Consider the following 56,084-nt stretch of genomic DNA (forward strand, 5'->3'; position numbering starts at 1 on the left):
TCAGACGTCGTGAGAATTATTTTATTATGTTTTATTTTTATTATTTTATTATTTCCATTCTACGTGACTTTACCGAAAGAACCAAGAAGATGAATCCCTGCAGTCACGACAGCTTTAAATCGAAACTCATTTCATCACTCCATCTCCTCGGAAGTTATGGTGGGTGGAATGCTAAAAACGATAGGGGAAGGGCACTAAACGAGCATGAATCATTTTAAACTAAAGAGTAAACAGTAAAGGGTAAACAAACAGAAGAGGTGTTCACACGAAATGGAAATGTGTGCTGAACTTCTTTCGCACCGTACGTAGCCAACCGTGCTAATCGGAGGTGTGCACCAGGTACTCATTTGAGGCCGAGTCGACCTAGGGGAGCCTCGGGACCGGTTCAGATAATCGTCACTGGGTGTTGGCCGTGAGCGGAAATCTATTGTTTAGGGGCCGTCCATAAATGACGTCACGCGATTTTGGACGATTTTTGCCAACCTCCCTCCCCCCTCAAATATGACGTCACAAAGCTCTGCCCCCCCCAAATAAAACATGCTTCAAATCGCTTTAAACTATTGTCATTGTAGGGCGTATTTAATGTGGCGCTGTACTCTGATGTAGGAGAAAACATTTATTAAAAAGTCTGTTTAATTAAGTAGAACGTGTCTATATTTATTTAAAGTTACGCATATTGATGTGACGTCACATTTCTCAAGCCCCCCCCCCTCGTCACACATCGTCACAAATGTCTGACCCCCCCCCCCCCAGGTACGTGACGTCATTTACGGACGGCCCCTTACACAAATGTTAGACGAGAAACGGGAGCTACAGAGAAGACAGAGATTAGATGAATTCGTTATTTTGTTCATATTAATTCTGCTTCGTAGGATATGATGTTGAGCTATTTGACGCGAATCCTCTTGAGCTACCTGGGGCGCTTTGCTTTAGCTTACTTTACTCAAGCTTTCGGGCTACCGTTGATCCTCCTGAACCCGTATCCCTGTCACACCCCATGCCCCCCCCCCGCGCCCCCACATGACCGAGTGACCCCGGTGCCCTTGCGTAAGACGCCAGGCCGACAGGATCCGGGGGCCCTGCCCATGGAGGTGTTGGCCAGGGGTTACTCAGCCCTCGGTGGTTGCGCAAAAGTCCCGAGGAAGAGCTCCAGACTCCACCCCTCCCCCTGTGCCCCCCCCGCCCCCCAGGGGGAGAAGGCGTAGACGTTTGCAGATGAGCACGGTTGGCTGCGTACGGTGCGAAAGAAGTCCAGTATGCAGTACGTACCTCACCTGTGCACTCACCTGCCCGTAGCGGAAGGCGGTGATTCATGTACAGACGCCGTGAGCACAGTACCACGGTTGGCCAATTGCGAAACAGTGAACCAAGTTCGGAAGAAGAAGAAGAAAAAAAAAGTACCTTCATAGTCCACGCGTAGTTTTACGTAAACGCGTTACATAATAGTCAAGGGATGATGGCCGGTGGTCGAGACGAACGATGGAGTGCAAGGCCGTAATTATAATATATATTGGGGGACACACATATCCACCCCCCCCCCCCCCCCCAATATTCAAATATGCTCAAAATGTCCCCCCCCCCCCCAAATATATTGCTATAAAAAATTGTTGCTGATTTGAAGCTTTCGTGACTGCAGGAATCCACACACAGGCGTCCGCAGACTGTTTTAAAAAGTCAGCATCAGCAGCAAACCATGCTTTCCCACCTGATGACGGACGCTTGTGTTGCGCCTGAAACGTCGTGATTTATTATATTTTATACCTACGTGACTTTACCCAAAGAACCAAAGAGTATAAAATAATTGCTATGCTATGTAAATAAAAACAACAATTTACTAAACCTTGGCCACAATATCTGGACTTGTCTTCATATAAATCAATGCACAGATTTCTGTTTATATGATTGTGGTTATGGTTGTACTTTATTAATCCCTAATCTCTGCAATTACATACAATGAAACTAGAAATGGTAAAAAAAGTCAAAACAGAGCAATGTAATACAATACACTATTAGACATTATTGTAAAAAATAAAGAAAAAGTCCATCCCATGTGTTAGTGAATTTTTTAAATATTTTAGGCAGGAAATTAGTTTTCAAATGTAGATATTTTTCTGGGTTGGGACCCCCAGACACCCTGGAAGATTTGGTCCCCCCCCCCAATGTTGACTCCATGGCTACGGCCTTGATGGAGTGGCAGTCAAAGGACGAGCAACATGCCCGCGAGAGACGGAGCTTGACGCATCGCTGTTTCTCGGGACGGTGCGATGTTCGCAACGGTTTGGGGGCCTTAATCCAGCAGTGGATATTAGATCGTGCACTGAGCGTGACAAATTACAGAGGCAACCTTGAACTGCATAACACCTTAAGGCAATCGTGTCTGTCAAAACGGAGACAATTGCTGCTGTTGTCTTGAGGTTCGTGGGCGTGGAGCAGAGGGAGGGTTGCAACGTGCAGAGAGACTGAATTTCTCTGCGCGCGTGTTTTTTTCATCTCAAATGATTCACCTCCCCATCCTGTCCGCGATGTCTCCGCCGTTTCCGCCCGATCACTTGAAACTAGGGCGTGGTGGTGTCGCACGCGGTGATTTCATTCGAGCTGATCGCGTAGCATGCACTTACTTAGGGGCCGTCCATAAATGACGTCACGCGATTTTGGACGATTTTTTACCGCCCCCCCCCCTCGTCACACGGCGTCACAAAAAGTCAGACCTCCCTCAAATATGACGTCACAAAGCTCTGCCCCCCCCACCAAAAAAATCTAAAACATGCTTAAAATCGCTTTAAACTAATGTCATTGTATTGCGTATTAAATGTGGCGCTACACTCTGATGTTGTAGGAGAAAACATTTATTAAAAGTCTATTTAATTAAGTAGAACGTGTTGTCTATATTTATTTAAAGTTGCGCATTTTGATGTGACGTCACATTTCTCAACCCCCTCTCGTCACACATCGTCACAAATGTCTGACCCCCCCCCCCCCCAGGTGCGTGACGTCATTTATGGACGGCCCCCTATTGGGAAATATAAGCGCGGCGTTGTAGATGGTAATAACGAATTAATGGATTGGGAGTGGTGGGCGCAGCTGCTATGAACTGTTCCAAATGAGGTTTGTTATCGGTCACGGTCAACATACGTGGCAATTTATATCTGAACTGGTCCTGCCGCCACCACCAACCCCTCCCCACATCCATTTCACCAATCAGCACAGGCCACTCACGTGATGGACAACGGTCAAACAAATAACCCCAATGGACGAATGTTGTGGTCAACCAGGGCGTGGTACATTAAACGAACATTGCTGACTTTCGTAACGCCAGGTGGCCGCGAGATGGTTGTCGAGACGTAGATTCCTAAATCTATTTGTGTGGAACTTTGAGTTGTATCATCCAGAGTGTGGTGGGATTCTCCGTGTACTCCTGTTTCCTCCAAAAATGCTCATGAATGTAATTTGTCAAGCATCCTGATGAAGGAAGACCATCCTGAGCACGTGTCTTGCGACTCTGTGAAGCTTTTCTGGATAAACAGCATTACGCTTTAGTATTATTGTTACTACTACAGGGAAGAGTCATCCACTGGCATTGTTGTATTGAAGTTGTTAGCACACCACCTAAATGTGCCAAAACTATACTATTATCAACGTCGTTTGAAGTCCATTAAAAATAAAGTGAATTTTGTTTAACTAGGTGAGAACTCAGGAGACGATAATTAGTCTAATTTGAAAGAGTGACCTGAGGCATGAGCCTACTAGTCAGGGGCGGTGATTGCAGCTATGCATAATCCAACTGGAGTAATTTGCGGTGTCATTCTCGAATTTGGAAAATTAGGACTCTGACGCCGGCACACACCAGGCCTCCTCTTGCAAATGACGTCAACGGATCTTTAGCGTCCAACGTGAAGCAAACGGCGCCAAGTACTCCACTGTGATCATTACACCCGCAGTAATCATCGGGGCGGCCGCGCGATTCGAATCTGCCACAAGTGGCGAACACGCTATCACTAGGACCATGTCAGGGCGCCACGGTGGCGAGATGTTAACTACCTCGCCTGATATACAGGAGGTCGTGGATTCGATCCCGACCCTGACGCCTGCTGGATATTTGGAGTTTGCATCTTTTCCCCGTGGCCGCGTTGGTTTTTTTCTCCGGGTCCTCAGAATTTTCCCTCCACATTTAGAAACATGCGTTTAGGGTATTTGTCTGCTATACATTTCCACATAAGCCACTTTGTTGAGCTATTATTTGTGGCCAGGTAGCTTCTGAAAAAGAGCTATATAGCTCAATGGACCTTACCTGGTAAAATAAAGTTTTTTTAAATCTTAAAAATACGTTGTAACCATTTCGCTGTTATAATCCACACGGTTGTGTTCAATCGCCCGCGACGAACTCACCATGAATGCCCCCCCCCCCGCCTCGTCACATCTCAGAAGCTAGGCAGGTTTGAGCCTGGTAACGTTTGGACGGGCCATCACCATGCATCACTGTTGTTGTTATAGAATGCAAGCCGACGCTGTGGGCAGTGCAGCAAAATCCATTGTCGTATTTACGTCGTTTCGCAAATACGTCGTCACGGAGGGCTTCACAATCATTTAGCAGTTTTAATTTAAATATAAAAACTCACCTTTTTAAACTTGCTTTTACTTAAGATAATTTAATAGTGTTGTTTTTTCATATGCCTTCGATAGTAATTCATTATAATGCAATTTTGTTTTGTATGGAATTTGCGTTTATTCTTCTTGTGCTTAAGTCTATTAACAATGTGTTTTTGTTAATCTGTACAGCACTTTGAATGGCATCCTTTGCACGAAATCATGCTATAGAAATTAAGACTTGAGACTTGATTGAGTTTATTATTAATACCTGATGTGCACTGCCTCAACCCCACGCTTGCACGTCCGCTGACGGCATCATCCGCTCTTTCTCGGACCCGTGGCCCCAACCTTCGCCTCCACCCATCCTGTGGATTGCTTTGATTTACGTCGTTTTGATATTCGTCACGACTTTTTTAGGAACGCATACCCCGACGTAAACCAGGGAATTACCGTGCTGTACTGCTATGCACCCCCCGCCTCCAACAAACCCGCACCGAAGACCGCGGTGAAGTGTGATTAGAAAGCTGTAAAAGTCACGCGACTTATTTTGGACAACTTTTCATTCGAATGTGGTCGGATTTTCTCAAAGGTTGGGAAATTTTGGCTGAAGTTTATATATGGCAATACCGCCACCTGCTGGCCAAAAGAGGTCATAAACTAATTATATCGTTCGCTTTGCCACTGCATATGGTTCCGTTGAGCTATTCAGTTCCTGGAGAAGATCCCGAGCATGTTAAGTGAAACGTCGGACATCATGCCGAACAACACGCGATAAAACTCGAACACACATCGGAAAGCTATGCTATGAATCTTCATCAAAGCACTTGCCGATTTTACAGAGCTCAGACCTGTGTTGCTCTCTCTATGTATCTTGGTGATATCTGTCTGCTAATATGTCTGTCTATAGTTTTCTGGTTAGATTTTATGTCGCTATTTCATTATACCTGATGATGATTGCTTGTGTTGCAATCGAAACGTCGTATTCTATTATTTAATTTAATTTATTATTTTATCTTTAGACGTGACTTAACCGAAAGAACCAATTAATAAGAGCTCAGACCGTTGATTAAGTTAAACGTACTGTATCGGGGCCTTCCATAAATGATGTCACGCACCTAGGGGGGGGGGGGGGGTCAGACATTTGTGAAGATGTGTGACGATGTGTGACGAGGGGGGGGGGGGTGAGAAATGTGACGTCACGTCAAAATGCGCAACTTTAAATAAATATAGACAACACGTTCTACTTCATTAAATAGACTTTTTAATAAAGGTTTTCTCCTACAACATCAGAGTGCAGAGCCACATTAAATACGCACTACAATGACAATAGTTTAAAGAGATGTGAAGCATGTTTTTTTTTTGGGGGGGGGGGGCAGAGCTTTGAGGGGGGATCTGACTTTCCGTGACGCCATGTGACGATGGGAGGGGGGTGGTAAAAAATCGTCCAAAATCGCGTGACGTCATTTATGGACGGCCCCATACCCCTTTGTCAATCTACTGCTGGAAGGCCTCGCCACGCATTGTTGGTGACAGGAGTTGTTTGACCATACTTCGCCACGTTGGTCAGGGCGGGTTGGTAGAGATGAAGAGCATGTGTCTAAGACCACATCAGGTGTTCGCCGTGACCGCGACTCAAACCCAGATATCCTTACTCTTTGTATCTTTCGGTAAGCATGCTTTCCCACATGATAACGGACGCTTGTGTTGCGCCCGAAACGTCGTGATTTATTTTATTTTCTCCCCACGTGACTCTACCGAAAAAACCAAAGAGTATGGATTCCTGCAGTCACAAAAGCTTCAAATCAAGATCTCAGATATGCTGGTCCATGGTGTAAACCCAACCACAATCCGAACACCAAAGAGGTGTAACGATCCGTCGATTAATAATCAGTTACTATTGATTACGCTATGTAACACGATTTTTGTTCCTGGGTAGTCAGTGTTATTTTCTAATTGCTTATGACTCAAAAGTATAGAAAATGTCTATGATTCCCACAAACTTTCTTTTGTGACCAGGACTTTATGTGAACGAAAAGATAAAAATGCACACCATGTTTTCTCATTGAAAATAGGAACATTTCAAAACATCACTGGCCTGGTCACAAAAGCAAAGTTTGTGGGGAGTCATAGTCATTTTCTGTACTTTTGAGGCATAAGCAATTAGAAAATAACACTTACTACCTAGGAACAAAAAATATTGTCTTGTTACACAGTATTTATTAAGCTCCTGATGAAAGCATAAAAGTAGTTCGTTTGTAAAGTCGGTCTTTTTATGTCGTATATGTTACGCGATTATGGAGTTCGCGTAACCTCTCCAGCCACTAGAGGCCGCCACGTTAATCGGAAATGCATTCGGATCGTTACTTAAAATATGTCTTTTGAAATTCAACTTTAAAATAATTGAACATCCAAAGATACGTGATGTCCGCTCGTAACAAAGTATTACTGCCAACGTTCAATGTTATATATTTACAAGTTTTTAAGACAAATTACAGGTTGGTCAGTCATTTATCTAGACAAAAAATAGTTTTCTTGTCATGTGTATCAATCTTCAGCTGCGACGTGATGTATCGAACCCATATAAGGGAATCAGTTATTATTTTGACGGCAGGAAATTAGTTCGCATGTATTCGACAAGCAGTCGGCAACCAAAATAACAAGAAGAGCCATCTTTGTTCTAATTCGGTAAAACATTTTTTGTAAATAATCATTATTTAAAGAATCGCAATGCCACGTGGTCAATACGACGAGACGGTGGTGGTTCTTAAAGAGCCGCATGGTGACTCCGGAGCCGAAGGCTGCCGACCCCTGGATGAGACGGACTTAAGAAACGTAGAATTAATCAAACTATGTCAACGCCATTATTATGTTTTATTTTTATTATTTTATTACTTCCCTTCTACGTGACTTTACCGAAAGAACCAAGAAGATGAATCCCTGCAGTCACGAAAGCTTTAAATCGAAATTTATGTCAACGCCTATTTGATCGGAGTGGTGGCGCAGTAGTTGGCATACGGCACGACGAACCTGGCAGACCTGAGTTAGAGTCCTGGCCACGGCTAACGCCAGTTGCGAGTAATGTCTGAACCGGTTCTGGGCTGCCTGCTCGACCTTTCACATTCACCAACCCGTTACCGGCCAGCGAGGTGAAATATATGGTCAAACTAACTCTCATACTCTTTGGTTCTTTCGGCAAAGTTACGTAATTCCTGCAGTCACGAAAGCTTCAATTGAAAACTAACTCTCATCAACCGACACGGCATGGGGAGGGCTTCATCCAGCAGTGGATTAACAAAGGGCCGTAGATTGTTATTGTCCTCTGCAATCCAATAAACGTCGGCTTTTAATTCCTGAATATGTTTTGTTAACCACGATTCCTGTTCAAGTTTATCAATTAACAGCCGCCCGCAGTGCGTAATTTGGCACTTAATTTGTCTCAGTTTAATTACCGCATGTGTTTTTTTTATTTTAATAAACGGTAACGCCGTTAAATGGCCTAATTAGTTCCATGACCTAAGTAGACGCTTGAATTATGCTCGAAATTAATAAATTTCCCCGACCATGTGTTTTTGTTCATGGTGGCTGAGTCTACACAATCCCCACCGGCCTTTTTAGGCACACACACACATTTGTTTACCAATTGATAATGGACGCCAATAATTGCTCTGCGCGGTTGTTGGTTGTTTTTTTTTGTTATTGTTTAATTCCGGACAAATTGGCACCCTTTTATCAATTAAAATCGCCGGAAATAATTCGACCGAACGCAATTTGCTTCTGTTACTGCTGCTGCTGCTGTTGTCGTTAGGCGACGCTGACGGGTGTGATTGACGCGCGTGTGTGTCGGCTGTGGATACCGTTATTATTCGCATTAAAAGATGCACTAGGAAAGAAAGACGCGTTCCAAACTCGTGTCAATACAATTATCCAGGTCTGGTTCGACAAAGATTTCTCAAATCCCCCCCCCCCCTCGTCACATATCGTCACAAATGTCTGACCCCCCCCCTAGGTGCGTGACGTCATTTATGGACGGCCGTCTAACTATATATAGTACACACTTGACGGGATAACTACTCAATCGGACCAGAACAGCAGATTTCTTCCCAGAGATGAATTGCCCCGATCACTCTCGGGACTCGACCTTTCCAGATCCTTCTCGGAGATTCAGGGCCCACATCACGTGTCCCTCTCACCTCCTCTTTGGCCGTCGTTAGCCACCTCGCCCGGTCACGTGCCCTCTCGGGGTCACCCAGACTGTTACGTCCTCACCCGAACTCTCTCTCTCTCACTGCCACAGGGACTATGCCTTCTATTGAGCCCTTCCATGGCATACTTACTTTGGGGCCGTCCATAAATGACGTCACGCGATTTTGGACGATTTTTTACCCCCCCCCGCCCATCGTCACACGGCGTCACAAAAAGTCAGACCCCCCCCTCAAATATGACGTCACAAAGCTCTGCCCCCCCCCCCAAATAAAACATGCTTCAAATAGCTTTAAACTATTGTCATTGTAGTGCGTATTTAATGCGCCGCTGCACTCTGTTGTAGGTGTGTGACGTCATTTATGGACGGCCCCTCTGATGCTAGAGAGAGGCTCCACACATACAGTAACACTCTTCACTCGGTACTGTCGCTACAGGTGTAGTGACATCATTTATGTCACTACACCTGTAACCCAACATTTAATCTAAGGGATTAATATCGCCCATTAAGCCGACGATACATGGTGCCTGTCTAAGGATCTACGTGTTTTTTTTTTCAATTGGTAAGGAATGATAGCCTGGGGTCGAGACTAAGGACGAAGTGGCAGTCAAAGGAGGGACAACCATGCCCGACAGTACATCCACCGTGGAAATGTAGCGATGAAACGACCTCGTGTGCAGGTGCAGCTCATGTGCAAGGGGCGCTGTGGTGGCGAGATGTTAACTCCCTCGCCTGGCATGCAGGAGGTCGTGGTGGTCGATCCCGACCCTGACGCCTGCTGCTGTATATTTGTGTCTCTCGCCCCGTGGTCGCGTGGATTTTTTTCGTTTCATTGGATTAGCCTCCGATTTTCCCCTCCACATTATGAATCAACATCACGCGTTTGGCTGCTATACATTTCCACGTGATAAGCCACTTCGTTGAGTTATCATTTGTTGGCCAGGTCGCTACTGAAAAATAGAAATATAGCTCAGCAGGTCTTGGTAAACTAAAAGATATATTTTAGTAAACTAAAAAACTAAAAAATATTTTAGTTTATAGTTTATTTATAGATGAAGTGACAGGTGGCAGCGGTTTGGCAAGGCATTAAAATCCAGCATCAACCTTAATCCAGCGGCAACCTTATATTCATGACCAGCTGATGATGAATATGTTGCACGCATGAAACATGTTATTGCAATCCACGGTCTATAATTACACTGAATTTAGATTGCATAGTCTAGATTGCCATTCAATCAGAGTCTATAGTTTAGACAAGGGGGTCAGTAGCCTTCAGCTCTTTAAAAAGGACCACCACCGTCTCGTTTTCGTGTGCATTGCGGCTCTTGAAATACTGAGTTTCTTACCGAATTCGAAAATAAATTGGCTCCTCCTGTTTAGCTTGGTTGCCGAGCCCCTGGGTTAGAGTAATCAGTAATAAAAACAGATAATGCAATTCGATTCCACTGCACATTAATACGCTGCGGCAGTAATTAAATTGCACAATGCGCATTAACATCAGTCATTAGTTGTTAAGCTGTCACTCAAGAGCAGGTAACTATTCATAATTATTCCAATCGAAAACAACTTACTATCCAGAATTGAAGCTTTCGTGACTGCAGGAATTACTATACTCATTGGTTCTTTCGGTAAAGTCACATATGTAGAAATAAAATAAAATTTAAATAAATCAGCCCAGATGATGAACACAAAATTTTGCAGTCTTTTGAAATACGCGGTCAACCAGGTTAGTGTCTAACTGTGTTGTTGGCCGACTGGTTTGCATCGCGTTATGTTTCGAATGTTTGTTGAGTTCGCGTCTCCCATCTTCCTGTTGTATTTGCCTCCGTGCAGTTTGCCGTTCTCTGTGTGCTCTGTGTGCGTGATGTCCCTCTGTGTGTTCCCTCGCTCTGTCTTGCCCCATTTTCACCTGAATGAGCGCTTGTGTTGCGTTAGAAACGTCGTTATTTTTTTTGGTGATTTATTTAAAATTCATTTTATTTCAACTTACTATCCGTTCGTACACATTTTTCAAATAATGAAAGTTTAAACAAGTGAAGTGTCCACTCTATCTCTCTGCTGGCCTCCTTATGTATGTGCTCTGAAGAAGGGCCATTTCCCGAAACGTCAACTGTTATATTCATACCTGTCAAACCATACGGCTTATCCGTATTCCTGTACAGGGAAATTGGGTTTTCAGGTCCTTACGGCATACAGCCGTTTCAACACGGACAAAACATATTTTTGTATTTATTTGTTTGTGTTTCTCTCTTGTGATGGGACTTTCTGGGATGAACGTCCCGTATAAAGGCACGGGGGTGACCAATAAGGTCGGAATTGGTCTGTAATAAGCTAGGCACTGATAAGGGGTTGACAGGTATGGCTATACGTTAGGACACACAAAAAAATAAGTGAAGTTCCAACCCTTGTGATTCAGTTCAACACGTAAGATTTCGCGACCGATATCCATAACAGAGGGTTGTTTTGCATTAAATCGCGTAAATATGAAAACAAATGTGTCTGTCCACCTAATGATGCTAGTTTTAATTACTGGCGAAACGTCGTACTCAGATTGTAAATATTGTGGCTTTGTGGATTTGCTCTCCAACACACCGGTGTGCTGTATTAGGAACGAATTGGCCACGTTCTGCTTACGTGACAAACCCTTACTTCTTGGCTGTGTCGGGTGGTGGCGGGTTTAACGACAACATTTATATATTTACGCCATCTATCCCCAAAAACAACATCTTACCTATAATTATGGACTTTATGATTCATCTCTATCTCTCTGCTGTCCTCCTTACGCGTGTGCCCAAAAGCAGGGCCATTGCCCGAAACGTCGACTATATAAATTTTATAGAAAATTTTTTTATACATATTTTTTTAGTTTTTATGTTATTCACGAATGTTGTTGCTGTTTGGTTGTTGCTGCTGTTTTGGTTGTTGTTGTTGCTGTTGTTGTCTCAACCGACTTCCTTCCCACGTGCCCCTGCCAAGGCTCAAGGCCATGGAGGAGGAGGAGGAGGCGGCGGCGGCGCGCTGAGTCCCGCGGCCCCGAACGATGCCTCAGCACGGCGGCGACCTGGCGCGTTTCTACACCGTCACAGAGCCGCGGCGACATGACAAGGGTCACACGGTCTACAAGGTCACCGCCCGGGTAAACAACAACAACAAACAACAACAACAACGAGTGGACGGGGGGGGGGGGGGTGTTTGGAGGTGTTGGGAGCACTCACCCCGCCCAGCGCATCCTCGGTCTTGCCTAGACCGGCCCTGCCGCACAGGGGCGATGTACCCCGGTTGGGGTGGCTAGGCAAGCCCGGGGTGGGTTCGGTGGGCCGCGGCAGGAAACGAGAATTCCGCGAGGATGATTTACACGTCATTTAATGCAACGATTTAGCATGCACTTGCACTCTTGATTAAGGTTGATGATATTGCAGACCGGCAATAGTGGATTGTAGAATGGTGTGATAAGGTATAGCAGCGTCTTGGAGAGAGGCCTTCCTCTAAAAGTGCATTGATGATGGATGCTAATGTATAGCCCGTTGTCGATCCACTGCTGGGCTAAGGCCTCCTCTTGTCCTGTCACAGGTTATAGTTTATCCATACTTCTCTACGCCGGTCAGTGTGGGTTAGTTTATTAGGGTTTCCGAGGTCAGCTTCAGACGTTACTCGCCACTGATGTACGCCGTGAACAGGTATCGATCTCGGGCTTGCAGCCCAGTAAACGAACCACTGCGCCACTATTTCGGGTGGTAATTAAGCATCTTGCGCATAATGATGTTGATCTCTGTGTCGGTCCACGCTGGTCATTGCTGGATGGTGAAGGGAGATGGGGCGCCAAAAACCCAGTTCAGATATCAGTCGTCACTCTGGTGGTTGTGAGCCGTGGCCAGGATTCGAACCTTGGCTCAAATCGCAAGTGGCCTAGGTCACCGCATCACCACTCCACCCTGCCACGAAACAAAACTAAAACATCTGCACTGCAAGTGGCGATCAACATGCAGGGAAAGATTGACATGTTCACTGTTCAAAACAAACAGGCTTTCTTCCTTCACTCGCGAGTTTGCGCATCTACGATAGATGTCAACCCATCTTTGTTTGATTAGTCTGTGTTTCCATCCTGTGTGTTTAATTCCCGAGGTTCATTACCCTGCAAAGGGGGTGTTAGTGTCACCAGAAACTTGCAGCATCGCGTGTCTTGTCCTTACACCCTGTGTAAATGTATCTGTTGCACCGTGACAGATTGTTTCAAGAAAGAATCCGGAGAAGGTTGAAGAGGTACTGTATCGGTACACCTCTGCGTGAGCTCTCATCCTCTTTCAGTACCACACCGTGTCTGAGTAATTTCCAGGATGAAACTGGTGAATTTTGAGTGCTGTCAATCCACTGCTGGATAAGGGACCTCCCCACGCCATCTGGGTTGTTTGATGATATTTTATTATGTTGGTCAACTACGCTGGTCAGTACGGATTAATTATATGTTGTTACATAGAAGTGCGGTACAACATTGGACTGTGTTGCACTGCCTATGGATTCCATATTTAATGATTTGTTTGCCAATGCATCCACTCGTTAGATTATGCAGTTTCTATACGTGGGTGTCATTATATGGCATGATGCACTCATATATATATGCATGTATGTTGAACTTCTTTCGCACCCTACACAGCCAACCTTGCTAATCGGAGGTTTGCGGAAATTCAAGTTGTTGTATTTGTGGTTGCAGATAGTGGTGTGGAAGAGATATAATGATATTAAGAAGCTGCACAAGGAGCTGTGTATGATCCATCGAAACCTTTTCCAGAGGTCTGAAGAATTTCCACCTTTTGCAAAAGCAACTGTTTTTGGTGAGTATAAATAATGTTGACTTAAACCGTGGTAATATAATGAGCGATACATTGATTATGTTAAGTCATTATGCTCATGGTATATGCATAAAATAATGTCTAAGAATTGATGATTGATTTTGATAATTATATACTATTTATGTATGAAAATAAGAATTAACAAGCCAGAACATACTATACAAGTGAGACCAGACGAGACAAATTTAAATGAATCTTCAACTACATCACGAACATGAATCTTGACAAATCATGAGATTGTTTTACCTAGTCCATTAACTTTTGTAGTCTTCCCCTAATCAACTAATTAAAATTGTTTGATATATATAGAAAAAAAATCGTTATCGGCAGCTGAGTTCTTTTTGTAATACATTGTAAGTGAATTGCCAGGCTATGAGCAGCCTTGCTTGCACAGGACGCTTTGAGGATTCCGTGATTGAGGAGAGGCGACAGTGCGCCGAGGACCTGCTGCAGTTTTCAGCCAACATCCCGTCCCTCTACAACAGTCGGCAGCTGCAGGAGTTCTTTGAGGTGTGCGGCAGATTGATACGGAAATGCTTCTGATAGATCGGGGGTTCTTCAAATGGCGGACCGTGGGCCACATGTGGGCTGCGAAAGCTCTTGGTGTGAACCCGCTGAGAGCAAGGGTCCTTCAAGAGATACGTGTGGCTCGCCAGAGATAGAGAAATCCAGATGAGTGCATTAAATGATAAATAATCAGGAGGTAGACATTAGAGAGGTGTAGTCGAGAGATACAGACGAGTGTGATGATAGAGTGGTAGTCGAGATATATATTCAAGAGCTCTAGACGAGATATGACAGACCTGGAGTTGAAATACAGATCAGCGGTCACGTGTTTTAGGTGTTATAACGTCACTTGATGTCATAACATCTCTACACATGGCATATTACGTCACGTGGCCTACCAGAATATGATAATTTATTGTGGACTGCTGGAATAATAGTTTAAGAACCCTGTAATAGGGGAAAAGTGTATCTTGTGGAGCCTAGACAGTGTTAATGTATTGTGGAATAAAAACATTACGTTTAATCCTGTAGGGCTTTTTAAACTCTGTCCTTACTGTTTGGAGACGTCCAGTGATTTTGAGGCATCATGTGCTGATTTGCATCATGGGTATCTGATAGGGTGCGAGTGCATACAAAATGTAGTGTTCACTATTACCGAGTATTTATGTAATCCTCTTGCTAGTTTATGCTCCCTAAATTAACAAATCCATGAAGTCAGTAATGTAAACTAGAGCACGTTTTCCATTAACAGGGTGGTGATAAGCACGAAGGATCGGACATAATTGGTCCAGCCGACAGCCCAACCGACTCTTTCTCTGAATCTCTACACCAGGGACCCGAAGACTGGCTACAGGTATCACAGGGAATGCAACAACTGTAATTTTGCAGCTTTGTAATTGTCATATCAGCATCAGCCATCCACTGCTCAATGAAGGCCTCCACATGCCATCTCCGTCTCTCACGGTCTTGTGATACCACAGTCCATATCGCTCTCTCGCGTGGGTGGATCACATCGCTCCATCTCTCCGGGAAGTGGTATTCTTGAACGTGTTCCCTCCCCTGGCTGCGATTCCATCGTCAGTCTCGATTATCTGCTGTTATCCCTTCGAGTGATATATCCTGCTCAAGTTAATTTTTCATAAGTCAATCGTTGGCTGTGATCGATGATGCCCCCAAAGTTGGCAGCATTTCTTGGTCTCGCCATGCTACAAGGAAATACTGGTTGGCAATGTACAGTGCAAAATAAGTTCAACATCCTGGTCTGCCTTCAATAATTGTCCGAGGAATATGTATACTAACATGCTTTCCAGTTTTGTCCCTCCAACCAGTATTTTTTGTTTGTTATATGACCATACTTCACTACACTGGCCAATGTGGGTCGATGAAGGCCGGGTACACGGACGTGGGAATATAGACTTTACAGTACAGCAATTATTTTTTTTGTACCGCCTTCAGTTGCCAACATTGCAGCATAATTTCTGCGGTATGCCTTAACGTCACATCATTCCGAGCTCAGGGCAGATAAGTGCCCTTGCAAGAACAGGCTCAGTCCGCCGCTTGAACGTAATTCATCAGCAGAGGGCGTCACAGCGACACTGTACTGGATAAATAATGCTCGTGCTGTCGTCTCCTCTCTGATCCACCAAGGACAAGGTCCCGCTGTCATCGCACGCGAGGGAGGACGGCGGTGATCGAGACGAAGAGACGGAGAGTGTGGACACGCTGCCCGACCTTCCCGACATCTTGTTGACCTCCCCAGCGCCTGGCGCGGCAAGCGGCACGGGTGCGTTGGCAACGACACCTTGAATCCCAGGGTGAAATTGAAAACAAATCGAGCAAAAAGTCACGCTTTATTGTCAGCATCGATCTATGAATTGATTGACAAAACCAAAGAGCAAGTGCTTTTTACTTAACGAGGGAGTGCCACATTGCAGGCTGAAATGTAAGCTTTTCTACTTTACTGATTTTGCACGGATGCCAATTCTATTGATCGACTTCAGCCGCAGAGGAAAATGCCCCATGGTGGCTGGGATGGAAAATTATTGTATCTGCTTTTGGAAACTGTGCCAGCCACTGTTTCAAATTTTACTGAGCCCTGATTGCAAATATCAAACATATGACATTTTCATATTTGCACACTGTATACATTGTGTGTACAGTAGAACCTCTGGTCACGACCATAATTCGTTCCATAACTTTGGTCGCAACTCGAACCTAATTTCCCCATTGGATTGTATGTAAATACAATTAATCAGTTCCAGACTCCTACGAGAACTGTATGTAAATATTGTTTTTTAAAGATTTTTAAGCACAAAAATAGTTAATTATGCCATAGAATTCACAGTGTAATAGTAAACTAAATGTAAAAACATTGAATAACACTGAGAAAACCTTGAACAACAGAGAAAACTAACATTGCCGCGTCAAGGTTTAAAATCGTTCAACAAGTTGATTGTTTCGTCTACTACATCAGTCGGTCGATTCTGAGAGAGAGAGAATATTCATGAGAGCAATTCATGTTTCTATTGAAAGTAAGTTAACAGTAAAATTTTGGTACAGTATTGTTTTTGGAAGCATTCACCATAATATCGTATGAACATTTACTTCACCGCATCATCGTATGAATGATGTGAGAAGAGATTAACGAGTTCTTATGTTAGCGATTTACGTACTCAGCGCTTTCGCTCTCTAAATTACGGCTTGAATGAGGGGGGAGGGGTATGACTACACTCACAAAATTAATATCTTACTATGAATTTTATATAACAAAAGTTATATACATAACTGTTACGCTTTGTGTTGTTTGTAAACAAACAACAGGAAATTTGGCGCTTACAAAAAGATGGCGCGGAAGGGGAAATCAGCCGCAGCCGTGTTTGATCGCCACCCGAGTTTGTGTTCGTGACCAGATTAAAAAATGTTGTGAATTTTTTGGTCGTAACCCGATTTGGTCGTGGTCAGAAGCGTTCATGACCAGAGGTTCTACTGTATATGAAAATTTTAACACCTCGGGTTAGCATGGTTTACTACGTAAGGTACGAAAGAAGTTAAACATACATACAGTAAACATTTACACTATTTACACACAAAGAAAGTACGGTACCTACCGTTTAAGAAATACACCCTTCAGTTGGTGTTTTAAATATCGTGTGTGCAGTTCGTTCCCATCGCGTACTTTTTACTTCCCTGTATTTTTTTGTTATAAGTGTTAAGCAATTCTTCATCGCAGGACGTGTTGTCATTTCCGCTGGCGGTTTTTGCACGTGGCCATGTTGCACAGGGTCCGGCTGCAGTGGGCTGGATGTGTGCGGCCCGGCGACGGGAGGCGGGGTGAGTGAAGCCACCGCGGACATTCTCCTACCGAACCTTCCCTCAACCGCCGGGGAGATGGAGCCTCCCGCCTCCCCCTTCTCATCGCCGTTATCTCCGGACGGCGTTCCCGGCGACGACCAGGCCGATGATTGGCCAGACGGCGCCGGGGCTGGGAGGCCAGCCATGGGCCGGCAGGACAGCCTGTTCAGCCTCTCCACTGCCGGTCGAGGGAAAGACGACTACCTGGTGGTAGCCAGTCAGCAAATCCATCTGGCGCTAGCCCAGGAGGTGCTCGGGAACTACCAAGGTGCCTTCGATGCCTACAAGATGGGCGTTGACCTACTCCTGCAGGGCGTGCAAGGTACGCTGTCTGGCAGGAACATACGTGTGTATTTCACGTTGGCTTTGAATAACAAGACGGTGATTGAATGCAGATGTCACCAGCTCATTTTGCTCACTTGGCAGAATGTTTTTTTAAAGAGTGGGCAAAGTGCATCTCTCTCAGTAAGGTGATATTGCCCATTGTGCTGCGCGAAAACATGGGGATTTAGAAAGGATTTATCAGGGACCCCTTAGACTAGAGGACACCTTTATTTTGTGTACCACGCGCAAATGTATATCTAAATACCGGTCGCGGCCCCTACAATATATTATTTTATCAGCCATCTGTCGTCTCTTTTTCGAGCCAAGAACTCTGATTTATTAAAATATATATTTTTCCCTCCTCTTGACAGCACTGATCAAAATAACGACCGTTCGAGGAAGGTGATAATGATGCCAACTTTCTGTCAGCCCACATTAATAGCTCAATTGTCGGTGCGTGGTCGAAGCGTCGGTGGTGGGTGAGACTCGTCGGTGGGTGGTGCGTGTGTGCAGGTGACACGAACACGGTGCGGCGCGACATGGTGAAGAGGAAGACAGCGCAATACCTGTTGCACGCCGAGGAGATCTACACCAGCCACCTGCAGGCCCTGCCGGAGACGGGGGCCATGGCACAGGCTGACCGGGTACATGCCCTGCGCGAGTGTGTTTTTGTCGCTCCTTTCTTTCTGACACTGCGTATGTGATGATGATGCCTGATACTGCCTGATGGATTGATGCACCGCCCCCCCCCCCACAATCAATTTACTTGTCATGATTTGTGGGTCACAATATACAAAATCATAATGATCGTCATCAGCCGTGATCTAACCACTGCTGTCGCCAACGCACAAGGTCGCACGGTGGAGCAATCCATCTCACTCGTGCGCATTGACCGAGTCATCCTTCCTTCTGTGTGGTAGTTGTAATGTGTTCCCTCCTTTGGCTGCATTCAGTCGTTAGGCTTGACCACAGGCCATCATGTTTTTTGGCAACGAAGGCTGCCCAAGTGTGCTTCTGGTGTAATTCGTAGCATGCACCTTTCCCTTCGTCTTTCCAAACTTTTCAATCTACCTTTTGATCTATTTTAAATGAAGCAATGTTCCCGGCCTACAGGGCAGCGTTTGCATTGCCCAGCCTCTACATTTTTTATCCCAGTGTTCTTTATTTGAGTTTTATTTTGGCCACAAACCCCCCCCCCCCCCCATTTCAATCGCAGGTGGACGCAAATGTGGGTCATCGTCGGCTTAACTTTTGTACACTTGTTAGACATCGGCTCCAATGTTTAAAGTGGTTTTTGATTTATATTACATAGCATTACAATTTTGGTATGTGGAGCATTACACAGGGTAAACATGCGGTATATAACCCTTGCCTTCTCGTAAAACTGAAAAGCCTACCGTTCCTCAAACCTTCGTCTCGACCAATTGGCTCGTGGTGAATTTGTTGTCTCGTTCACTCTCCGTTGATGTGTGTGACAAGTGCGGAATGGAGACCCGCGTAGAAAGTAGGTCGAAGTAGAACAGGCCACGTCTTGTTAAAATAATGACCATTGTTTGACATGAATAAGAAGTTTTTCAATGCGCCGACTGTATTAAGAAGGACGGGAGGGACAGTGCTGTTTGTGGGTGCACATTTTTGTATAGCGGAGTAAACAGGCCAGCGTTGAAGAAAAGCCACCTTATGTCCTGCGATTGGCGCATCTTGTCAAGACAATTAGTAATGAATGGGTGCTTGCGCTTAAGAACAGAACACAAGTAACAGTAATTGGCGAGCATGGGCTCTAATCACTGGATGCTGCTCACAAACGGGACACTGAGAAGACCTGCCCAGAATTGTCTTTTACGTGGGCACATGACCTGTGCCTCTTGCTTTTCTCTTGCTTTATGCTGCTGCTGCTTCTGCTGCTGCTTGCCTGTTTCCACGTCTCATCTTCTCCATGAACTTATGTTGTATGTACAAACGCATCTACTCGGAATTTTCACGAATGTTTCTTGGTCTGGCACTGTGCACGCAATAGTTGGGCAAGGTCCTTAACACAGATGTAAAGTGTTCAGGTGAGGTCCTTTTTGGCCGTGTGCAGAAATTGAGCTGTTCGTCTTGTCTACAGTTTGCACTTTCGCGGGCTGCACCATAGCTGTTTGTCTCCTCTTTTTTTAGTGCAGGATGTTTTACGTCCCCACATTTGATATTTAGCGCCGTTCGGTAACACGCGGCTTGTGACTGTAGCATCCAGAATACGCCCGATCTCATCGGATCTCAGGAGCTGAGCACATGGTTGGGCCTGAGTAGCGCCTGGGTGGGCAACCACCATACACACGTCAGGTTGCGAGGCTACATGGTGGACACCATAAGGGAAGTGCAATAAAAAATGGAATACTGTACCATAGTGCTGCCCTCCACCAAAAATATCGGAAGGAAGCAGTGGATTTGATAAAAAGATCCGCACATGCACGTGCAATGCGCATCGACCAGTTTAGTTGTCGTTCTTGTAACTCATTGGCTCTGAATGCGCGTGCGTTGAGATTCAGGTCGCCGGTGGTGATTTTAACGGAAGCATCTTGTTTCAGCAGGGTTTGAGCTTTGGACCTCCGAACCTCTGTGCTTCGCCATTGGAGGAGCTAAAAAAATTCCGAGTTCTTGGCGTCATAGGCAAAGTAAGTCGTTATTTGTGACGTACCACATTCACTTAGGGTCTGCATTATTTATCGTGTACGCTGGAAAAATATACGTAGTGTTCTATGATCGTGCAGTCCCACGTTAAGTAAATGTGACGGAACGCTTCAGCATCAGATGCAGTTTTCGACTTTTGCTTTAGGGCTTAAGGATGCATAGCTATGTGTAAAAAAAAAATCTAATCTTCATACTTTTGTTCGTTGTAGACAGATGGTTTGAAAAACATAATTCACATTCTTTGCCTCCTTTTCATAAAGCATTTATATTAAAACATTTTATGCCTACGGATAGAGTTTGCAAATAAATCTCTCCATCAGCAGCAGCAGAGTGGAAGTGCTTTTAGATCTAAATGCGGATTAATTCAAATCTCCAGGGACTGCATAACATGGAATGTTAGTTACATGTAGTAAGCTTGAGTGAAAACCATAATTTCATGTCTGCATTCATGTGAGGTCTCTTCAGTTCAAGAGCCTCACTGAGCAATCAAATTAATGCTTGGCAGCCGGCAAAGCTTTCCAAAGTGAATGTGGATTAGTCCAGGCTGCTTGCTTGATTCGGTAAGGCATCATTAGACTGAGAGACTCACGGTAAGTTGCAAAAGAACATCTGTGAAACTTGGGGAGGGTGTGTATATCGCAGTGCGCCAATCAATATGCGCGCACCTCCGTTGAACGCGCTCGCACGTGATGTTTTCCAGGGCTGGTTTGAGTCCGCTCATATGCATTGCTTGGTAGTGGTGATGCATTGCTGAAATGGTCAAATGCATGCTAAATGCTTAATAGTCAAATATCTGGAATAGCGTTGAAATGATTGGTCGAAGAGATTGATTAATGGATTATACAAATAATAATAGTATTTTTTTGTTAATGATAGATTGATTTGTGTCCAGGTGGCTCAGCGGTAGAGCGAGCAGCTCGCAATAGGAAGGTTGCGAGTTCAAATCCTGGTTGGGGGTTGACTCAGCCCATCATCCCTCTTCAGCCGATAACATAGGCACTATTTTGTGGGGACGTTAACAGTGTTTGTCCTATGCATAAACACACCCCTGCCATAGGAACGCCAAATTTACACCAATGGCTCCGAGTTGTAAACAGGAGATGAGCACCGATATGCCTCATTGCTCATTTGAAGAGGAAATCACTTGAACTTTTTTGACTGTGTGGAAATATTGCACGCTGGGCGTCCAGCCTCCGACATGCGGGGAACTCGGCGCTGTTCGCATCCATCATCGCTATGGTGACATGTGACGAGGGCGATGTGCTGTTGGCCATGCACTGTGAACCTCTCCAGCGGGGGAGAGTGGTGGTGCAATCGCTAGCGCACTGCGATATGAACTGGCGCCCCAAACCAAATTCGATTCCTGGCCGCTGCTAACATCAGTGGCGAGTGTTATATGAATCGGCCCGCCTTTACCAGCCTGCACTGACCAGCGTGGTGAAGTATGGTCAAACAGCCCCAACGACTGAAATTCTTGGCGAGCCCTTCATCCGACAGTGGATTGACAAAGAGCTCTCTTCAAGAATTCTTAATACAATGTGCATATTGATCCATCTTTTTGAAGTAAATTTTTTTCTTTCTAATAAATGGCCCGCTCGTGTATCAACATCTTCTTCTTTTGTACGGCTGATGTAGATGCTGAGCAACAGCTACAGTTTCACGTTCAGGTGGTCAAGCCAGATAACCACGTCAGGAGCAATGGAGTGTGTATCACCATTGGAGAACCTCCTTTGCCAGTAGCAAAATATGATAATTGTTTTTTTACCCTTTTATCTGGCAACAAAACTGAAGCCTTTTTTTATGCTTACCCCGAGCTCTCATACTCTGATGGTGCATTGTCTTTGAGTTGTGTGCCTTTTGGCGTCATCTGGTCCAACACCATGTGAGATTAGGCTCTAAGAAAAGCTGTCTCGGGTGTGGACCAATCAATTTCAAGGACAGTGCATACATGATCAGAGTTGTGTTTTTTGTTTGCATTCTGACCGCAGGTAATGTGGTCAATGCAAACATGACTCCTTGTAAAAAAGGTGTCATATTTCGATTTAAAGCTTTCGTGACTGCAGGGATTCATCTTCTTGGTTCTTTCGGTAAAGTCACGTAGAAGGAAAATAAAATAATAAAAATAAAACATAAAATAATTCTCACGACGTTTCGGCCACAACGCAAGCAGCCGTCTTCAGGTGGAGAACAGGTCTGTCGAGACTTTACCGAAAGAACCAAGAAAAGGTGTCAGTTTTGTTGCCAGATTAAAGGGTAAAAAAACAATTATCAGAGTGTGTATCGCTATGATGTCTTCTTAGTATTTGTCAATTGGGCATGGCGTCTTCATATGTTGTATGGTCTCTGTTCTGGATGACCACAGTCGTATACTACTGGAGAGTTTTTTAAGTTTCCATTTGTGGATCAGGTATCCGCATCTGCCATGGTTTGTGTGGAGCGGTGCATGGCAGACGCGATTACTCGCGCTCGCGGCCTTTTGGTATCTTGGTGGATCGGGGCTTCTGCCTAATTTTCTTGAGCAATGAGTTAACAACGCTACGAAAGTGCGAGGACGTTGGTGCCGTTGATGTAAAGTAGGTGAGCTGTAATTGGCGAATTCCTGAAAGAAATTCAGAAAAATTAAACAAATAAAGCACACGCGCGGAAAAAACTCCACCGTGTACTTTGTGCTCCAATTCACTTTCGGACAGTTGTTGCCCAGAGCTGTTCCTGAGTGAAATTGATTTAAATGTTTTGTCCGAGTCTCATGTGCTGTTGCCCATGCAAGCGGCCGCATTAAGCCACGTGTCCTTTCAAAGTTCACCCTGGTTTTAAAGAACGTTTAACATCTTCTCTTATTGTCATTTTAATAAACAAGTCGTCAATTATTGATGGCTGCTTTTAATCTGCGTGATCTACAACTCGGCTTATTTTCATGCGGGTGAATAAAGTGACCGTATGGTCCATCCTAAAGATGCATGTCATTACACCGCGCTTACATTATAATAATATACAGTAGCCGTGTACATATTAACATTTTCTTTTTACAAATCCCTGGCAGATACAAAGCACGGTCCAGATATGCCGTATAGGATAACAGCTCGTAACTTTAAAATGCAACGTTCACCGGGTCTAAAGTTGCGAATATGGATGAGCGCGCATAAAGATGAGGGGAGCAGCCAGTACTTGGAGGGTCAAGGTTTGTCTCCCCAACGGTCACAACATGTTCCCTTTGTGGCCAGGTGCTGCTTGTGCTTGACCCGAAAAGCGGGGAAACGTTCGTCATGAAGGTAAGACAAAGCGCACGCTGGCTGTGATGACGTGGCGTATTTCATTAATGCACGATGTTTCGTTGTTTTGTTGTTTTGCCTCCGTCTTGAACGCAACGTAGCCCATGCTCGTCCTGTAAGTCCGGCAGGTTTGTGAAGCAGAATGACACGGGGCTTCTGCGGGGTCGTGCTAAGCGTTGGAAACTTTCGCAGTCATCTGAATGTCTGTTTTTTTGTGGGTGCGTTTTTTTGTTGTTCCTAGTGGTAGTGTCGTGGTTAGCGTGCTGCGCTGCAAACCCGACGATTCCTGCTCATAGCTAACACCAGTGACGATTATATTATCTGATCCAGTCCTGGGCCTCTCCTAGGTGGATTAAGCCTCAGTTGAATACCTGGTGCGATGTGTAAAAATATTGCCACTAGGGAGACAAATGCGGCCAGGCGTGATGCTGGCCACCCACCCCGTTGTGTGCCGTTCCGGCCTTCATAGGTACTCGCTAACAGCACTTGCCCCAACAGTATATTAAGGTGATACTGAGGGATCTTTGGCTTTGTTGTTTCGAGCGGGCCTGTTTGTACGAGCTATGGCAAGGGGAGAGTAAGGCCACTGCCTGGCAGGTGAAGTTCAGTTGAGTCTAAAAAGGAGGGGGTGAACAACTGCGACTACTGATTCCGTTGTCATTATTGATTGGTTGATTAAGGGCATGGTTCGGGTATGAAAAAAAACCATTCACGTTGGGCACTGGAATACGCTATTTTTGAAATGCGCGTTGCGCATGCCAAATTGTAATGAACCCGCCCTATTATGAACGTTGGGGTTGTTATTGTGTTGTCCGGGCTTTAGTGCCTTGATATAATGCATATAATGTGGGCTTTGTGGACTCGCTGACGACCTGCTCCTTTCTTTCCTTCGCGTTTACTCCCTTTCCCAGGCGACACCGGCTGCGCTTCTGTCTGTGTTGCCATGTTTTTTCCCTCCCTCCCTCCCTCCCTCCCTCCCTCCCTCCCTCCCTCCCTCCCTCCCTCCCTCCCTCCCTCCCTCCCTCCCTCCCTCCCTCCCTCCCTCCCTCCTCTCCCTCCTCCACCGTCTGTCCTTGTTGAGCCTTGAACATCTCCTCGCGTGACTTTGTGCTCTTGTCTTTATGTAAAAAGGCTGCTGGAAATGTTTTTGACGACCGTTTTGTCAATCCACTGCTGGGTGAAGGCCTCGCTACGCAGTGTCGGCCACGACCATATTTGACGACTCTGATCAATGTTGGTAGGTGAAGTGGTGCACCTAAAATGGTTCATATATCGCTCGCCATCCATGGTAGCGGTGGCTAGGAATCAAAATTCGGGAAGCTTGATTTGTTAGCGGAGTGCGCTGACCACTGTGCCACACACATTTAGCCTAAATTGAATAATAATTAAAATGTAGAAGTGAACCAAATAATTCATGAACGAAATCAGTGCGGGCATTGGGTGGATCGATGCGTCGCGATCGTGGGATTGTGAGAGATGGCAGCAGCTTGTGGAGGCCTTCATCCATCAGTAGATTGACTCAGACTGGTGATGATGATACTGATGGTTTCACAGTGCCCGCGTCCCCTGACCTCTGGAAGTGGGGCAACTGATGCTTGCGTTCCACTCTAGGGGCTTAGGAAGAGCAGCCAGATGAGCCAGATCCAGAAGACGGTGGTGGTGCGCAGTGTGCCCTTCTTGGTCCATCTCATCCGCTACTTCTCCACCGAGGACTCCATCTTCCTGCTGTTGCGCTACGCCACCGGTTGGTAGTGGCATCGCTGCATGCCCCCTCCACCCTTGTATATACATATATTTCAAGTATATATTTTTACACTTTTTTATCCAGATTTTGCTATCGGTGTCGTGTCACAAGAGGAAGCATCCAAAATATTATTAAGATTCACGGAGGCTTTTCTGGCTAAATTAAAGGGATAAGTAAAAACCCGTGCAGTGGCCTTCACAGCAACATCGGTGACACTCTTCGCAAGCCTGGCTTTTCGCGTCATTTCAGGAGGACAGCTGTGGTCCAACGTGAGCGGATTTCTGAACCGGAGCCCCGAGGAGAGCGTGGAGTACGCGAGGGAAGCCGAGGCGGATGGCACAGACTCCAGCAGGGATTCGGACGGGCAGCGAGCAGGCGTCGCCGCACTCCTCGTCCCTCAAGTGGCCACGTCCTCGCCGGCCTCGTCCTCCGAGCCGCCCCAGGCCCCGCTCGCTGACATCACCGAGATCAGCAAGGGCAGCTCGTACGACGACGGTAGCACTTCCGAAGACGGCGACGAGGAGGAGGAGGACGAGGAGCTGGATGACTCGGAGGTGAAAGGTGACGACCGCTCTCTGTCCACAGACTCCGGTGAGAGAGAATACTCCAACAGCTACCTCAGCTTGTTCCAGGAGTACCAGCAGGAGGCCGAGCAGCGGGTGACGGAGGAGGTGGCTCAGCCTGTGAACGCGTTCTCCGCCGCCACGGACGGGGCCGACTCGAACTCTCAGTGCCAGGAGATGAGCGGACAGTCGATGTCGCATCTGAGCTCGGACAGCCTGTGCTCGCCCGCCACGCTGCAGGAGCACGTGTTTTTCCCGGCCGAAGGCATTTCGGACGTCTTCGCGGAGCCACCCCGCTCTGGCGACCACCTGCGCGATTCAAAGAGCAGCCCGATGGAGCTGTTCAGGATCGACAGCGGCGACAGCGGCGGCGACTTCCCCTTCGTCGACAGAGTGGACAGCTCGGAAAGGATGTCGGCGGCGCAGGCGGCCGATGGCCGGGACACGAGCGACACGATCGAGGACGTGGTGGCCCAGAACGAGAGGATGATGAAAAGGATGCACGACGAGCTGGACGTTTGCGTGGACGCTGGAGTGATTGACGACAAGTCTGACTCCGCCTCTGAAGTCATTCCCATCATTTCCTTCAGAGAAGCTGCCGAAGAGGACACTTTCAGCCACGGCAGTGGGAGAAGCGATGTGGGAACTTTCTACGCGAGACCTCGCCCGGAATCGGCGGCGAGCGGAGCGCAAGAAATTATAGGAACTCCGGACTTGTTCGCGACGGATTCCACGCTACTCTGTGTAACAGACGGTGTGGAACAGAGTGAACAGGAGGACCGTCACTCAGGGATGATAGCCGTTTGTGGTGAGAGCGACGATCATGTTACAAATGAAATAGAATCTAAGGAAGACAGTAATGGAGTTGTGTCCGGTGCCGACGTGGCTCTGGGCGCCGCGGTTGACGCAACAACGGAGGTGAGCAGAACAAACGACGAAGGGAGAGTCGAAGCAGACTCCGACCTCGGCACGGTGGTCGACAGTGTCCGCGAAGGAGACAAAAGACTCGAGAGCAATTCTCACGATCACTCCACCAAGACGAACGTGGACAACGGCAATGCCACGTTTGGAGACGTGTACGCTAGTCAGGGCCTGTTGGAGAGCGCGGCGACGATGGCGATGGCGGCGGTGGCGCTGCCTTGGGTCGACGCCACCCGTGCCGAAGCCGAGGCAATCGCCACTGCGCCCACCGCCACTTGCCCGGAGAGTCTGCCGGTGTCGGAAGTACGGCGACACGCCGACGAGGAGGACGACGGTGACGACGACGTTGATGCGTCTGCCGTGGCGGCGACGCGGTCTCGTGACGTCTCTCAGGTCTTCCGGGAGCTGGAGGAGGCGCGTTCGCGGGCGACCGAGTGCCGGACCTGCCTGCCCGAGGGCTGCGTGCGGCAGTGGGCCGCCGAGATGGTCATGGCAGTGGATGGCCTCCACCAACACGGCCTCATCTGCCGCGACCTCAACCCCTCCAACATCCTGCTCGACGACAGGGGTCCGCACTGAGCTCACTTTAACGCCCCTGCACGTGACCGTTTAATTTGTTTGGCCGTGTCGAGCGGTGTGGGGGGTTACGCGAGAGAATGTTGGCCAAATCGCTCCATGGCCTAACCCTTCGATGAATTATTAACTTGTAGCTGTTAGTAATGACTCTGACTCGGTCACCGTAGAATTCAACCAATTTTGTCAGCTCACTGATGCTAAGCAGAGGTTGAGCCTGTATAGTGCTTGAATGGGTGACCACTACGCTCCAGTTTGTTATTGGTGGCTGTGTGTCTTTGTTTTGACAGCAGAGGGCAGTGCAACAAAATCCATGGTTGTAATGTACTCCTGTGCCCCACGACTATGCTTCCCAATTTCACCGACCCACAGTGACCCCCACGACCAGCGTGGCATAGGGAAGCCCCGATCGAGCAGTGGATTGACAAAAAGGTTAATACATGTGTTAGTAGTAGTTGTGGAAGGATTAAGTTCTATTTAAGTTAAAAATGTTCCGTGTGTTCTAGCACAAGCAGATTCTAAGTATGTTGTTGCTGTCGCTCAACAATGTATACCCATTATAGTAAAACTGTCACTTGGACATTGGACTTGGTTAATCAGCTCCCATCTTGGGTTCGAACCCAGGCAGGCACGTGATTTAAACGGGTTCTCAAGTGTTGCACGTTTCTCGCCCAGTCGCCAATGATTGCACACGAAAGAAACGGCCCGTTAAATTTGGTTTTCAATTTAATTTGGCTAAAGTACAACTTGACTGCCATGCGGTGCGCATTACCCTCCTGTAATAATAATAATAATATTCATTTCTCCAGGAGAGTCACACACAGTCCAGGGACTTGTTTGCAGGAGGTTCCTGCGTTGGGTTTTTATTTTAAGATAGCCAATTTGACTGTTCATACAAGTGGGAGGGAACCAGCGCACCCAGAGAAAACCAGCGCACCCAGAGAAAACCCTCGCACGCAAGATGCAAACAGATCTAAATGAGTCTACCTGCTCTACTCCTTTTTCTTGGCAAGCCAGGGTATCGCACCACCTTGACACCCACAGGAAGGGAGTTTCACAACATTCGTGTGATCCGCCAACCCTCGCTGCCTCCGCAGTGCTGCGATCACAGCCGTCGAAATGTGCTGCCTTTCCACTATAGCGCAATGAGCATAAAACTCGGGAGGGGGGGGGGGTGAATTCCGAAATATATCTATAAAGGTGCAATACGGACTTTCTGCGGGAAGCTCAATAGGCTGCATACTAAACGGATACTTGCACAGTAGTCGCGCCGCACAATACAAGGTCAAATTGTAGCATCAAAGGAAACTCTGATCTCAGCGGGGGGGCGGGGTGGGGTGGCGGAGGTGGCTCCTCTGCCAAAATCCGACACGCTGCCAGACGTCTCCCAAGTTCGCATGGCTCCGTGGCGGCTTCGCCCTCATCTCGTACGGAGCGGAGATGTCACTTGTCCTCTGTGCGTCACCCGGGTATTAAGTTCGTATAAAAAAAACCACGTCGACCTTTGATTGAATCTGGAAGAACTACGAGGCTTCCTCTTTACCGGAGGTGTCCTGACAAGGCTGGGGATCGGCGATGGCAGAAGATTGCAGAGGGAGTTACGTAGATAGACACGTTAGACAATTGTAGGGTTGTCTTAACGTATCGATCAAAACAATAGAATAATTTCGAAAAATATGCAAACTAGACGAAGCTATTTTTGTTTTAGCAGGCAAGGTCCACTGAGCTATGCAGCTCTTTTTCAGAAGCTGCCTGGCCACAAATGATAGCTCAACGAAGTGGCTTATGTGGAAATGCCTAGCAACCAAATACTCTAAATGCATGTTGATGCTGGATCTGGAGGGAAAAACCTGAACACCCGGAGAAAATCTATGCGACTGCGGGGAGAACATGCAAACTCCATATATACAACAGGCGTCAAGAGTTGAGATCGAACCCACGACCCTCCTGTATACCAGGCGAGGCAGATAACCTCTCGCCACTGGGGCATCCCATATATGACGGCAATGATTAAAAATAATACAACGAAAGGATACATTTCACATCTGAAAATTCACAGATGTCAAATCACAGTTTGCATTTATGTCTGTAATTGACATCGAGCATGAGTTGAAGAGCGTCTCCTGATGGTAGACTCCCCAACTTGAGAGAGCCGAGGACACAAGTGGATTCCAGAAAAAATTGGTGGCCGTGACAGCAGAAAGATAACGGCCGTAGTTTTTAACAGCCTGCAAGAATTCAGGTGTCACGTGAAAATCATGCGTTTCAGGTTACGGTGTGATTTTAAAACGAGAAACTCGATTGAAATGCGCAGTCACGATGCCGCAATTAAAATCTATTCTTTTGCTCATTTAATTGTGCACGTAAGAAGCTGTCATTCATAAGCTACTGTAACTTGTTGGAAATTAATAATTTGCTCATGTAACGAATGAGACTGCACACACGAGACTGATAAAAACACAAAAGAGATGGTAAAAATTTTACTAAAAGGAATGGATTTTTAAAAATCTATTAATGCTAATTGATTATATTGCTGTGTTAGGAGGGGCTGAGTCTGTCAGGTGGTTACATGACCTATTGGTTATGTTTAATCGAGGTGTTTCAGTCCGTCCCGCAGTTCATTTAAGAGATGAATGTCCTTCCACGCGTTGTGCTTTCAGGACACATTTTGCTCACCTATTTTGGCCAGTGGAGCGAAGTGGACTGGAGCTGCAGCAGCCTTGCACAGGAGCAGTTCTACTGTGCCCCGGGTGAGTGCCGGGTGTGACCTAGACAGACACGAGCCACTCGATGATCGCTGTATGTATGTATGTGCATGCGTGTGTGTGCAGGGTAGTGGGGAGCGGTAGTGTAGCGGTGAGCACGCTGGGCTATGAACCCGGCGACACGGGTTCGATTCCCGCTCACGGCCAACACCAGTGACGATTATCTGAACCGGTTCTGGGCCTCCCCTAGGCCGACTTGGCCTCAAATGAGTACCTGGTGCGGTGTGTAAACATTGCCACGGGGGAGACAAAGGCGGTCGGGCGTGGTGCTGGCCACCCACCCCCTCGTGTACCGTTCCGGCCTTCATAGGTGCTCGCTAACAGCACTTGCCCCTACAGTCTGTTAAGGCTATACGGGGGATCTTTGTTTGTGCGGGGTAGTGTAGCAGCGCACCGCACTATCATCCTGTCGACCTGAGTTCGTTTCCCACTCACGACCAATAACTGGAGAATATTTGAACCGGTCCTGGGCCTCACTGAGGTAGATTTACACCTAGTGCTGTGTGTAAACATCGCCACTGGGGAGACAAAGGCGGCCGGGTATGGTGCTGGCCACCCACCCACTAGTGTGCCATGTCAGCCTTCATATGTCAACGCTAACAGCACTTGCCCCAACAGTGTTAAAAGGCTATACAGCAGATATTTGTTTTTGTGTACAGGGGAGTGGTAATGTTGGGCTGATGGGAGGGTAATGTGTACCCCCTTGTGCATTGTCGGGCAGAGGTCGGTGGTATTGCTGAGGAGACCGAGGCCTGTGACTGGTGGAGTCTTGGTGCCATAATGTTTGAACTCCTGACGGGACAGGTTTGTCAAAACATTCCCTTGAACATCCCTTTACTCAGAGGAATGCGCGCTATTGTTTTAATCGACCGATAACTTTCTTCAAGATCGCTTATAAGTTACGGGAAAGGGTCCTTGCCTATAAACATCAGGCAGTTCACTGGCATTGGTTCAAGCAAGCCTGACTGCTGATGAGACACTGAATGTGAAAACCGGACAAGAGTTTGCGTCTATTGAACCAGTACTGCTGATAAGATGAAAGGGTTTGTGGCCGATGGGTTGTATTTAAAAAAAAAATATGCGGAGAGACGAATGTGGGAAGGCGCAATTCTATATTTGTTATACTTAAGCTCAAACTTAAGTAAGAGGGGAGAAAATGTTATTTTATATGGCTTTCACTGACGCAGGCAAGGATGTTGGTGAAAGTTATGGCACGGGGTGGACAGCGGATTTTCAATTCACTTTTTTGTTTCAAATCGGTGCCGTCTATTCGATTAAACGTTGAACAATCGATAAGACGGGGAGAAAAGTCTGCGTCCTTCCAAACAGCAACTCGTGCTGCCTGTGAGCAAGATGAACGTCCATATAGGCCCTTATATTTTGTCTAAAGAATACATTTCGGGTTTGTTTTAAGTCGACATATAGCCACGTCTGCTGAACGTCTTTCATTACATTCAAGAACGTTCTAATTCGAAGCGTGCTGTGTCCGGTAGGGGCTATTGAAGGGAATGAATACATTTTTGGAAAATTACCTTTCTGAATTTTCATGAATATATTTTGATTACAATGCATGCATGTACAATCCGCTGCAAGATGAGGGCATCGCCACACCACGCGGGTTATTGGAGGGTTATTTAACCATATTCTCCCACGCTGGTCAGTGTGGGGTTGGGGAGGGCGTGGAGCATAGACGTGGGACCATAGAAGCACAGCACAATAATAATGGATTTTGCTATAGTGACCTCTGCTGCCCACAATATATCTCCGCAGCACCTATGGCAACCCGATTGTGCATTGACATTCTGGGTGATTTGTTCAAAGCCTTTTATTTCATTAAGTTCAGGTCTTTGTCTTTTGTCTTCCGTTTCTTAATGTTTCTTAGCGGAAGACCCAGCAAGCGATGGCGCGCGAATATTTTCATGACTCCGCTTTTTTTTTTTGCGAGCGTCCGTGCAGGCACTGCACATGTGCCACCCGACTGGCATCACAACGCACACTACGCTACACCTGCCCGAGCATCTCTCCCCAGAGGCTGCCTCGCTCCTCCGCCAGGTGAGATTAACTTCAGAATAATACTTTTTTTATGATTAAATAAATAAACCCACACTACGTGCGCGCAACCATAGGGTGTAAAGTCATCGCGTTGGCGGTTTTGCCATGCAACTAGCCATGCAATATCCATCTGTTTAGTTTGCACTTACATGTAGAGTGTGTGTTTGTATACGGATATTTATTTGGCATTCAGCCATTTAAGCCTTATGGACGTGTTTGGCGATGCGGGATGCTTGCCCATGTTTTGTGTATGTGTCGTGGAGAGTGGTGGCACGGCGGTTAGGTAATGCATTGCGCTGCAATGCCGGCGACCTGCGTTCGATTCCCGGCCACGGCCACCGTCAGTGGCAAGTGATCTCTGAACCCTTCCTCTTGGTCGAATGAGTAGCTGCTGCGGCGTGTAAACATCCAACACTGGGGAGAGAAACGCAGGCGGGCGTGTTGCTGGCCACACTGTTGCCCTACCCCCATTGCCCCCGCACACGCCTTGCCGACCTTCACTACCGCTCGCTAACAGCCCACTCCGCCCCCAACGGTCTACGTAGGTTAACACGCAGGATCAATTTTTTTTTGTGTGCGTGCTGTGGAGCAGCTGCTGCAGTTCAACGCGTGGGAGCGGCTGGGAGTGGAGGAGATTCGAGCGCACCCCTTCTTCTCGACGGTGCAGTGGGGCCGGCTGGCCGGTCACTGAGAGCCCACGTAGAGCCCAGGCTGCTGTCGGCCAGTCACTCCGCCGCACCACTACTCGCCTTGTCTTGCCCAGATGTGCTGCGGAAGCGTCAAGGGCCGACACTCTCCACCCCGGTTTGCGCCACGAGCAAGGTGTCCCGCAATGCTGCCGTGGCCCACGGCGGGAGTGGTCAACTACAATTTTGATGGCTGCACTTTAACAGCGTTGGTCCGGTCGAAATGTTGCCAACAGCCAGCGCGATTGTACGTTCTTGTTGTTTTCACTGGTATGATGTTGTTGGTTCGTGTTGTGTTGTTTTTTTTTTTTGTCGTATGAAGAACATTGTCCTTGCACAGTGTCTGGTGAAACGTCACTTCAGGTGGGTCGGAACAAAATAATAACGTGGAGATGTGGCTGCCTCTGAAGACAGATGATTAGCTAAAGGCTTTAGAAGAGTGTCTCTGCTGTGATTTTCTAATGACTCCCAGTCACTGATTCTGAACATATCTCATTGGGGGGGGGGATAAGGTGATCTCTGAAAAACTTTTGATTGTTTTTATTATTTGTGTGCCATGCGCGGGTGCTGTACGTGTAACCTCATTCCTGAAAGAAAGAAAAAAAAATGCACTCAGATTTGCGCGTGCAATATTTTGTAACTTTGATTTTTCCGCGGCTGCGATTGGTTGGGGTGGGGGGGGGGGGTGCGGGGCGGGGTGGGGGGGGATGGTTACGATGAGACGCGCGACGCCCGTTAAAAGTTCGCCCCCCCCCCCCCACCGCCTCTTGTCACGTTTTGGCTAAATGGCGATGACGTGACGCGTGCAGTGTGCGCCGCCTCGATCGTTGTGTGTCCTCAAAAGAGAATGTGAGCAGGTGTTTGCCTTGTCCCACATCACAAATGCGACGTCGCCTTGTTGTTAGTTGCGCAGAAGGTATCACGTGCCAGGCGGTCTCAGTTTAGCACTGTACTCTGTAACTGCTGTAGGACTGGATTACATGTTCCAGAATTGGCCTGTGGCTTTCGGTGGTTTTATATTGCTTTTCATGATTGTATGATATGCAAAACAATATATATGTAAAGCATTACAGGCTATAAATGGGCAAAAATGCTGTCTTCGTGAAAATACTGGGCTTTTCCAAAGAAAACGGATTCATGAGGGCACCCCCCATTCGTGAATTAGCCCCATATTTTAAGGGCATGTCCTATCTTGTGAGAATATCTGAAAGGTCCGTGTTGTAACGCTAACCGACGCTAACCTGACGCAGTACGTGGTGCCGGGAGCTTGGCAATTGCCCGCAGGGTGATTTCTGCCCGTTGAATTAATTTAAAGTGTTCCCATGTTTTGGCGCTTTTTTTATCTGCAAGCAATCGGCACCTGTGTTAATTATAAATACCTTGAAACTTGGTACTTGCTTGGGCTTGGTGACTTTAGGGAAGTGCATTTCCTGGCACGGTGGCAAAGCCAATGCATTCTTTTGAATAGAACTCGAAATGCTGAGAATCTGAGATTTAGCCATGCAACGATTTGCCTCTTCTGCAATTCAATGCATTGTAATATTCATACTCTTTGGTTCTTTCGGTAAAGTCACGTAGGTATAAAATAAGGTGATGGGCGCTTGTGTTGCGCCCGAAACGTCGCGATTTATTTTTTATTTTATTTTACCGAAAGGACCAAAGAGTATGGATTCCTGCAGTCACGAAAGCTTCAAATCAATGCATTGTAATGTTCGTTTAAAGATTCGAATTACTATTTAACATTGTGGTGCATGGAGGACATGTGTTGGCTCCAAGGGTCACGTGAACATCTCGCATACGAGGGTGGCACCAAGAGTGCCGAGCCTGGCGCAGAATGATTTAGCGGAGATCACTGATGCTGCTACAACTGCTCACAGTCCATGGTTGAGTATAGCCATAGAGCCAGGGTACAATATCCATCTATTGCAGGTAGACCATGATGGATGCTGACGATTATTAAATTAAGCATTGTGCTCTCCCGACATTTTTGACACGAGAACACGAAACCATGATTTAATTTCCAAACACAAGTGGAAAGTGTTACAACGCGACAATGCACCATCATACGCGACAACGGACATACTGCAGGTTGCTGATTTTCCGTCGTGACAGAACGGACCCTTGAAGATGACCGCAGGGTTGGGGCGGCCAGCGACTGCGGTGAACGAGGGAAATATCAAGGCTGTGCGACACGCGGTTTTGTAAGACCGCAGCCCAAGTCAGCTGACACCTTTGGCATTGGCGTGGGATCGGTGGAAACAATGAACCAGGCAATGAAACAATAAGAATAGGTTTTGATTTATAGCTTTTGTGACTGCAGGGATTCATATTCTTGGTTCTTTCGGTAAAGTCACGTAGAAGGGAAATAATAAATAATAAAAATATAAAACAATAAACATTCTCACGACGTTTCGACTGTAACAAGCAATCATCAGGTGTGAAATCCACAGCAAGAAAATTTGAAAAAAGTGGCGGTTTTTCCTAACATCAGCACCAAAGACTTGGTGCTGCTGTGGATTTCACACCTGATGATGATTGTGTTGCAGTCGAAACGTCGTGAGAATTTTTATTGTTTTATATTTGTATTATTTTATTATTTCCCTTCTACGTGACTTTACTGAAAGAACCAAGAATAATAAGAATAGGCTTTACCCTTTCCAGCAACACCGCAAGTGTTAAGATGTTCAAACACCAAATAAGACATCTATCGTAAGGCATTAAGTCTGCATTTACCACACGTGTTGCCACAAGTATGTGGGGTGAATGCAGACTTTTGATGCCTTTTAATATGTACGGTGCAAAACAATTTCAACATTCATGCACCTCTGATGGGCATGGTTGGTGATGTACGGTGGGAAAGAAATTCAACATTTGAACATCTCAAAACCTGTGTTATTGCCAGATATGGTAAAGCCTATTACACTGGTCAACACACTTTTTCTGGCATAAGGTATTCCAACGGTTTTAAGGTAATTTTGGGATGCTGATTCCAAATCTGGCATCAGTTTTTGTCTATCACATCAGGTTTTTGATATATCAAATATTGCATTTTCAATAAAAACTGCAGAAGAAAAATATTAAATAAATGTGGATATCTACATAAAATGATATTATAAACACACTATCCTAAAAATACAGCACCATATTTTAATACTAAAGCAGTCACTGACTCGCAACAACTTGCAATCATAAGTGACAGAGTTAATTTCGGGTAAAATCAATGAAGATGGGGTATGCCGATAGAAAAAAAACGAGATGTGATAGAGCAAATCTGAGATCAGATTTGGAATCAGCACCCTGAAATTAGTCTAAAACAGCTGCAAAAGTCCAGGCCAGAAATTTTTTTTTTGTTGACCAGTATTGTTTAATCATTTCGATACAGGCAAAAAGTGTCCCATAGACAATGTGTGCACGTCAGGTTGCCACGACACCGACACGGCATCAAGAGCGATCGTCAAACGGTGACTTCCCCTGACAATCTTGTCCGGGCGGAGAATGACTGGGGCATAGTTGTAAGTAGGCGATTCGCTACCGGCGACGAGGCCTGGAGTTTACCGACACGACCCCGAACGGCAGTCGCTCCAGCTTCTCCCAACAGCCAAGAAAATCAAGCCAGAGCGCCTTGCAGGGAAGACCTTGCTCGCCACTGCATGGGATTCTGCGAGGAGTGTGGTGCACGTGTACTTCATGGCCCACAAGCAGCCGATCGCAGATCATTTTACAGACTGCCTCTGTCTACCTGCATTGGTTAATAAGCAAAGTGCTCTTGGAAAGGTGAGCGTGACTCACTTGTTGTTGTGCGCAACAACGCTCCAGCACACACTGCAAGAGTTGTATGCTGATGCCGTCAATGAGTTTCACTTGTGAAGTATGGGAATTGACGGCAGGAACTTCTTGACGGGTAACACACTTTTATTAAATCCTTTAGGTATCACAATACAACGTGTGGTCTCTCTTCTTCCTCCGACACACTCCACTAATCTCGTGTAAGCTCTAGGCCTCTGGCTACACCCGATACACTTGACTCGTGTAGACCCTATGCCTCTGGCTACACACAATATACTCGACTCGTGTAAGCCCTATGCCTCTGGCTACACAATACACTCGACTCGTGTAAGCCCTATGCCCTGGCTACACATAGTACATTCGGCTCGTGTAGACCTATGGCTACACCCACTACACTCGCCTCTGGGTTACACAGAGTCCCGGTCCCCTTAGGACAGCGGGGCTAGGTACCGCAGGGCTCTAGGTCTTCATCCCCGTCTTCCTTCTTCGCTGGTTACACACTGCCCTTACGCCTGTGTGCATCCCCTTTTATAGCCCCTGCTCACGAGGGACGGAGCTGATGCGGCGTCGACGTGAGCGTCGTTCCTTAATGACCCAATCACGACGCACTCTCTCTCAGCGCGTCACCGCCCACAGCCAATCGGTACCCCGTAACCCACGACCCCGCGCTGACCCCTGATCCTCCACCGTCAGCGCGCGTCACCACCTACACAGCCAATCATCACGCACTGTGCATACGATCCTTAATCCCAGCGCGTATCACCTCTACATCACCCCCTCCCACATAGCTTGCAGCCGGCCCGGCTGTTAACCTACAACACAACATAACGCAACGCAGTAATAAAGAACTCCACATCCCAGTGTGCCCCGTAACACAACAACAACAACAACATAACACAACCTTAAATATGAAGCAATATACAGCCCGACGAACAACACAATAAAAGCGAACACCGTAAAACGAACGCGCCAAGTGTCACTGTGACCCACGCAGTGCCGAGGCGCTCCGGCTGCCTCGACTCCGCACGTGGTAGGTTACACAAAGTAGCGCGACCTAGCGCGAGTCCGTCTGGCCGGTCCGTCGTATGGAACGGGACGTTGGCGACCGTCCGGTGTCTCCGGCAGCTCTAGACGGCACGGGTCGGGCCTGGAAGGACCGGCCCCGCCGTGAAGATCCGGCCGCCGGTGGTCGGCAGCAGTCAGTTCCGAGACACCTGGGAGCGGATCAGGCGGAGACATGTGAGGAGCAGGCAAGGACAATTCCCCCTCAGGGTCGTCGGTCACGTCACATGCTCGGCCCTCACGACACAAGGGGAGGCCATACGGAGGCGAGAACGGTTTCAGTCGGGAGGGGTGGACGTACCAACGGCGTTTCCCCCATTTTATCTGAACGCACTGGGGGCGTGCCACCCGCACGACCTCCACGGGTCCCCGCCACGGCTTCAACAATTTAGGCGACGTGGCCAAAGGTGCCTGAGGGCAATGCAGCCAGGCCTTGTCACCTGGTTCCCAATTGTGCACGGACACCTTCCGTGCCCGCAACCGCTCGTTCGCAATTTGGCGAGCCCGCGAATTAAGCCGTGCGGCCTCCCTTGCCTCTGTCAGTTTATGAATATTAAATTTAATATGCTCTGCCAATTTAGAATTAGTTCGTGGTGCGGGCAGACCCAGCTGCGTTTCCATGGGCGGGTCGGCTTCCCGACCGTACATTAGAAAAAACGGGGAAAACCCCGTAGCTGCATGGGGGGCCATTCTATACGCGGCAAGGACCCCAGGGACCTGCAGGTCCCAATCAACCTGCGACTCACACACCTGCTGGCACAGCATAGAGGTCAATGTCCTGTTAAGCCTCTCCACCATCCCGTCCGTCTGCGGGTGGTACGGGGAGGTACGCACCTTTTTGGTACCCAACAGGTCGCACACCTCCTGCAGTAATTTACTCGAAAAATTTTTCCCTTGGTCAGTCAGCAAGCGTTCGGGAGCCCCCTTGTCCAGGACGTAGCCCTGGACAAAGGCGTCCGTCACAGCCGCCGCCGACTGGTTGGCGAGTGGCCACGCCATAGGCCACCGGGTAAAATATTCGACCCCCACCAACAGGTACTTATTACCCCTAGGCGTGACCGGAAAGGGCCCCAGAATATCGAGTGCAACGAGCTCGTTAGTGCGCGAGACCTGAATAGATTGCAGCGGTGGATTAGCTGCCACGGGCGGTGGTTTCCGTCTGGCGCACTCAACACAACCCTTCAGAATATTCACCACGTCACCCCCCATTCCCGGCCAATAATAGTCACGCTGAAGCAGGGCAAGCGTTTTGTTAACTCCCAAATGCAAGAGGCGTTCGTGTGCGGCCAAGACAACCTTCCCCCTCACAGCAGAAGGCACCACAATCGCATGCCGCCGGGACAAACTGTCCCATCTCATCAACAGGCCCTGCTTAAGCTCGTAGGAGCCAGTTCGGTCGTGGCTACCTTCGGAACCCTCCGTCTTTCGGCGCAATGCCAGCAGGGAGCTGTCCGCCATTTGGAGACGGCCCCACTCAATCAACGACAGTGAGAGCAGCGAGTCCTGACCCCCTGGGGTAGCGGGACCATCCCCAATTGGTGTGCTCGCGGTCGCAACCAACGCCTCCCTACCTTCCGTAACCGGAGGTTTACAGCGCGCCGATCCCGATAAGCACGCACATTTGTGACAAGGCAACAACCGCGACAGGGCATCGGCATTCGTGTGTCGCAACCCTTTACGGTACGTAGTCGTGAACTGATAGTCCTGGAGGACTTCCAACCACCGCGACAATTGGCCCGAGGGCTGGGCAACCCGTAATGAATACTGGAGCGCCGCATGGTCCGTCCGGACCGTGAAATGACGACCATAGAGATATGGCCTGAATTGTTGTACAAAAAAAACAATGGCAAGTAGTTCACGACGGGTGACGCAGTAGCGCTGCTCTGCCGGCGACAACACCCTGCTACCATAGGCGACCACCCGTTCGACCCCTCCAACGACTTGGGACAGCACTCCCCCAATGCCCGTGTTGCTAGCATCCGTGTCTAGCAAGAAGGGACTCTCAAAGTCTGGATAGCACAAGGGTGGGGCCCTTACCAAGGCGTCCCGGAGGGAGCAGAATGCAGCCTCCTCCTCCGGTCCCCACCGGAACTTCACTCCTTTTGCCGTTAGAGCGTGCAAGGGCTTTGCAATGGTGGCGAAGTGCTCAACGAATCGGCGATAATACGAAGCAAAACCGATGAAACTGCGCACGTCTGACACTGACGTGGGCGTCGGCCACGAACTGACACAGTCCGTCTTCGCAGGATCGGTAGAAATCCCCGAAGAGTCGACAATGTGACCCAAGTACCTCACGGATTTACGAAAAAGATGGCATTTGGCCGGTTTAAACTTTAATTTAGCCGATCGCATTCGCAAGAACACCCCTCTCAATCGCTGGAGGTGTTCTTCGAACGTTTTACCAAAAACAATGACATCGTCAAGGTAAATGAGGCACGTCTCCCACTGCAAGCCCGACAAAACCAATTCCATAAGACGCTGAAACGTCGCAGGAGAGGAGTGAAGTCCCATGGGTAACCGGTTAAATTGAAACAGGCCCCCTGGAGTCCGGAATGCAGTCTTAGGCTTAGACTCCTCGTCGAGTGGCAACTGCCAAAATCCGGACAATAAATCAAGAGTCGAAAAGTATCGCGCACCGGACAATGCGTCGAGAGACTCGTCCATCCTGGGGAGCGGATACGCGTCGGCCACCGAGATCTTATTCAGGCGGCGGAAATCGACGCAAAATCGCAGGGACCCGTCCTGCTTTTTAACGAGCACAATAGGTGCTCCCCAAGGACTGGAAGAAGGCGAAATAATGTCGGCTTCCAGCATATCGTTAACTGCCGACTGAACATGTTCCTTCTCAGCAGGACTCAGTCGGAAGGGATTTTGCCTGACCGGTGCCGCATCGCCCGTTTCAATGTGGTGGCGTAGCAGGTCCGTGCATCCGATATCATACTTATGTTTACTGAAGACATCCGAAAATTCAATCAGCAACCCGCGCAACGCACCCAACTGTAGTGCTGACAAATCGTCAGAGTCCGCGCACAGCATATCAATCCAATCTAGGTCCTCCTTTGATGGTACGCTATTCGTGGGGCTCGGATCAGCCTGCGCAACCAGCCTCTCCTCCGCAGGGACCCGTGCCGCGTGAGCCAGCACGGTGCCCTGCTGAATGACGGCCGGCCGCGCCCCAGCGTTTAAAACCATGACAAACGGATCCCTGTCTGCCCCAACCAAAGTGTGAGCCACCGATAAATCGAGACCTCCAACAGCCCTATTAGAAGGACCCAAAAGCATGGCCTGTTCCGAGGCCTCCTTCCCCCATGGCTTCCGTAACCGGAGGGGAATCAACATTTGTGAACCCGGGGGCACGTGCACGGTCTGTGTTGCTAACGCCTGAATGGTAGCGCACGCCGTCCGAATTACATTAGGGCTCGTCAAAAATGAAATACGGCGACCCGATGGTAGTTCAATGCAACGCTGATCAATGAGAATTTTGATGGGCATTTTCGCCAAAAAATCAGTGCCCAATAGGCAAGGAACCGCCAGGGAAGATGAAACGAAAACGGGTCCCGACAATTTGATATCACCAATGCAAATGGACGCCCTAATCTGACCGATAATGCCCAACGATCCCCCGTTTGCGGCGTAAAATGGCACATCCACCGGAAGAAGCGGACGACATTGTACCGGGAGAATATTATAAATGAGATCCGAAATAATAGTTGCCGATGCCCCCGTGTCCACTAACACCCTGACCTCGACCCCATCAATCGATCCGGTAACGACGGATGAACCCGCTGAGGCAGCCACTATTCTGTGCCCCAATTCCGACCATTTAATGTCTCCCCGGTCCCGGCCGAACCCCCCTCTCCGAACCGAATCCCCGAACTCTACTCGGCTCTCCCTCGTCGCGACGCGACGACCCATACGTGTCGAGTATGCGGGCAAAGCATGTGAGGTGCCGCGACTTGCCCGGGTTTGCAGTGATGACTTGGGGCCTTGGTCGTCGTCCAGCCGAGGTCCCATGGCGCGCTGACGTGGGGCGCGGCAACCGGAGGCCACGTGGCCACGAAGGCCGCAGTTATAGCAGGTGATGACAGTAGTCGGAGATCTCGGTTGCTCCAGCTTGCGGGCCGCTCGCAGAGGCGAACGACCCCCCAACCTCCAGTCCCCCGCTCGTCCCACGATGAACGCGTCCTCTCGTGGGCTGACGACTTGGGGCACGGTGTCAACCGGACCCGGAGTTGAGGCCACGGCAGCGTTGCAGACGACCCCCTGCTTTCGTTGAAGGACCTCGTGCGCTTGCATGCTCGTGGCGACCCGTAATGAAGAAATATCGGTGTCGTCGGCCGTGTTGATGGGGACCCCCAGGTCCTGCGCCAACTTGAGCAGCTGCTCCAAAACCATCGCATCTTGGCCCTCCTCGTCCATACGAGGGAACGCGGCGTCAGCGAGAGCGAGCAACGCCGTGCGGTAGGCGAGCACGGTCTCCGTGTCCGCCTTCCGTCTTGCGTAGAAATGATGGCGGCACGCCGAGGGAGGACCGTAGACTTTGGCCATGAGAGCCAGCGCATCCTTGAGCGTGGAGCGGTCCGACCTGCGTGCGGACGTGAAGGCCGCGAGCGCGTTGTCGTCCAGCATGGCAGGCAGTGCCCGCAGTGCCGTAGCGTCGGACCAGGCGGACATCTCTTGATGCGCCAAAAATCTGCGCTGAAATTGGCTCCAATCCCCGCCTTCCGCCTTGAATGCTGACAACGTGGGAAGGCGCTGCTGAAAGATAAAGTCGTCCTCCTCCTCGTGCTTCCTCTCTGCCCCCCCGTCGGTGTGTAAGATGGCGGCCCCAGTGGCGGGTGTGTGATGGCGGTCCGCCGCGCGCGTTGGTGACGTCAGCGGCCGCGCATGGAGAACCGCTGCCACGTGGTGATGGCCGTTCCCGCCAAAAGTTGGAGCGGATGAAATGGCGGGAATCGCCAAATCGTTTTGGCGGGAATCTGCAGGGCGATCCTGTAGCACGTCGGCCGCCGTCCCCGCTCCTCCCGACGAGCTGATCTCCGCCAAGATGGACGCGGCGGCGAGCAGCAGCTCCGCCAGACGGGAGTGTGCCTCGCGAAGCACGGTGTCAGTCCCCCGTCGCTCGACCGGCGCCGTCGGTGGATCCTGCCCCGTGGGCAGCTCCTCTTCCTCACCCCCTGATGCCCGCTGGCCCGCGTCGTCGAGGTTGTCCTCGTGGTCAATCCCGTGGGTCCGACGGTTCCTCCTTGTATCCATGCTTGGAGGACCGTTTCACTTCTGACGCCAGTTGAAGTATGGGAATTGACGGCAGGAACTTCTTGACGGGTAACACACTTTTATTAAATCCTTTAGGTATCACAATACAACGTGTGGTCTCTCTTCTTCCTCCGACACACTCCACTAATCTCGTGTAAGCTCTAGGCCTCTGGCTACACCCGATACACTTGACTCGTGTAGACCCTATGCCTCTGGCTACACACAATATACTCGACTCGTGTAAGCCCTATGCCTCTGGCTACACAATACACTCGACTCGTGTAAGCCCTATGCCCTGGCTACACATAGTACATTCGGCTCGTGTAGACCTATGGCTACACCCACTACACTCGCCTCTGGGTTACACAGAGTCCCGGTCCCCTTAGGACAGCGGGGCTAGGTACCGCAGGGCTCTAGGTCTTCATCCCCGTCTTCCTTCTTCGCTGGTTACACACTGCCCTTACGCCTGTGTGCATCCCCTTTTATAGCCCCTGCTCACGAGGGACGGAGCTGATGCGGCGTCGACGTGAGCGTCGTTCCTTAATGACCCAATCACGACGCACTCTCTCTCAGCGCGTCACCGCCCACAGCCAATCGGTACCCCGTAACCCACGACCCCGCGCTGACCCCTGATCCTCCACCGTCAGCGCGCGTCACCACCTACACAGCCAATCATCACGCACTGTGCATACGATCCTTAATCCCAGCGCGTATCACCTCTACACTTGTATAAACTCACATCACTGCCTCTTCTCCAGACCTGGTTTCCAGTGATTTTCTCCGGTGTCCCAAATTGAATGAGCATCTGCATGGAAAAGCATTTTGAGAATGATAATGGTCTTGATGGTGGTGATGATCTGAAAGAAGCTGAGCGGGGGAATCTGAATGGAATGGAAGAAAACTTATTTGTGGGTAAAATTGAAAAGGTTTAAGAAAGCGCACTTGTTAAAGAAGGTGAGCGAAAAATTACGGGGTTCTTATTGATGTGCATATTAACCTTATTGTGGGACCCCGGGGTCCCGAATAAACGCAAGTCAAAATCGTAATTAATTAATTTATTTTTGACGACTCCATCCCACCGCGCACATAAACGCCGCGATCCACCTGGCGCGGATCATTCTCTTGTCACGTCATGTCCAAGCGCAGCAGCGAAGACGAATGCGCAGAAGAAACAGCTTTGAAACGTGTAGAGCTCGTCGAGAGGAATAGATTGCCGTGTCGTTCGCCTTCAACAGACATAAAACGACGTCGCATCGCAATTTATGCGAGAGCCGGGGGCTTATGGGACCCCGGGGTTCCGCCATAAGGTGCATATGTTCAGCTCAGAACCTTTCAAATCACCCTCGTACAATGTAGATTTGAAAATAATTGATTCTTGCATGTGCGATTGGTTGCATGTAATGAGAGTGTGAGAATCAATTTGATGTGTCATTTCTTGCCTATTTGGCATGAAAATGATGTGAACAAAATAATGCCAGTCCGCCAGCAACTTTACACTCACTGCCTAGCAGATGGGATATGGCTTTGCATAATTGTCTTGAAACATTTTTAAACACACAGTTGTTGCCTTTAAGACAGTCTTTTCCATGCCAAGAGCGAACTTCTCATGAGTTACCCTTTCCGTACGAACTGGGAGCCATCCCTGGGGTTGAGATTAAAGCACTCTCCCAGTTACCATCAATTGCCATGGTCATTAATGGAAAAATACTTACAAATCAGAAATTCTGGCAAATGATAAAATGGCATTTTCACTTCCCTCTTACGCAAAAATCAATGAAAGTGGCGTGGAGATCAGCCCATCTACTCCAAATTTAATGCAAATTGTATATCTGCGAGGACGTACCACCGAGTGTAGTGATAGGGGATTGTTACGCAAGTGCAGTGGTTCTCAAACTTTATGGTAAGACGGCCCCCCAATCAAAATCACCCCCCCCCATCCCATCATCAGACCCCGTCACCTCCCATGTTACCAAAATACACCGATTAATCGTCGACACGGTGTTAGCAGGGCATTTGCTGCACGTTGTGTATTCGTCTGTGTTGTCACCATGGCGTTGATTGGTTCCCCGACTCGTTTGAAAATGTATCCTGCACGGTACCCATGCTGCAGCCTCAGCCCCCACCCCTTGCCCCAGGGCGAATGGGTTGAGAACCGATGCCTTGGTACCGTTGCACAGAGGGAACTACCAAAGAAGTTGGCTCGTCTTAATTTTAGACCAAAGCAAATTCCTTGAAAAAATGTTATACGAACTTTAAGCTCTAAATTAAATAATAAACGCTCACTTTCGATGACCTTACGTCTGACATTTGTAATGTTGTTAATCTTTGTTATGAAAATAAAATGTTAAAAATCAATTATTACATTGCAATTATATTTTGATGGGGAAAAAACACGCAAAGATGGGGGTCCAAACAAACCTCTATCTCGGTGTAACTTCCCGGCTGAAGTTGTATTCAATGCCCGGGAGAAATGTATTTTAAACGAGCAGACAACATGAAAAAAATACAAAAACCCGGAGATTTGCTTTCAATTGAAAAGTAAAGTTCGAAATTTCAGGAATGTTTCTGCAAAAATTATCCAAGGCTACAAGTGCAAGTTCACCTACAGTTTTTTTTTTACAAATAACATCGCCGAGGCATTTTTCAGGGGCATTGCGTATACAACCGCTTCTCGTATGCAATTTGTTTTGTGTTGGCGTATGCATTTGCAGTCTTGCAAACAGTGACGAAGGGTGGAATGGCGAAAAGTGGTGCCCTGCGTTGTTTAGATCCGCGTGGTGGTGCAGACGGTGCATTGTGTTCAGATGTGGCGGTTGTGTGCTGCAATTTTGTTTTGCCAAGTGCCGAGGCTTTTGGAATCTGTTGAGCTCCTGTATGCATGCACTTACCGCCATGTGGTGCATTAGTCCGTTCTAAAGGCACTGTATTCAAGGTGCAAGGATAAATAAACTTTCCGATTTGAAAAAGAAAGAATAAATTATCGTCCTTTATCAAGGGGGGTTTTTTGGGGTAGGTCGCGTAAAAAGAAATGTGTCGTTAAACCCGCCACCACCCGACACAGCCAATTGGTAAGGTTTGTCACGTGAACAGAACAATGCCAATTCGTTACTCGTACAACACACCGGTGTGTTGGAGAGTAAACTCACAGCATTGACAAATCGAGTTGACGACGTTTCGCCGGTGATTACAGCCAGCCTCGTCGGGTAATTTAGCCAGAATTGTCCGACTGCCTCTTCGTTTTTGTTGTCAATCAAGAAGTGCAGCCAACACTTGGTCCAACGTGACACACCACGCACGCTCCGTGGACGTGCTCGTCGACGGACCGTGCGTCGCACGCTCCCAGTCGACGAGTGGGGCCCTGTCTGGACTCGATGGTGGACTCGGTGGGGTGGGAGGAGGAGGGGGTGAGGGGGGCCCTCCTCATCCTCCTCCTCCACGCTGCTGATGGAAGAGGCCGTCGCCTGGCTCGGCAAGACGGCCGTACGATTTAAAAATATGAAATGAGGAAGAAGGGAATCAACCAGGTGGGGTGTTGACTGTTATGTTAGCCGACTCTCTGTGTTGTATTGCATTGGATTTCTAAGTTTGCTAGGTTTCATGTTCTTAGGTTTTTTCGGTAAAGTCACGTAGGTAAAAAATAAAAATTAATAAAAGTAAAATAAATAAATGAATCACGACGTTTCGGAGGCAACACAAGCTTCCGTCTTCAGGTGGAACCGTCACAGCACGATAGCTGTATCAAGTGAGAGAAATTCCAAGAAAACAGTCCTTGTATATATACTGGTTGAGGGTGGGAGGAGCCAAGCTTGTGTTGCCTCCGAAACGTCGTGATTTTTATTTTTATTTTACTTTTATTAATTTAATTTTTTTACCTACCTGACTTTACCGAAAAAACCTAAGAATATGAATCCTTGCAGTCACGAAAGCTTCAAATCTAGAATTTACTAGGTTTGTTTTCTTTTTCATTTGTGCCTGATGATGATTGCTTGTGTCGCAATCGAAACGTCGTATGCAATTATTTAATTCATTATTTCCTCTTTCTACGTGACTTTACCGAAAGGACCAAAGAGTAATTGCTGCAGTCACGAAAGCTCCAATTGAAGTTTGAGAAGTTGTAGTTGCCCAGTCTCCGGCGAGCTGACGTCGGGAAGGCGCTGCGAGGTTGCGTGCAGAGGCCGCGTTAGAACGCAATAGAGGCTCCACACTAATGCCACCTTATTTCAGCTTCTGCTTTCTTAGTGAAAGTGGATGTTGTATAATAGGCTTGTTTGTGTGTTTCGGAAACGTGTGCGCGTGTACCGCACGTGTCTATGCCTATATAAAACTTTGATAAGAGGAGGAAAAAACGATTTTCACTCGGCGTTCACCCGCGTATACACGTGTCACAAGTGCCCGTTGTGCATTAATAGGTCAATGCGCGTAACGACACGCGTTTGTTTCGGCTTAAAGCGTGTTTACCTCCAACTGCTCCCGCTAAACAGTGATAATTACAGCGTCTGTGTCATTTAAAGTCACTCTTTACACGATTGGAGGCTGAGCCTTGCCTTGTCAAATTACGCACGAACTCTTGGCTTGTCGGCAGGCTGATTTCACACAGTGCGCTAAACCCCTTTCTTTTGACTAACACGAACATGGTGGGGAGGGGGGGGATTGACAATTGAATGGCGAACAAACACGCACGAGAGTTGTTATGTGTGTGTTGTTTGCGCTTCGCTCAGTTAGCGCTTAATTAAGTTGACGTATGCCATTCGTCTTTGCGAGATGTTTACGCGGGCATGAAATGCCTCAATCATGGGCGGATGCCTCAATCGTTGCACTCGTCCAAACGAATGATGACACCGATTCGTAATTCGTGTATTTTGGGTTAGGTCGTGTTGGTTTCTTATTTTTTTGTACACACTTTATCCCTCCACGACCCGACAGTCATTCAAATAAAGTTGCCACGTTATGGGCAAATGTGCCCATTGATGTTTTTTTGTTTTCTTCAGAAAACCGGAATGTTGAAAAACAATGTTTCAATACTGCCTCTGTCGCGTGGTGAAGAGTTCTAGTTTAAAAAAATATATGTATTAATATATGTAAAAAAAAATTATTGCGACAAAAAACGCGAGCCCCCGGTACAAAGCGTCGATATCCAATAGGAGGAGGTGGAGGTGGGGGAGGAATCCGCGAAATTCCCGATCGGCGCGTCTAAAACATTCATAGGAGGGGTGACGTAGGACCCCACTGCCCCAAGCAAGTGGGGACCCTTCGTAGGTGGGAGGGGTGAGATAGTGTAGGTTTACAGGGGAGCGGTGGTGTAGTGGTTAGCGCGCTGCGCTATGAACCTGGCGATCCGGGTTCGATTCCCGCTCACGGCCAACACCAGTGACGATTATCTGAACCGGTCCTGGGGCCTCCCCTAGGTCGACTCAGCCTGAAATGAATACCTGGTTCGGTGAGTAAACATCGCCACTGGGGAGACAAAGGCGGTCGGGCGTGTTGCTGGCCACCCACCCCCTCGTGTACCGTTCCGGCCTTCATAGGTGCTCGCTGACAGCACTTGCCCCCACAGTCTGTGAAGGCTATACGGGGGATCTTTGTCTTTGTATTGGTTACAGTAACAAAAAAATCGCATTACACCTCCACGATCTAACCCAAAGTAAGCGAACGTTGGTCGTGAAAGATTCACGTGCGCAATCGATTACAGATCCAATTCGCCTCTTTTCACGCGCATATGCTTCGTCCGCAACCATTATTTGGGGAACAGAATGGCATAAGGTGTTGAGGCTAACCAACGACACGAGTAAGACAGGTTTAGAGAAGGGTTTTCTAGCATAGACCACAAACGTGCCGTTAGGTTATGGAAAAGGCTAATGGTAATCAAACATCATTACGCCTAGCTTCTGTAGACTACGAAAAGCCATTTTGCCTTGGTGAAAATTGATGCAGCCATCCATCTACATGTATCTATCACAAACCAAGGTGTAAAATTTAATTTAAAAAACTAGAGTCATGATTAAAACCACGTACAAAAATGGAAAACTGGGCTTGCTTGAAGACAGCTAAACTAAACAATTTATTTTATTTTACCAGGTAAGGCCCACCGGAGCTTTGTAGATCTTTTTCAGAAGCAACCTGGCCACATGATAGCTCAACGAATTGGCTTATCGTTTAGAAATTTCTAGCAGGCATATACTCTAAACGCATGTTGATTCGAAATGTGGAGAGGAAAACCGGAGGACCCGGAGAAAATTTTACGCAACCACGGTGAGAGAGAGCATGCCCACTCCAAATATACAGCAGGCGTCAGGGTCAGGATCGAACCCACGACCTCCTGTATACCAGGCAAGGTAGTGAACATCTCGCCACTGTGACACCTGATTGAACCAGTAGCCGGAGGAGGAGACACGCTTTCGCCAGAGTTATTCACGGCAACATTACAATGTGATCTTTGATCATTGGATTGGAGATATAAAGCCATGGACATGAATGGGGAAACAAAGTATTGACACTCCTCATGATAGCCAATGGAACTGAATTGCAGGAAATGATTAAAGAACATTAAGAAGGCTTCAATGTTAGGCACAAAATAAATGGGAAAATAGCTAGCCCGGACATGCATTTAAAGTGTCTTTTGTTGTTCACTCCCACCGATGAATGGTATCAATCTAAGCTGCTAATGTTTACATAAAACAAAACAAGAGATCCAAACTAACCTATATTAAAAATTTATGAGCTGCGCTGACAGTGGTGCATAAGCACAAGTAAAAAAACAAACCGCTCATCGCTATGGTAAGTGTCGCTGCCTCACAGCGGTGAATATGTAGAAAGAATACCTGACGTTTTAAGCAACGGCCCTTCGTCAGCGTAAAGAGAGCTGACTGACCCATAGTTGGAATTCACGCTTTTTTTACACGGTGGTATCTGGAACACTTTGAAGTTGACGAATGAACAGTTTTCCATTCGTCAGAAAACTGTTGGTTCGTCAATGTTCACAGTTTTTTTTGGCACCGCAGTGTTAAGAGTGGCTAATGCAAGAAGGTTGGGCAGCTGCCGAGCATAATTGACCGAGGTTTTAATGCTACAACGGATCCTGGTAGGCACGTGGACACAGGATGAGTACCACTGCGTCGGCTTTCGCGGTTGTGTTGTCGAAGGCTCGTACAGCACAAACTCTCGAGTGATAGATGGCTCAAGACCCTGACAAGTGGAGGCGTTGGGAGGCATCGGCTGCGACAAAAGACGGATTAAAATAACAAGTACCGAGTACAGTGCAACGTTTGATCGCCAACCCAACTAGGGGGATACGTATTGCGAATGTTTCTGGCGTCGGCACGCGACTCGTAGCCAGAGTCACGGTGAAACGTTATCGAGGTATACTGGATGTGGTGTGCCAGGTGCGGAAATAATTTGCAAGTTACCCACCCTAACAACAACAACAAAAACCCGACTGGAAAGTTGCCTCCGAAACGTCGTGATTTTCATTGTTTTATTTTATTATTTTTTATTTCATTTTTTACCTACGTGACTTTACCGAAAGAACTAAGAGTATTATACTGCAACGTTGGTTATACTGCAACGTTGGTTATACTGCAATATTGGATATTCGGCAGCGCTGGTTGTACGGCAGCAGCTGGCTATATGGCTGCGTCGGCTACATGGCAGCGTTGGTTTTATATGGCAGCGCTGGTTAAACGGTGTTATTGACAAACCGTGGTGATTCATCTTCTTGGTTTTCTCGGTAAAGTCACGTAGAAGGGAAGTAATAAAATAATAAAAATAAAACATAATAAAATAATTCTCACGACGTTTCGGCTACAACGCAAGCAACCAAGAAGATGAATCCCTGCAGTCACGAAAGCTTTAAATCGAAATTCAAACCGTGGTGAGTTTCATTCCGACCGAGTTGAACTTTGTTGGTGTAAACACCAGACTGTCTGCGTAGTTGTTCCCGTCACCCACCCTGTTCTGCCGGCAGACAAGAGGTTTTTTTTTTTTTTGGGGGGGGGTGGTTTTTCACACGTCGTCGTGTCTTGCTTTGGACCGAAAGTGTTGTCGCTTATGCACTCAGCATTTGCGCTCTGGGCCGCGCGATCACTTTGTGTTTTTTTAAATAAATAATTGTGCTCCGTGGCGTAGATTTTTTTGTAAATTATTACTAAGCGTTTTTATTTATTTTTTAACACGTGTATGGAAATAACCCCCCCCCCACCCCCCGCTACACACTTCACATCAGCACCTACAATATTGTAAAAGACCTTAAGCACTCCAGTAAATTGGGTTGTCTGTTTGGGAGAGGCCAGCGAGCACTTACCAACATCCGTGATGAGAAAATGAAAGCAATTATTCTTTCCGTTGTTTTGCGCATTCACCGAGGCAGTCTATCTCGGCCGTTAATTGACAGCGCTGCACACAGCGCATCTCCCAACACTTGCGGCGTATTAAAGGCCTTCAGCATTGGTCAGCCGAGCTCATCACCATATAAATGCTGTCTATAATTAAAATAAGCAAAAGGGTTCTTCCATTAAATTGCATTAACGCTTTATTAACTGGAGGCCTTCAATTTTAATTTCATTTAACAATCGTGTCAGTGGTCTTATTGCACATGCCTCCTTTCCACTCGGAGCTTCCAAAGTAGCAGCAGCAGCAGCAGCGTGTAATTATGTACACACAAAGCTGAGTGATGTTCTACATTTCTGACCTTCAAATGCGACTGCCTTTTGTGGCGACCACTTTCATGGCATTTTTCTCTTCTCCCCCCCTCGCCCCCCACGGAAATTTTATATTTTCCCATCCGCCGCGTCGCGAGTGTAAGTAACGTTTGTCGCGCAGACCGCCTCTGCACCGCATTTGCAGTCACGGTTTAAGAAGCAACGTTTCGCCCGCTCGTTGGCTGGCCGACTCTTCAAGTCGAGAACAATTTCGCTTCTCAGTGGGCACTTTTCTTTTCATGCAGGCCTAGTTGTTTTGCCTCCGTGATTCATGAATGAATGCCTGCCGAGACTGCGCACCGCGGCACGATGAGCAGATTCTAGATTTGAAGCTTTCGTGACTGCAAGGATTCATATTCTTAGGTTTTTTCGGTAAAGTCACGTAGGTAAAAAATTTAAATTAATAAAAGTAAAATAAAAATAAAATACAATTATTTTATTTTATTTTACTTTTATTAATTTTAATGTATTTTCTTTTTATTTAACTTTTATTAATTTTAATGTTTTACCTACGTGACTTTACCGAAAAAACCTAAGAATATGATTCCTTGCAGTCACGAAAGCTTCAAATCTAGAATTAATACCCTCTACGGGGAGGAATTCCACCTATCTGTTCCACCTGAAGACGGAAGCTTGTGTTGCCTCCGAAACGTCGTGATTTTATTTTATTTTTTATTTTACTTTTATTAATTTTAATTTTGTACCTACGTGACTTTACCGAAAAAAACCTAAGAATACGATGAGCAGAGCCACACCATTTAACAACACCGAGGGGTACATTTTGCCGCAGACGTTAACACGTCCAACAACAACAATAATAATACAACCTGTTCGCCTATAGCGCGCTAGCCGTTGCGTTCCTGAACAATGCCGCGTTACGGAAAATCGTGTTATAATAAATAAATGTATAATATAGGCTGTAAAGCACAGTCCGTGAAAACACGTGAGATGCGTACGCAGTGCGACCAAAGACCGAGGCGTGTGGGTAGCATCTAGAACAGCGGTGCTTAACCTGTACTGCAGCCTGGCACCCTTTGACTCTCAATCGTAAACAATGTACAATGTTCTATGCTTGCCCCGAGCTCTCATACTCTGATGGTGCATTGTCTTTGAGTTGTGCGCCTTTTGGCGTCATCTGGTCCAACCCATGTGAGACTGGGCTCTAAGGAAAGCTGTCTCGGGTGTGGACCAATCAACTTCAAGGACAGTGCACATTATCAGAGTTATGTTCTTTGTTTGTATTATGACTGCAGGTATTGCGGTCTATGCAAACATGACTCCTTGTAAACAGGTGTCAGTTTTGTTGCCAGATAGAAGGGTAAAAAAACAATTATCAATGTACAATGTTAATACATACATAGGGGTTGATGGATCAAAGTAGTTGTGACTTACGCGCCCGTGCTTCATTTGTGTTTCGATTATTTATCTTCTAGAAAAATCTGGCCACGTCTCGCACCTCCATGGGGGTTGTATGCACCCCAAGTTAAGAACCAATGATCTGGAAGCATCGAGCAGCATCCCGCCTTGTACCGATGCTACGCCGAGGCAGCCGTACGAGCGCTTATTCCTACTCGCGCATCGTAGTTCACTCGATCGCGTTATGAAATAAAATGTGCTCCCGAATACATTCATCGCGTTATATCCAATTCGCGTGAATCCATAGACTGGGGAATAGGATAAACAGCATGTTGAGCTTTAATGATTGATACTATTAATGTACGGCACTTTGACAATTCACTGCTGGATGGAGGCCTCCCCACGCCGCATTCAATCATGGGAATTCGTTGGACCGTGCGTCATCATGCTGGCCAGTGCAAGTGGGTGATATGGGTGACCGGTGTTTCAGTTTCATTTCAGTTTCATTTATTAGGTATAACCCTGTGAGCCATGCGGCTCTTAACTCGGGTGCAACCGCAACAAACAAAGACATGAACAAGAAACATCTTAAAGTGACTGGGCAATCGAAATCGAGATTGTGGGTTAATAGCGGAATGAACGAACAACTGAGACGCCGCTACACATAGAGGTGTGTTTGAATTGGGAAGCGGCGTGGGTGTTGCGTAGAGACCGGTTATCGCGATCGAATGCGTACTTTCAGAGAGCTCTGAGAGAACAGCTGGGAGTATGACTAGGATGTAATATGATATGCGATGGATTCATACACCATCTAAATGTGAGCGCGTCTCGGAGAGGGAAAGAGGCAGTGAGTCAGTCATGGGAACAACAGCAGCAAAGGTCTTGAGCCTGGGCTCAAAAAGGGGCAGGGAGTCCAGAGCACAGATGGCTGGGGGAGGTGGGAGGGGGAAGAGAGTTCCAGACAATGTGGGACAGCAGAGGAGAATGGGTGACCTCTCACTGAGCACATGGTGACTGGGTGGGGGGTGGTGGTGGTGGAGGGGGGGTCCCAGATAAAGCCTTAGTTGGCACCTGCCTCGACTCATTCCTTACGCGGCATTGACTCATTGAATGCAGGTGCAAGGCGCAGTGTGTCAGGGCGTGCGCGCGGTGTGGGTCAAAGGTCGCCTGTCGTGCGGGGAAGAGGCTTGGGGCGTGGGGGGGGTCACTCTCACTCTTGTCCCCCTGACCTCACCCCACCCACCCGCCCACCCGCCCACCCCACCACCACCTCGCTCTTCGGTGACGGATGTGGCCCCCTCCCCTCCTCCCTTCCCCCTCTCCCCCCCCGCATCATCTCAAGGCGGCGTGGCCCCTTTTGTCAGCGTCACGGCACGGCGTGCACGGGAGGGCCGCCTGTGGCACGGAGACTGATAATCTCCCGGGAGGAGAGGGCCATCAACGTCCCCTTGTCGTCGTGGGATGAAGTGAAGAACATCAAGACCCACACCTGTCCCATTAGGAGACGCCTGTGTATTTGTATATAATTTGTTTTATTGGTTTAAACAATGAGGAGCTAACGGCTGAATTATAGCGGCTTTAACAAAAGATTTGCCGTTTTTCTTTGTTTCAATATACGGTGGAGGTGGGGAGGGGGGTAAGACTTTGTTTTGTTAGCAGTTGCCTAGTCGAAGAAGTGATACAAAATTGTAATAAAACCATTTTTGTTCCGCAATTTTAAACAAGATGGGTTAGGTGGTCATTTGTGTGTCAGTGCGTGTGTGCGTGGTGCCATCCCCTTGTGTCCCGTACCGGCCTTCATATGTGCTCTCTAACAGTGCTTACTGAAAAAGGATGTTAAAGTTTTATGAGGGATCTTTGTGTACGTGGGGAGCAGGAGTTTAGTGGTTCGTGCACTGCGCTACGAACCCAGCAACTCGAGTTCCATTCCCGCTCGCGTCCAATAACAGTGGCAGCCAAATATTTTAACCAGTCCTGGGCCTCCTCTAGGTCGACTCGGCCTTGAATGAGTACCTGATATACTGGGGAGACAAAGGCGGTCGGAAGTGGTGTTGACCACCCATCCCCTATTTTTTTGTGCGGGCCTTAATAGGTGCTCGCTAGCAGTGCGTGTCCAAAGAGTCTATCAAAAGGCTGTACGAGAGATCTTTGTGCGAGGGTTCATGTCCATTTTTTATAAAGTTAATGGTGATTATCACTCAGAGGCTTTGTGATGATTTCGCTTTGTGTAAAAATAGCTGAGCTCGCTGTGTGCACGAAGGCGTTCTTTCATGGTCTCACACGATGTCCGTGCGTTTGTTGTTGTTGGTCACATCATTTATATAGCCACCTGTATGCACAATTTTATTTCCCTTAATGTGAGCGTAAGAACATCGAACGATAATAAATCATCATTATTACCATTGCTTTCAATTATGGACGCGTTTGACAATATGCCATTTTAATAGTACAGCAATACAATTATGTTATTTAAATGTGTCTCTTCCATACAACAGGTAGCCACCGAAAAATAAGATCTTCAACTGAAAGAAAGTTACCACCGCTACCAACGACCATCAGCCGTGATAAATCCACTGCTGGATGAAGGCCTTCACAAGCCGCCGCCACCTCCTGCGATTCAACGGTCCATCTCAGCACCTACACACCAGCCGATGTGAACTCTCCATTCTCCTCCGCAGTGAAGGGGCTCCACCAGGGCACGTCGTTCAGTCATTTAGCTGTCACGCCATCCTCTCGTTCTTGACCACTGGCCATCCAATCCTTCTCGAGAAGCGTCCTGGCCACAGCCCACCACCACCACCACCAACCACCATAACTACCCAAGCGCAGCAGGAGATCACGTGGCTTAAAGGTTTGCTAAGTGGTGCAAAG

At 47.6% G+C, this 56,084-nt stretch overlaps 1 protein-coding gene across 7 annotated transcripts; it reads left to right on the top strand.

The window, feature by feature from the left end:
• The first annotated feature begins 11,767 nt into the window (after positions 1-11,767).
• Positions 11,768-36,924, top strand: LOC133341431 (ribosomal protein S6 kinase-like 1). 7 transcript variants are annotated; one of them, XM_061550056.1, is made up of 16 exons: positions 11,768-11,924; positions 13,013-13,048; positions 13,497-13,617; positions 13,994-14,145; positions 14,894-14,995; positions 15,790-15,925; positions 17,423-17,815; positions 18,331-18,461; positions 20,385-20,471; positions 23,709-23,756; positions 25,368-25,500; positions 25,750-27,552; positions 30,218-30,307; positions 31,044-31,126; positions 32,279-32,374; positions 32,967-36,924. In XM_061550056.1, exons 1-16 carry the CDS (start codon positions 11,829-11,831, stop codon positions 33,063-33,065), a joined length of 3,606 nt encoding a protein of 1,201 aa, XP_061406040.1. In that variant the 5' UTR covers positions 11,768-11,828; the 3' UTR covers positions 33,066-36,924. The 7 variants fall into 7 exon arrangements, with proteins under 7 accessions (XP_061406040.1, XP_061406041.1, XP_061406042.1 ...); XM_061550057.1 differs by having other exon boundaries at positions 20,388-20,471; XM_061550058.1 differs by having other exon boundaries at positions 14,030-14,145.
• Positions 36,925-56,084: the final 19,160 nt, after the last annotated feature.

Source organism: Lethenteron reissneri, chromosome 11 (genome assembly GCF_015708825.2).
Source record: "Lethenteron reissneri isolate LAM-NWPU_2019-01 chromosome 11, ASM1570882v1, whole genome shotgun sequence".
NCBI classification, from domain to species: domain Eukaryota; kingdom Metazoa; phylum Chordata; class Hyperoartia; order Petromyzontiformes; family Petromyzontidae; genus Lethenteron; species Lethenteron reissneri.

What these genes read in the sequence shown, in the direction of transcription:
- LOC133341431 (XM_061550056.1), top strand. Translation starts at nt 11,829, where the DNA reads ATGCCTCAGCACGGCGGCGACCTGGCGCGTTTCTACACCGTCACAGAG. An exon ending in GACCCGAAGACTGGCTACAG is followed by an intron (nt 14,996 to 15,789) that starts GTATCACAGGGA and finishes TGATCCACCAAG; the next exon opens with GACAAGGTCCCGCTGTCATC. An exon ending in GCAGTTCTACTGTGCCCCGG is followed by an intron (nt 30,308 to 31,043) that starts GTGAGTGCCGGG and finishes ATTGTCGGGCAG; the next exon opens with AGGTCGGTGGTATTGCTGAG.